Source organism: Cervus canadensis, chromosome 2 (genome assembly GCF_019320065.1).
Source record: "Cervus canadensis isolate Bull #8, Minnesota chromosome 2, ASM1932006v1, whole genome shotgun sequence".
Lineage (NCBI taxonomy): Eukaryota > Metazoa > Chordata > Mammalia > Artiodactyla > Cervidae > Cervus > Cervus canadensis.
The window spans coordinates 2,882,722-2,954,810 of record NC_057387.1 but is presented as its reverse complement, the minus strand read 5'-3'; the positions used below and the strand labels follow the sequence as shown (position 1 = coordinate 2,954,810).

The 72,089-nt window shown below is 42.0% G+C and overlaps 1 protein-coding gene across 2 annotated transcripts; it reads left to right on the top strand.

Moving 5' to 3' along the window:
• The first annotated feature begins 40,949 nt into the window (after positions 1-40,949).
• Positions 40,950-62,308, top strand: MGST3 (microsomal glutathione S-transferase 3). Of its 2 annotated transcripts, none has more exons than XM_043450507.1 (6): positions 40,950-41,217; positions 56,460-56,583; positions 57,707-57,780; positions 58,592-58,649; positions 61,239-61,311; positions 62,065-62,308. In XM_043450507.1, the coding sequence occupies exons 2-6, from the start codon at positions 56,467-56,469 to the stop codon at positions 62,199-62,201; spliced, it is 459 nt and encodes a 152-aa protein (XP_043306442.1). In that variant the 5' UTR covers positions 40,950-41,217; positions 56,460-56,466; the 3' UTR covers positions 62,202-62,308. The 2 variants fall into 2 exon arrangements, with proteins under 2 accessions (XP_043306442.1, XP_043306450.1); XM_043450515.1 differs by lacking the exon at positions 40,950-41,217 and adding an exon at positions 49,964-50,064.
• Positions 62,309-72,089: the final 9,781 nt, after the last annotated feature.

Sequence of the window (72,089 nt, the reverse complement as noted above, 5' to 3'; positions counted from 1 at the left end):
AGTCAGACAGGACTGGGCGACTGAACTGAACTAAACTGAGTTGAAGGTCTCTAAGATATTATGTGAAAGAAACAAAGTGTCAAATTTTTCAAAGCGGGAAGTATTTTGTGTAAATTAAAATTAAAGATACATAAATGATAGATACATGGATACATGCATGCATAGTGTATACACTCACATATAAATAGTTGAATAGACATGTAGGTAGATATACAGATTAAAACAAAGATGGTAGATTGAGAAATAAATAGATAATTGGTAGATAAATACAACATAGACAATGATAGATGCATAAATAAGAAGAAAGATAGATACATTGATTCCAAGATACCTAAATAGATGCCTAGATAGATGATTGCACAGGGAGAGAGAGAGCTGTACTTAGACAGATCATAGACAATAGATTGCTAGGTGAATGGATACATAGATACCTAGATTACATACAGGAATTACATATAGACAGGAAGAGAGGCACACAGAAATATGATATAGAGATATATACTAATAGATAAACTAACTCATAGTTACATAGATGCAGAAATAGATGATTGGATAGATATATAAATGATAAATAAAATGTGTGTATATAGATTTGGGGGATTTGGGAGGGAATTATAAGAAACTCTATACGGAAATAGCCATAAAATATGTAGAATTATTTTTTAGTATATGACATTTTGATTTATTGTTTAATATGAAGTCATACTGAAATGGGACATTTTGATTTATTGTTTAATATGAAGCCATATTGAAATGGGCTTCCCAAGTGGCTCATGGGAAAGAATCCACCTGCCAATAAGGAGATGCAGGAGATGCGGGTTCGACCCTGGACCTGGAGTAGGAAATGGCAACCCACTCCTGTATTCTTGCTTGGAAAATCCCACAGACAGTGGAAACTGGTGGGCTACAGTCTATGGTGTCACAAAGAGTCAGACACAACTCAGCAGGAAAAGGCACACATATTAAAGTATTTTATATATGTAGGCAAAAGATGGTAAGAATGCACACAAAATGTTACAGTTAATAATGCCTAGTAATAGAATTAAGGATGATCTTATTCCATTTTGCCACTTGTTTCAATTTCTCAACACTTCAACCATAAATTCCTATTTTTAATTTCTATATATGTATATATCTCCTTCTTAAATGACAATATAAATAAGCACAGACATACTTGACTTTAAAAATTAAAGCACACTGGAGTCATTACTCACTTCATTTATGGAGAGAGGTGACTTCAGCAGACATTCTAGTGAGCTTTTTATCTGAAAGGCTGTGTGAGGGGGGTCAACCGGTCCTACTGCCATCTGCATGGGTGTCTTTTGCTTCGGGGTCCATTTGATAGGTGAGACTGTGTCAGAGAATATGGCAGGCTCAGAGTTAGGGAAGGCACTCTGCTTTCAGGCAGAGCTAAGACTTCACTCACTCACAAACCTGAAGCCAAATCTAACAGCCTAGCAAATCACAACCACGTTGCTCATTCATTCATTCACTTACTTACAAACATTTATTCACTTACACAAACGTTTATTGGACATCTACCAAATGCTGAAATGACCCCAGAGCCTGGGAACATAAATATGAAGTGTTTCCCTGCAAGAATATTGTATTATAATGGAGGAGAGAAACAATCAATAGTGATTACTAATAAAAAATTATAGGTATTAAGTTCACTGAAGAGAAACATAACAAGTTATAATAAAAAGTTATAGGTATTAAGTTCACTGAAAAGACATATAGCAAGCAACTTGCCTATTTTAGATGGGTTGGTCAGGAAAGACCTTTCTGAGATGGTAAAATCTGGGCAGAGACTCAAATGAAGAAAGAAAACAGTGAGGCAAGGATATTGGGAAAGTGCATGCCACGTGGTGAGGAAAGCAAAGGCCCTGAGATCAGAGCAATATTGTGTGTTTGAGAAATGGTCTGATGTCCACTGTGGCTTGAGCAAAACAAGAAAAGATGAAGTTAGAGAGGTCAGAAGAGGCCAAATCAAGCAGGATCTTGTGAGCTCTGGATATTATTTTCTGTGCCATTGGAGTGTCAGCCAAGATCTTAACTAATACTGTTGCCGCTGTCGTAAGCTCGCTGGGTTTTCCAGTTGTCTGATACAAATGCATTCTCTCCTGAAGCATTCTGGGGAGTTTTTCAGAGATAACTCACTCACCATACCTTCCGCTGACTGGAGATGTCTACCCTGCAGCTCCCTGGCAGAGGTTATTGTTTATGAGTGCTTCTTCACTCCAGAGCTTCTGGCAGTATCCCTCCAGCTTCCTTCTGTGAGCTCACCTCTTCTCTCCTTGGAGTGCTCCCTGCTCTCACTCTCATAGTTATGATTCTGGTTTACAGGAATCACTCAAGTGTCCTCTTATCAAATCCTCTGGGAGTGCAGGTTGCCCCCCATTCAGCAAGCTCACCTCTCCACCATTAATATAGCCAGCCAGTCTTAGCCTCTTAACGTGGGCCAGATATCAGTTCCCTGTGTCCATAATTGTAAGAGACATTTAACTAGTTCTTGAGTGGTCCTGAAGAAGACCCTATCCTTAGGCTGGTGTTCCTCAACCTCGACACTACTGACATTTGAGGCTACATATTTTTTGCATGTCGTGGGGGACTATCCTCTGCATTGCAGCATGTTCAACAGAATTTCTGGCCTCCAAATACCAGTAGCATCCCTCCTGTCATGACCATCCAAAATGTCTCCAGACATTGCCGATATTCCCTGTGGAGAAAAATCCCCCCAGCTGAGAACCAATTTTAGTCCTAGGCTGCAGGTGAGGGGGAAGCATGCTTTCCTCTGGGAGTAGAGTGTGGCTCTTGCAAAACTTGAGGCAACAGCTCTCTGAATCAACTTCAGACTCCACCTCGGCCTTTGATAGGAAAGAGTCACACCCTAAGTGGTGAAGGTTCAGGGCTTGCAACACCAGTTTTCAGTACTTCTCCAAGTACTACAAAGGTCCCCGGGCCTCTCCTTGAGAAACATGGGAGTGTTTGAAACCCAGAGTCCTAGAACCTCAGTCAAAACTGAGATAGCATAGCCCCATTCTCATAAGCTATTATCAAGTTATTTTTGGAGGGGAAAAAAGGAGCTTTTGTGTACATCACACTCATTTACTGTTAATAGTACATTCTCTGCATAGAATATCTCTGGGAAAGTTCACAAAGAATTGAAAGATAGTGTCTGCTTTTTCTGAGGAAAGGAACTAGGTGATGGGCCAAGAAAAGACAAAACTCTTCATTTTTCTGTGTCTTGAGTTCTAAACCATATTATTATCTATAAAGTTTCTTTTAAAAAGGAAAAGAGCAAAGAATTTTTTTTTTAATTTTAGAACCTTTTAAGGGGAGGCAGGATTGCATGAGGAAAAGCACATGTGGAGAGGCTAAATTCTAGGAATGCAAGATGGCCAAATTGTTCTGTGGGTTCTGTTTTAAGCCCAAGCATGCTCTGGGGTTAAAATGAAGTCAATGAAAGCAACCTGTGTAATTTTTCTACAAATATTGCAAGTTCACAGAATTTTCCCTCTAAAGGATGGATTTAAAAGCTTAACTATTTCCACCATGAGGCTACAAAATCAATGTCTTTATTCATCCTTTCTTTCAACAAATATTTGAGTTCCTGTTATGTGCCAGGCACTGTTCTAAGTGCTAAGTATACAGGACTGACCAAAACAAAACCCCCACTCTCATATATTCTAATGCAAGGAGACGTCAGAAAATGCAAAATAAAAGTAAGTAAATTATACAGTATCAAAGAGTGAGAAGTGCTGAAGAGAAAAAGAAAATTGTAGAGGACAAATAAGGAGTTCAGGTGGGGGTCATGTGCTGGAGTTTTAAATACGGTGGTCAGGGAAGAAGAATTCAATGAGATGACTGTGGGATTAGGCAGATTTTCAGACTTTCACACAGAGCCACATGCTCAGAAGGGCCCATACTTGTTTTGACACACTACCTCACCTATTAAGGGTTTTGAAACCCTTAATAAAAAAGAAAGTGAAAGCGCTGCTTAAAACTCAACATTCAAAACACTAAGATCATGGCATCCGGTCCCATCACTTCGTGGCAAATAGATGGGGAAACAATGGAAACAGAGACAGACTTAATTTTCTTGGGCTCCAAAATCATTGCAGGTGGTGACTGCAGCCATGAAATTAAAAGCGCTTACTCCTTGGAAGAAAAGTTATGATAAACTGAGACAGCATATTAAAAAGCAGAGATGTGACTTTGCCAACAAAGGTCCATCTAGTCAAACATGTATTGTAAAAGAATAGCTCTGGATTGCCATTGAGCATAGATTATAGATGGACAAGAACAGAACTGAGGATACCATTAAGAGGCTGCAGCAATAATCCAACTAAGACGTGGCTTGGACATGTTAGAGTGAAGGTACTGAGAGGTGGTTTGATTCTGGATGTGTTTGGGAGGATTCGCCTGATTTCATATAGTGTCAGAGATAGAAATAAGAGTCAAGGGTGGCTCTAAAGTTGGCCTGAGCAACTAGAAGGATGGAGTTGTCATTTTGGGAATAAATATAGAAGGTTGTGGGAGAAGTAAGTTTTCCAGGAAACTGGAGGAATTCACTTTAGACATTTTAAATTTGAGCTATTTCACCTCTAAAAGGAGATATCCAATAGGTAATTGAGTATCTGCATTGAGAGTTCCAGGGAAAATCTGCATTGATAACATGTATTTAGGAATAATGAGCTCAAATGAATAACATTTAATGTCATGGGAGTAAATGAATCACCAGGCAAGTGTACACAGAAAAGAGGTTCAAGGTCTGAGTTCTGACGGTGCTCTATGGTAGAGGTAGAACATGAGGGGGAAGCAGCAAAGGAAGGCTCCTAATGTATGTCAATACAGAAATATTACCATCCAATAAAAACCAACTGAGAAAAATATCCCTTAATATATTGAAGTATAAGCGGGATTCAGCACTGCAGATGTACACAGTTTTCACATCAGTCCAGGCTTTGATAAGAGCTCCCAATTTAGATGACATACTAGCAAGTGAAATAACTGGCTAGCAGAACAGCAATGAATTCCAAGCCATGGAAATGATAATTATTCTTATTGTGTTGTTTTTAATAATTTTTTAAATTTCTAGGAAACAGTCTAGACTTATAGGGTGACCAACAACCCCAGTTTCCCTGAAATGGAGGCAAATCCCAAGATGCAGAATTCATGCTCAATGTGGGAAATTAACCCAATGTGGTATCAGTCTTTTATTCAAATCCAGTCTTTCCAGATAATATCTTGTTCTTTCTCATCTGCAAAAATATGAGTAATACAGGGTTGTTATAAGATAAAACAAAAATATTGTACATCAGAATGCATGACATTTAGCAATTATTCAATAAATGATAATTAATATTAGGAGAAAACCATCTTGTATACCTCAGTAAACCCTAAGGATACCATTAGTGTATGGCAAGCAAATTTTTTGAAGTTCACAATTATGATCCAGAGTTACAAAGGAACATTAACTTATATTTATCATATTTCTGTTTAGCATCATTATCCTTTGAGAGGTACAGGGAACATGACATGAAATAAAGAGAGAAGCCCAACACAATATTTGACTCTATCATAAATATATCATTCCATTATTCTATGATGATATTCATACTATCATAATAACATTAACACTGGCTATTGGCTTTCAAATTATAGAATAGACAAATTATGGGGAAATTAACCATAGTTTCAGAACAAAATATAAATGCTATTAATCTGAATATTGTCAAAGTAGATCTATAGCTATCAAAAGAAAGGGAGTGAAAATGAGGTAAAGAGAGGCAAAAGGTAGTGGAATTATCAAGATCCAAAATGTGAAATTAAATACTATCTCTTGTTTATGGCAAATGAAGCGGAGGTTTAAATATATGGATTGAGCAACTGAGACTAGTGGTAGGACCCTTTCAAAGGATGGAGAAATTGTAATTAATGGAGGTGAAATAAATCTTTGCTCATCATAGAATGGCAAGGTGTAAAGATGATCAGTTTTTTAAATGGCATAAGGTTATTGTTGAGAAATGTGGCAATCACCATCACAGGATAAAAGAGAAATGATTAAAATTTCAGTACTTAAAGGCATTCAGCTTTTCAGAAAACTGAACTATTGGTGGTGACTCATTTTTGAGTGAGTAATAAAACCAAACCAGTTCATTCAGAACCTGGGCCACTATCAATATAGCTGCTGAAAACTGGATTCTCATACCTTGATTCCACTTTATTTAGATAAGACTGACTAATGAGCCAACTACTGTATTAGTTGGCGAGGGCTGCTTTTAAGAAAACATCACAGACTGAGTGACTTCAAGAACAGCAATCTATCTTCTCACAACACTGGAGGCGAGAAGTCTGAGGCCAAGGTGCTGTCAGGGTTAGTTTCTGGTGGGGGTTCTCTTCCTGGTTCTGCAGATGGTCACCTTCTCACCAGGCTTCCATACGGCCTCTTCGCCACAAGTGCATGGGGAAAGGGAGATCTTTGGTGTCTCTTCCTCTTTTTCTAAGGATCACACCTCCACCCTCAGCACTTCCTTGAACCTTAGTTATTGCTCTTAATACCTTATCTCCAAATATAGTCACATCACAGATTAGAACTTCAGCATAGAGATGAGGGTGGCATGGGGTGGGCACACAGTTCAACTCATAATACTGACCATTTTTATTTGTAGACTTTTTTTATGATGGCCATTCTGACTGGTGTGTGTGAGGTGGTACCTCACTGCAGTTTGATTTCTTTTTCTCTCCTAATTAGCAATGCTGAGCATCTTTTCATGTGCCTGTTGGTCATCTGTATGTTTTCTTTGGAGAAATGTCTATTTAGGTCTGTTGATTTTTTCAACTGGGTTTTTTGTTGTTGTTGTTTTTCAGTTCTATGAGCTGTTACCATATTTTGGAAAGTAAGCACTTGTCAGTCACATCATTTGCAAAAATTTTCTCCCAATCTGTGGGTTGTCTTTTCATTTTGTTTATGCTTTCCCTTGTTGTACAAAAGCTTGTAAGTTTGATTATATCCCATTTAAATTATTTGCTTTTATTTCAGTTGCCTTTAGAGACTGACCTGAACCATTGGTACAATTTATGTCAAGAATGTTTTGCCTATGTTCTCTTCTAGGCATTTTATATGGCAACTACTATTTTTTTTTTTAATAAAAATCAAACCTCCTCCCCAGGATAACAGCTCTAACATACTAGTTGCTAACTTTCTATGTTGTACATTACCTGTAGGCAAAGTGTTCCTTTCCAATTTGGCTTCAGCAGAAACTTCAAAACACACAAGTAATCTAGTAGCATTTTTACCATGTTTCAGAGGGTTGACAGTTCTCCCATTCATCAAGATACTTTCCCAGCAGTTCAATTGCATCCTGAGTGTCTGCATTTGTTTTCCATTGCTGTATAACAAATTACTGCAAACTCAGCAGCTTAAAACAACTTGTATTTACAGTCTCATAGTTCCTGTAGGTTACAAGTCTGGCACAACGTAGCTTGGTTCTCTGCTCTGGGTCTCATGAGGCTGACCAAGGTGTCCACCAGTTGTGGTCCCATCTGGAGCTTTGGATACTCTTCCAAGTTTGTCTCGGTTTTGGCAGAATTCAGTTCCTTTCTCTCAGAAGACTGAGGTTGCTGTTGACTGTCAGCTGGGGGTCACCCTCAACTCCAAGTCTTCCTTGGGTTTTAGCCATCAGGCCCCTCCATTAACAGTTCACCACATGGCTGTTTATCTTCCTCCAGGCTAATAGGAAAATGTCTCTATGGTGTTTCACCTTTTAAAGGGCTCATTCTAGTCTAATCCACAGATCACATTCAAATTTTGTCAATTATCCCAATAATACCTATTATAGGTTCAGGATCTCATCCAAGATCATATATAATATTTAATTGTCCTGTCTCTTTGATCTCAAGTTCTTCAAACTTTCCCAACTTTCATGACCTTGACATTTTTAAAGAGAGCAAGCCAGTTACTTTCTTGTTGTTATTGTTCAGTCGCTAAGTCCTATCTGCTCTTTGAGATCCCACGAACTACAGCACACCAGGCTTCCCTATCCTTCACTATCTCCCAGAGTTCACTCAAAATTGTGAATCTAACCATCTTACCCTCTACCACACTCTTCTTCTTTTGCCTCCAATCTTTCCCAGCATAAGGGTCTTTTCCAGTGAGTTGACTCTTCACATCAGGTGACCATAGTATTAGAGCTTCAGCTTTAGCAACAGTCCTTTCAATGAATATCAGGGTAAATTTCCTTTACAACTGATTGGTTTGATCTCCTTGCTGTCCAAGGGACTCTCAAGAGTTTCCTCCAGCACCATAATTCAAAAGCATCAATTCTCTAGCACTCAGCCTTTCGCATAATATACTCTGCATAGAAGTTAAATAAGCAGGAGTTAAATATTACTACAGTGATTGCAAAATGCTTCTACTAATAATTCATCATTCCCTCTACATTTATTAGTTGGCATCTTACTCTAAAGCAGAGTTTTCTTTTCTCACCCAATTATTTTTCTTTATTTATGCATTTATTTATAACAGTAAGGACTCATGGATTTCTATTTTATTGGGAGGACTGCATTTGTTACTATTATTATGTTTTGGTGCTTGATATGTCCCAGATTTAACCAGAGGAACCTGTTTTAAGCTGATTTTTGTGTCTCTACTGCATTTCACTTATTATTCTTTGAGCAACTTTAACTGTCTTGCACAAAAAGGATCTTCAAGGTTCATCTTGTACTTTTCCTCCTACATCCAGAATCAACCATTTATCCAAGGATCATTGCTTTTAGTGGAAAAAAAAAGTGTTTAGAAACCAAGATTTGGGCACTGTTATAGTCATTGTTACTGGAATATTATTGCTTTTAGTTCCTTGCGGGAAATAGAGCCAGAAATATATGCATACACATATATAACATATAAATCTATTTTTATATCATTCTACTTTATATCATTCAAAACAATGAGTTCTCACCAATATTTCCAATTCCAAACTAACACCACAGAGTTTTTCCAACCTCTGCTTTTCCATAATTGTAATGTCTTTCTCAGATTATGAGAAACTTGGATTCCATTATACCCAACACATTTGCACTTCAGTCAGCTCCCAAGTGTGTAAGCAATTTTCTAACCATTCAGGCTGTCTTCTTGGCCCTGGCCTTGGCAGCCCCAACCACGCTGGCTGAGCCTTTGGCCCCAGTCCCTCCAAACACAGCAACCACAAAGGTAAAATCCTCAGTCCTAGCCATCCTGGCCACTCTGGTTAGTTCTTTAGGATTGCCACAACCAATCAGCAGCCAATTCTTCATCCCCAACTCTACTAATCATATTAATTGCACCAATCAAAAAGATAATTTTTTTTAAGTCTAAGTAGTGATCCCATTTCTAAAATTGTTTAAAAGATATCAGCGGAATGGAAGAGAGAATCCAGAAAGAGACCTAATATGCATATGTTTTTGTTCATAATAAAGATGTCATTTCTGATCAGTGAATTTATATGCAATCTAGTCAGTGGGGTAAATAAAATGGTATTGGGGGAATTGAAGAATATTTGGAAAAATAAGGCAGATTCATATGTCACTGTTTATAACATAATTGATTACAGATGCATCAAAGATTTACATAAAATAAATCTGTACAATTCCTACATAAAGCATGAATGAATTTACAATAGGTTCTGGAGTGGAAAAAGACCTTTCCAGGAAAGATATCAAGGCATTGAGACATACGGCAAAAGTTTGATAAATTTAACCACACCAAATTTATAAATTTCTCCTTGATAAATAAATACATTAACAAATAAATCCTAAAACTCATTAACAAACTGGGGAAAGATATTTGAAGTACAGGAAAACCAATAACAGATATCTTAATTTGTGTAGAAAGTTATACAAGTAGAGAAAATAAATTCCAATAACAAAGCTAAACAGATAAATAAACAAAGGATTATACAAGCAGTTAAAAAATAAATAAAAGTATAGATGGACAGGGATCTTCCACCTTACACAAAGGTAAAGAAATGAGAACCAAGATGATGGAACACAGTATTTCTCCCATGAGACTGGCAGGAAGGTAGGGTGGCTTCATGGATCCATAGAGGCTGTGAACACCCATAACTCCCTCTGGAGATGCTGAACATGAAATATAGTCATTCTCACACATTGTCCTGAAATGTTGTTGAAGGGTAAATTTATCAACTCCTCCTGAAGAAAACTTTTGACAGTTGATTTCAATATTTAAAATGTACAGACTCATTAACCCTACAATCCCACTGCTAGGTATTTACCCTAAGGATATACTGGCAAAATATGCCAGAGTGTCTTTTCAACTTTTCAAAGATATTCACTACAGTCTTTTTCACAAAATAGAGGAAAAAATTGGAACCAACTAAATTGTCTACCATAATGGGCTGATTAAACAAAGTATAGGTGCATTCAACCGCTTCATTAAAAATGCCACAATTTAAAGAAAATATGTTCTAAGTACTGATATGAAAAGATTTCTGACATTTTTGTATTGTGTTAAAAAAAGCAAAACAAATAACATAAATTTAGTAGAAAACTTCTTGTACAAACAAAAAACTTTACATAGAGAGATGAATATAGACATGCAGCTATGAAAAGATTTTTTTCAAGGCCCTCTGAAACAAAGGCATAGCAGGAAAGCAATAGCCTTATTCTGATAATGACCTTAGAGCTAGCTTCTTTTTGACAGAGAAGGCCCAACAAGGAGTCTCTGAGCAAGGACAGTTTGATCTCTTGCAGTCTGAGATACATTTAAGAAATGCCCCCAATTCTGGGCTCTATTTACTCTATTTAGTCATTTTCTACTTGAAAACAGGTCAGTTCTTGCTTGGACTCATCTCTCTCTTATAATTTCAGTTTAAAAAATATAGGACTTCCCTGGTGACCCAGTGATTAAGACTCTGCACTTCCACTGCAGGAGGTGCAAGTTCAATCCCTTGTCAGGGAACTAAGATTCTGCATGCCACGTAGTGCAGTAAAAAAAAAAAAAAAATATATATATATATATATATATATGTATATAAACAAACAGCTTTATTTTTTGCTTTGAGTATACTTGATTTACAATGTCATGTTACTTTCAGGTGTGTGGTACAGTGATTCAGATAGACATGTGTTTTATTTTCAGATTCTTTTCCCTTATCAGCTATTACAAAATATCGAGTAAAATTTCCTGTGCTATATAGTAGGTCTTTGTTGGTTATCTATATGCAGTAGTATATATCTGTTAACCCCAAAATCCTAATTTCTCCCTGCCCCACTTTCTGTAACCATAAGTTTGTTTTCTGTATCTATGGATCTATTTATGTATTGTAAATAAGTTCATTTGTGTCTTTTTTTAGATTCCACCAATAAGCAATATCATATATTTGCCTTTGTATGACTTACATCACTTAAAATGATAATCTCTAGGTCCATCCATATTGCTACAAATGCCATTGTTTCATTCTTTTTGATGACTGAGCAATAACCTATTATATATATGTACACATATGTATGTATATATATATATGTGTGTATGTACCATATCTACTTTACCCATTCATCTACTGATGGACATTCAGGTTGCTTCCATGTCTTGGCTATTGTAAATAGTACTGCTATGAACACTAGGGTGCATAATCTTTTCTAAATAGATTTTTCTCTGGAGGTATGCCAAAAAGTGATATTGTTAGATTGTTTGGTAATATTTTTAGTCTTTTAAGAAACTGTTCTCTGTAGTGGCTGCACGAATTCACATTCCTATCAACGGCATAGGAGGTTCTCTTTTCTCTGTACCCTCTCCAGCATTTATTATTTGTAGACATTTTGATAATGGCCATTATGACTGGTGTGAATTGATAATTAATTGTGGTGCTGATTTGCATTTCTCTAATAATTAGTGATATTGAGCATTTTTTCTTGTATCTCTTGGCCATCTATATGTATTCTTTAGAGAAATGTCTATTTAGATCTGCCCATTACTTGAGATCTTCAGCAATTTCTTGAATTGTTTATTGCTCTGATATTGAGCTGTAGAGTTGTTTATATATTTTGGAAATCAATTCCTTGTCAGTCACATCATTTGAAAATATTTCCTTTCATTCTCTAGGTTGACTTTTTATTTTATTTATGGTTCCCTTTGCTATGCAATAGATTTTGTTTATATTTCATTTGTTTATTTTTGCTTTTATTCCCATTACTCTAGCAGATAAGTTCAAAGATGTATTAATGCAATTTATGTCAGAGCATTCTGCCTATGTTTTCTTCTAAAAGTTTTATAGTATCCAGTCTTACGTTTAGGTCTGTAATTCATTTTGTGTTCACTTTTGTATATGGTGTAAGAGAATGTTCTAATTTTATTCTTTTATATGTAGCTGTTCAGTTTTCCCAGCAGTTACTGAAGAGATTTTCTTTGCTCCATTTATATTTTTGCCTCCTTTGTGATAGATTAATTGACCACAGTGCATGGGTTTATTGCTGGGCTTCTTGTCCTGTTCCATTGATCTATATAACTGTTTTGATATTAGTATCATACTGTTTTGACGACTGTAGCTTTGTAGTATATTCTCAAGCCAGGGAGCCTGATTCTTCCAGCTCTGTTCTCTGTTCCTTTTCAAGATGACTTTGGCTAATCAAGGCCTTTTGTGTTTTCACACATTTCAACAAAAATGTTTTGTTCCCTTTATACAAAAAAATGCCATTGGTAATTTGATAGGAATTATATTGAATCCATATATAACCAAGCATATGGAACAACAGACTGGTTCAAAATAAGGAAAGAAGTATATCAAGGCTGTATATTGTCACCTTGCTTATTTAACTTATATGCACAGTACATATGCAAAATGCTAGGTTGGATGAATCACAAGTTTGAATCATGATTGCTGGGAGAAATAACCATAACTTCAGATATGCAGATGATATCACTCTAATGGCAGAAAGTGAAGAGGTACTAAAGAACCTCTTGATGAAGGTGAAAGAGGAGAGTGAAAAAGCTGGCTTAAAATTCAGCAACCAAAAAACAAAGATCATGGCATCTGGTCCCATCAGTTCAGTTCAGTTCAGTTCAGTCGCTCAATCCTGTCCGACTCTTTGCAACCCCATGAATCACAGCAAGCCAGGCCTCCCCATCAATCACAAACTCCCGGAGTTTACTCAAACTCATGCCCATCGAATCGGTGATGCCATTCAGCCATCTCATCCTCTGTCGTCCTCTTCTCCTCCTGCCCACAATCCCTCCCAGCATCAGGGTCTTTTCCAATGAGTCAACTCTTCGCATGAGGTGGCCAAAGTATTGGAGTTTCAGCTTCAGCATTGGTCCTTCTAATGAAAACCCAGGACTGATCTCCTTTAGGATGGACTGGTTGGATCTCCTTGCAGTCCAAGGGACTCTCAAGAGTCTTCTCCAACACCATAGTTCAAAAGCATCAATTTTTCGGTGCTCAGCTTTCTTCACAGTCCAACTCTCACATCCATACATGACCACTGGAAAAACCACAGCCTTGACCAGACAGACCTTTGTTGGCAAAGTAATGTCTCTGCCTTTTAATATGCTATCTAGATTGGTCATAACTTTCCTTCCAAGGAGTAAGCGTCTTTTAATTTCATGGCTGCAATCACCATCTGCAGTGATTTTTGGAGCCCCGAAAAAACAATAAAGTCTGATACTGTTTCCACTGTTTCCCCATCTATTTCCCATGAGGTGATGGGACCAGATGCCATGATCTTAGTTTTCTGAATGTTAAGCTTTAAGCCAACTTTTTCACTCTCCTCTTTCACTTTCATCAAGAGGCTTTTTAGCTCCTCTTCACTCTCTGCCATAAGGGTAGTGTCATCTGCATATCTGAGGTTATTGATATTTCTCTCGGCAATCTTGATTCCAGCTTGTGCTTCCTCCAGCCCAGCGTTTCTCATGATGTACTCTGCATATAAGTTAAATAAGCAGGGTGACAATATACAGCCTTGATGTACACTTTTTCCTATTTGGAACCAATCTGTGGTTCCATGTCCAGGTCTAACTGTTGCTTCCTGACCTGAATACAGGTTTCTCAAGAGGCAGGTCAGGTGGTCTGGTATTCCCATCCCTTGAAGAATTTTCCACAGTTTATTGTGATCCACACAGTCAAAGGCTTTGGCATAGTCAATAAAGCAGAAATATACGTTTTTCTGGAACTCTGTTGCTTTTTCGATGATCCAGCGGATATTGGCAATTTGATTTCTGGTTCCTCTGTGTTTTCTAAAACCAGCTTGAACATCTGGAAGTTCTTGGTTCACGTATTGCTGAAGCCTGGCTTGGAGAATTTTGAGCATTACTTTACTAGTGTGTGAGATGAGTGCAATTGTGCAGTAGTTTGAGCATTCTTTGGGATTGCCTTTCTTAGGGATTGGAATTAAAACTGACCTTTTCCAGTCCTGTGGCCACTGCTGAGTTTTCCCAATTTGCTGGCATATTGAGTGCAGCACTTTCACAGCAACATCTGGTCCCATCACTTCATGGCAAATAGATGGGGAAACAATGGAAACAGTGAGTGACTTTATTTTCTTGGGCTCCAAAATTACTGTGGATGGTGACTGCAGGCATGAAATTAAAACATGACTGCTTCTTGGAAGAAAAGCTATGACAAACCTAGACAGCATATTGAAAATCAGAGACATCATTTTGCTGACAAAGGTCTATCTAGTCAAAGCTATGGTTTTTCCAGTAGTCATGTATGAATGTGAGAGTTGGACCATAAAGAAAGTTGAGCACTGAGGAATTGATGCTTTCAAATTGTGGTGCTGAAGAAGACTCTTGAGAGTCCCTCAGTATGCAAAGAGATCAAACCAATCAATCCTAAAGAAAATAAACCCTGAATATTCATTGGAAGGACTGATGCTGAAGCTCTAATACTTTGGCCACCTGGTGCGAAGAGCCAACTCATTGGACAAAACCCTGAAGCTGGGAAAGACTGAAGGCAGGAGAAGGGAATGACAGAGGATGAGATAGTTGGATGGCATCATCAACTCAACGGACATGAGTTTGAGTGATCTCTGGGAGATAGTGAAGGACAGGGAAGCCTGGCATGCTGCTGTCCATGGAATCACAAAGAGCCAGACATGGCTGAGCGACTGAACAACAATACATAACCTTGGGATATATAACCATTTTTAAGATATTGATTCTTCTCATCCAAGAACATGTTATATCTTTCCATCTGTTTGTGTCATCTTCAGTTTCTTTCATCAGTTTCTTATAGTTTTCAGAGTAAAGGTAGGTCTCTTGCCTCCTTAGGTAGTTTTGGTCCTAGGTATTTTATTCTTGCTGATGTGGTGGTGAATGGGATTGTTTCTTTAATTTCTCTTTCTCATCTTTCATTGTTAGTGTATAGAAATGTAGCTAATTTCTGTGCATTAATTTTGTATCCTGAAACTTGGCCGATTTTATTGGTGAGCTCTAGCAGTTATCTCATAGCATCTTTAGGATTTTATAGGTACAGTATCATGTCTGCAAATGGCGAGAGGTCTACTTATTCTTTTCCGATTTGAATTCCTCTTATCTCTTTTTCTTCTCTGATTGCTGTGGCTAGGACTTCCAAAACTATGTTGAATAATAGTGGTGAGAGTGAGTACCCTTGTCTTGTTCCTGATCTCAGAGAAAATGCTTCAAACTTTTCATTGTTGAGTATGATGTTAGGTTTGGGTTTGGTTTATATGGCCTTTATTATGTTGAGGTATGTTCCCTCTGTGCCTACTTTCTGTAGAGTTTTTATCATAAATGGATGTGAAATTTTATCTAAAGCTTTTTCTGCATCAATTGAGATGATGATATGGTTTTTATTCTTTAATTTGTTAATGTAGTGTATCACACTGATTGATTTGTGGATATTGAAAAATCCTTGGATCCCTGGGATACATCACCATTGATCATGGTATATGATTCTTTTAATGTATTTTGGATTCAGTTTCCTAGTATTTTGTTGAGGATTTTTGTATCTATGTTCATCGATGACATTGGCCTGTAACTTTCTTTTTTGTGATATCCTTGGCTGGTTTGGTATCAGAGTGATGGTGGCCTCAGTGAATGAGTTACAGTGTTCCAATGTTGCATCTTCTTGGATTAATCCCTTGATCATTATGTAGTGTCTTTCTTATCTCTTTCAGCAGTCTTTGTCCTAAAGTCTGTGTTTTCTGGTGTGAGTATTGCTACTCCTGCTTTCTTTTGCTTTCCGTTTACGTGGAGTACCTTTTCTATCCCCTTACTTTCCGTCTGTGTGTGTGTCTCTAGATCTAAACAGGTCTCATAGACAGCAAATATACAGGTCTTGCTTTTGTATTCATTCATCCTGTCTGTGTATTTTCACTGGAGCATTGAATCCATTTACATTTGAGGTAATCACTGATATGTATGTTTCTATTATCATTTTGTTAATTGCTTAGGATTTTTTAGGTCTTTCCCCCCCTTTCCTCTTTTGCTCTCTTCTCTTCTGATTTGATGATAATTTTTAGTGTTGTGTTTGAAATCCTTTGGTGTGTGTTGTTGTTATTGTTGTTGTTGTTTAGTCACTCAGTCATGTCCGACTCTTTGCGACCCCATGGACTGCAGCATGCCAGGCTTCCCTGTCCTTATCTGTCTCCCAGAGTTTGCTCAAATTCATGTCCATTGAGTCAGTGATGTCATCCAACCATCTCATCCTCTGTCATCCTCTTCTCCCGCCTTCGATGTTCCCCAGCATCAGGATCTTTTCCAGTGAGTCAGATGTTCACATCAGGTGGGCAATGTACTGGAGCTTCACCTTCAGTATCAGTCCTTCCAACGAATATTCAGGGCTGATTTCCTTTAGGATTGACTGACTTGATCTTTTTACTGTCCAAGAGACTCTCGAGAGAGAATATATGTGTATCTACTTCAATTTTTGGTTTGCAAGACCATGAAGTTTGGTTATAGCAATCTATATGTACACACACACATGCATGATTGTTTTAAGTTGCTGATCTTCAAATTTCAAATGCATTTTAAATATCCTGCATTTGTACTCTCCTACCTGATGCAAAGAACCAATTCATTGGAAAAAACCCTGATGCTGGGAAAGATTGAGGGCAGGAGGAGAAGGGGGCCACAAAGGATGAGTTGTTTGGATGGCATCACCAACTCAATCGACTTGAGTTTGAGCAAACTCTGGGAGACAGTGAAGGACAGGAAAGCCTGGTGTGCTGCAGTCCATGAGTTCACAGAGTTAGATATGACTTAGTGACTAAACAACAACCCCACACAGTTACTGGTTCTGATAACATATTTCACATCTAATTGTTTTGTGTGTCCCTTTACTGCTTATTGTGGTTTTTACTACTTTTGCTGTTGAACCTCGCTACTAGATTGTGTGTTGATTTCCTACATTTACTGTAGGTTTGCCTTTACTGCTGAGCTTTTCCATTTTGTAATTTTCCTGTTTCCAGCTGTGGCCTTTTGTCTGCTTAGAAATTTCCATTAGCATTTGTCATAAAGTTAATTTGATGATGCTGAATTCTTTTGCTTTTGCTTGTCTGTAAAGCTTTCTATTTCCCCATTAAATCTGAAAGGCCTTACTCTTAGAGTTTTCTTCATTGTAGGTTTTTCCCTTTAATCACGTTATTATTTTTTCATTTATTTTTATTAGTTGGAGGCTAATTACTTCACAACATTGCAGTGGGTTTTGTCATACATTCACATGAATCAGCCATAGATTTACACATATTCCCCATCCTGATCTGCCCTCCCACCTCCGTCTCCACCCGATTCCTCTGGGTCTTCCCAGTGCACCAGGCCGGAGCACTTCTCTCATGCATCCCACCTGGGCTGGTGATCTGTTTCACCATAGATAATATACATGCTGTTCTCTCGAAACATCCCACCCTCGCCTTCTCCCACAGAGTCCAAAAGTCTGTTCTGTACATCTGTGTCTCTTTTTCTGTTTTGCATATAGGGTTATCATTACTATCTTTCTAAATTCCATATATATGTGTTAGTATGCTGTAATGTTCTTTATCTTTCTGGCTTACTTCACTCTGTAAAATGGGCTCCAGTTTCATCCATCTCATTAGAACTGATTCAAATGAATTCTTTTTAACAGCTGAGTAATATTCCATGGTGTATATGTACCACAGCTTCTTTATCCATTCGTCTGCTGATGGGCATCTAGGTTGCTTCCATGTCCTGGCTATTATAAACAGTGCTGCGATGAACATTGGGGTGCACGTGTCTCTTTCAGATCTGGTTTCCTCAGTGTGTGTGCCCAGAAGTGGGATTGCTGGGTCATATGGCAGTTCTATTTCCAGTTTTCAAGAAATCTCCACACTGTTCTCCATAGTGGCTGTACTAGTTTGCATTCCCACCAACAGTGTAAGAGGGTTCCCTTTTCTCCACACCCTCTCCAGCATTTATTGCTTGTAGACTTTTGGATAGCAGCCATCCTGACTGGCGTGTAATGGTACCTCATTGTGGTTTTGATTTGCATTTCTCTAATAATGAGTGATGTTGAGCATCTTTTCATGTGTTTGTTAGCCATCTGTATGTCTTCTTTGTAGAAATGTCTGTTTAGTTCTTTGGCCCATTTTTTGATTGGGTCATTTATTTTTCTGGAATTGAGCTGCAGGAGTTGCTTGTATATTTTTGAGATTAATCCTTTGTCTGTTTGCTTCATTTGCTATTATTTTCTCCCCAATCTGAAGGCTGTCTTTTCACCTTGCTTATAGTTTTCCTTTGTTGTGCAAAAGCTTTTAAAGTTTCATTAGGTCCCATTTGTTTATTTTTGCTTTTAATTTCCAATATTCTGGGAGGTGGGTCATAGAGGATCCTGCTGTGATTTATGTCGGAGAGGGTTTTGCCTATGTTCTCCTCTAGGAGTTTTATAGTTTCTGGACTTACATTTAGATCTTTAATCCATTTTGAGTTTATTTTTGTGTATGGTGTTAGAAAGTGTTCTAGTTTCATTCTTTTACAAGTGGTTGACCAGTTTTCCCCAGCACCACTTGTTAAAGAGGTTGTCTTTTTTCCATTGTATATCCTTTTGTCAAAGATAAGGTGTCCATAGGTTCGTGGATTTATCTCTGGGCTTTCTATTCTGTTCCATTGATCTATATTTCTGTCTTTGTGCCAGTACCACACTGTCTTGATGACTGTGGCTTTGTAGTAGAGTCTGAAGTCAGGCAGGTTGATTCCTCCAGTTCCATTCTTCTTTTTCAAGATTACTTTGGCTATTCGAGGTTTTTTGTATTTCCATACAAATTGTGAAATTCTTTGGTCGAGTTCTGTGAAAAATACCGTTGGTAGCTTGATAGGGATTGCATTGAATCTATAGATTGCTTTGGGTAGAATAGCCATTTTGACAATATTGATTCTTCCAATCCATGAACACAGTATGTTTCTCCATCTGTTTGTGTCCTCTTTGATTTCTTTCATCAGTGTTTTATAGTTTTCTATGTATAGGTCTTTTGTTTCTTTAGGTAGATGTACTCCTAAGTATTTTATTCTTTTTGTGGCAATGGTGAATGGTATTGTTTCCTTAATTTCTCTTTCTGTTTTCTCATTGTTAGTGTATAGGAATGCAAGGGATTTCTGTGTGTTAATTTTATATCCTGCAACTTTACTATATTTGTTGATTAGCTCTAGTAATTTTCTGGAAGAGTCTTTAGGGTTTTCTATGTAGAGGATCATGTCATCTGCAAACAGCGAGAGTTTCACTTCTTCTTTTCCTATCTGGATTCTTTTTACTTCTTTTTCTGCTCTGATTGCTGTGGCCAAAACTTCCAAAACTATGTTGAATAGTAGTGGTGAGAGTGGGCACCCTTGTCTTGTTCCTGATTTCAGGGGAAATGCTTTCAATTTTTCACCATTGAGGGTAATGCTTGCTGTGGGTTTGTCATATATAGCTTTTATATGTTGAGGTATATTCCTTCTATTCCTGCTTTCTGGAGAGTTTTAATCATAAATGGATGTTGAATTTTGTCAAAGGCTTTCTCTGCATTTATTGAGATAATCATATGGTTTTTATCTTTCAATTTGTTAATGTGGTGTATTACATTGATTGATTTGCGGATATTAAAGAATCCTTGCATTCCTGGGATAAAGCACACTTGGTCGTGGTGTATGATTTTTTTAATATGTTGTTGGATTCTGTTTGCTAGAATTTTGTTAAGGATTTTTGCATCTATGTTCATCAGTGATATTGGCCTGTAGTTTTTCTTTTTTGTGGCATCTTTGTCTGGTTTTGGAATTAGGGTGATGGTGGCCTCATAGAATGAGTTTGGAAGTTTACCTTCTTCTGCAATTTTCTGGAAGAGTTGAGTAAGATAGGTGTTAGCTCTTCTCTAAATTTTTGGTAGAATTCAGCTGTGAAGCCATCTGGTCCTGGGCTTTTGTTTGCTGGAAGATTTCTGATTACAGTTTCGATTTCCTTGCTTGTGATGGGTCTGTTAAGATCTTCTATTTCTTCCTGGTTCAGTTTTGGAAAGTTATACTTTTCTAAGAATTTGTCCATTTCTCCAAGTTGTTCATTTAATTGGCATAGAGCTGCTGGTATAATCTCTTATGATCTTTGTATTTCAGTGTTGTCTGTTGTGTCTCTCGCATTTTCATTTCTAATTTTTGTATTTGGTTCCTTCTCTCTTTTGTCTTAGTGAGTCTTGCTAATGGTTTGTCAATTTTGTTTTATTTTTTTTAAAAAACAGCTTTAGCTTTGGGTTGATTTTTGCTAAATGGTCTTCTTAGTTTCTTTGCATTTTATTCCTGCCCTAAATTTTTAAGATTTCTTTCCTTCTGCTAACCCTGGTGTTCTTCATTTCTTCCTTCTCTTATTGCTTTAGGTGTAGAGTTAGGTTATTTATTTGGCTTTTTTCTTGTTTCTTGATGTAAGCCTGTAATGCTATGAACCTTCCCCTTAGCACTGCTTTTACAGTGTCCATAGGTTTTGGGTTGTTGTGTTTTCATTTTCATTCATTTCTATACATATTTTGATTTCTTTTTTGATTTCTTCTATGATTTGTTGGTTATTCAGAAGCGTGTTATTTAGCCTCCAGGTGTTTGAATTTTTAACAATTTTTTTTCTGTAATTGAGATCTAATCTTACTGCACTGTGGTCAGAAAAGATGACTGGAATGATTTCAATTTTTTTGAATTTTCCAAGACTTTATGGCCCAGGATGTGATCTATTCTGGAGAATGTTCCGTGTGCACTTGAGAAAAAGGTGAAGTTGATTGTTTTGGGGTGAAATGTCCTATAGATATCAATTAGGTCTAGCTGGTCCATTGTGTCATTAAGGTTTGTGTTTCCTTGTTAATTTTCTGTTTAGTTGATCTATCCATAGTTGTGAGTGGGGTATTAAAGTCTCCCACTATTATTGTGTTACTATTAATTTCCTCTTTCATACTTGTTAGCGTTTGCCGTACATATTGCGGTGCTCCTATGTTGGGTGCATATATATTTATAATTGTTATATCTTCTTCTTGGATTGATCCTTTGATCATTATGTAGTGTCCTTCTTTGTCTCTTTTCACATCCTTTATTTGAAAGTCTATTTTATCTGATATGAGTATTGCGACTCCTGCTTTCTTTTGTTCTCCGTTTGCGTGAAATATTTTTTTTCCAGCCCTTCACTTTTAGTCTGTATGTGTCTCTTGTTTTGAGGTGGGTCTCTTGTAGACAGCATATATAGGGGTCTTGTTTTTGTATCCATTCAGCCATCTTTGTCTTTTGGTTGGGGCATTCAACCCATTTACATTTAAGGTAATTATTGATAGGTGTGGTCCGTTGCCATTTACTTTGTTGTTTTGGGTTCACGTTTATACAACCTTTCTGCATTTCCTGTCTAGAGAAGATCCTTTAGCATTTGTTGAAGAGCTGGTTTGGTGGTGCTGAATTCTCTCAGCTTTTGCTTGTCTGTAAAGCTTTTGAATTCTCCTTCATATCTGAATGAGATCCTTGCTGGATACAGTAATCTAGGTTGTAGGTTATTCTCTTTCATTACTTTCAGTATGTCCTGCCATTCCCTTCTGGCCTGGAGGGTTTCTATTGATAGATCAGCTGTTATCCTTATGGGAATCCCTTTGTGTGTTATTTGTTGTTTTTCCCTTGCTGCTTTTAATATTTGTTCTTTGTGTTTGATCTTTGTTAATTTGATTAATATGTGTCTTGGGGTGTTTCGCCTTGGGTTTATCCTGTTTGGGACTCTCTGGGTTTCTTGGACTTGGGTGGCTATTTCCTTCCCCATTTTAGGGAAGTTTTCAGCTATTATCTCCTCGAGTATTTTCTCATGACCTTTCTTTTTGTCTTCTTCTTCTGGGACTCCTATGATTCGAATGTTGGGGCGTTTCACATTGTCCCAGAGGTCCCTGAGGTTGTCCTCATTTCTTTTGATTCTTTCTTTTTTCCTCTCTGCTTCATTTATTTCCACCATTTTATCTTCTACCTCACTTATCCTATCTTCTGTCTCCATTATTCTACTCTTGGTTCCCTCCAGAGTGTTTTTGATCTCATTCATTGCATTATTCATTTTTAATTGACTCTTTTTTATTTCTTCTAGGTCTTTATTAAACATTTCTTGCATCTTCTCAATCTTTGTCTCCAGGCTATTTATCTGTAACTCCATTTTGTTTTCAAGATTTTGGATCATTTTTATTATCATTATTCTATATTCTTTTTCAGGTAGATTCCCTATCTCGTCCGCTTTTGTTTGACTTGTTGGGCACTTTTCATGTTCCTTTACCTGTTGGGTATTTCTCTGCCTTTTCATCTTGTTTAGATTGCTGTGTCTGGAGTGGGCTTTCTGTATTCTGGAGGTCTGTTGTTCCTTTTTATTGTGGAGGTTTTACCCAGTGGGTGGGGTTGGACGATTGGCTTGTCAAGGTTTCCTGGTTAGGGAAACTTGCATCGGTGTTCTGGTGCGTGGAACTAGCTTTCTTCTCTCTGGAGTGCAATGGAGTGTCCAGTAATGAGTTTTGAGATGGGTCTATGTGTTAGGTGTGACCTTGGGCAGCCTGTATGTTAACATTCAGGGCTATGTTCCTGCGTTGCTGGAGAATTTGTGTGGTATGTCTTGCTCTAAAACTTATTGGCTCTTGGGTGGTGGTTGGTTTCAGTGTAGGTATGGAGGCTTTTGGATGGTCTCTTATTACTTAATGTTCCATGTAGTCAGGAGTTTTCTGGTGTTCTCAGGTTTTGGGCTTAAGTCTCCTGCCTCTGGATTTCAGTTTTATTCATCCAGTAGTCTCAAGACTTCTCCAACTATACAGCACTGATAATAAAACTTCTAGGTTAATGGTGAAAAGATTCTCCCCCAAGAGGGACACCCAGAGAGGTTAACAGAGTTACATGAAGAAGAGAAGAGGGAGGAGGGAGATAGAGATGAGCAGGAGGAGAAAAGGGGGGACTCAAGAGGTGAGAGACAGATCTACACAGTTGTCTGTTCCCAGAGTGTTCTCCATAGCCCAGACACCCACAAAGATTCACAGAATTGGATTGGGAAGAGAAGGGGAAAGGAGGAAATAGAGGTGTTCTGAGGTAGAAAACGGAGAGTCAAGATTGGGAGAGAGTAATCAACACACTCCTGAATAAAAATGGGAACTGAATATTGGATTCTTAAATGTCCACAATTTATATCATATACTGAAAAACAAAGATTAAAGATCTAGAGTAGAGGTTAGCCTCTTAAAAATACAATATTAAAAACAAAAACACACACACACAAAAATTTTAGAAATATATATGAAGTTTGGTTTAAAAATAGGGCTTCCCTTTTTTTTTTGCAAGGTTATAGTGTAATGAAAATGAAAATTAAGGAGTAGTAGAGGAGTAGTAGAGGACTTTAAGAGGAAATAAGAGAAAAAGAGAAATAGAGAATAGAAGAGAAAAAGAAAAAAAAAACAAGAAAAAAAATTTGTTTCCTAATTAAAAAAATCATAAAAATCTATGAAAATGAAAGTTAAGGAGTAATGGGGGAGTAATAGGGAATTTTAAAGGAAAATAAAAGAGAAAAAAGAGAAAAGAAAAAAAATTTTTTTAACTTAAAAAAAAAAAGTAAAAATATATCTAGGAATTTCTCTGGAGATGTTGCGGTCAGTGTGGGTTCGGTTCAGTTTCAGATAGCTACTCGTTCCAGCTTACACTTCTGGATATCTATAGGCCCCTTCCGATGTAGTCGGTGTTACCTACAGGGATTTTAATCTGTTGCACCAGTCCCTTCTGAAGCGGTTCCCTTTGTTTATTTGGCTTCTGTTTGCCGGTCTCTTTAGTGCCTCATTTTCGCCCTGACACAGGCGGGTGGAGGTGGACTCTTATTCAGGTAGCTAGTTCCGTCACGCTGCGGGGAGGGGCTGGTGCTGCTTTCTCTGTCTACACTGCTCAGGCTCCCGGCTGGTCTATATGGAGCGTGCCCTGCGCTGCGCGGTTCCAGCCCTCCGGTGTTCCACAAAAGTGCAGAGTCGGCTGCGCCTGCTCTTTGTGCCTTCCCCGTCAGAGCGGCTCAGGCAGCCAGGGGCTTGACGGGCGCACTCTCCCCTGGTGCGGCGCGCCTTCTCCCCTCCGCGGTCCCAGCCTCAGTTTCCGCCCGCACCAGTCGGGTGCAGCGCGCCTTCTGCCCTCCGCGTCCCCAGCCCCAGTCCCCACCCGCGCCGGTCGGGTGCCTGCGCCCTGTGTCTCCCCGTGACCCTCCCGGCAGATGTCGACCATCCAGAATCTCAGGAGGTCTCTGATTAGAAACTGGAGGCCTGTTTGCAGTGTGGTAGGGGATGCGGTCCTTGGGGCCGAGCCTGCCCCTTTCCCCTCTCCCCTGCCCCCTGCCTCCTGCCTCCCGCAGCCTGTGAGCTCTTCTCTGGACTTGTTCGGTCCCTTTGTTCTGCAAATGGCCGGCAGTGTGTTCAGGCCGCTTAATTGTCTCTCTGTCTCTTGTTATCCCACAGTTTAAGTTGATAACTCACAAAAGCTCCCTCCGATTGTCCTCAGGGCACTCAGGCCTGGTCCTTACCCTAAGCAATGCCGCCCGCTCCTCTCTGTTCCGCCCCCACTTGCTGGTGGTGGATGCGGGCATCTGGGGTACTTTTCTGCTGGGAGTTGCTTTTAGGCTCGTAATCTGTGGGTTTTATTTATTGTTCCCCTCCCAGTCAGGTTGCCCTCCGAGATTCAAAAACTTCCCCCAGACCCGCCAGTGCGAGGGTTTCCTGGTGTTTGGAAACTTCCTCTATTAAGACTCCCTTCCCGGGATGGATCTCTGTCCTTAGCTCTTTTGTCTCTCTTTTTATCTTTTATATTTTGTCTTACCTCCTTTTGAAGACAGTGGGTTGCTTTTCTGGGTGCCTGATGACCTCAGCTAGCGATCAGAAGTTGTCTTGTGAAGTTTGCTCTGCGTTCAATTATTCTTTTGATGAATTTGTAGGAGAGAAAGTGGTCTCCCCGTCCTATTCCTCTGCCATCTTGGCTCCTCCCCCCTTTAATCACTTTAAATATATCATGCCAGTGCCTTCTGATCTGCAGAATTTCTACTGAAAAACTCAGCTGATAGCTTTATAGGGATTTTCTTGTATGTTATTTGCTGCATTTCTCTTGTTATTTTTAATGTTTTCTCTATCTTTAATTTTTATAAACTTGATTACTATGTGTCTTGACATGTTTCTCTTTGGGTTAATTCTGTATGGGACACTGTGTTAATTCTGTATGAGACTTGGGTGACTGTTTCCTTTCCCATGTTGGGGAAGTTTTCAGCTATTATCTCATCAAATACTTTCCCAGGCCCCTTCTCTCTTCTCCTTCTGAGATGTGTATAATGTGAATTTGGGGGAATTTGATGGTGTTCCAGAGGTCTCTTAAACTGCTTTTATATCTATTTTTTCTTTTTTCTTTATTCTATTCCATGGCAATGATTTCCACCACTCTTCCAGCTCACTGATCCATTCTGCTGCCTCATTTATTCTGCTATTGTGTCCTTCTAGTGTGCTTTTCATTTCAGTTATATTGTTCAACTCTATTTGATTGTTCTTTACATTTTCTAATTCTTTGCTAAAAACTTCTTGTAACTTTTTGCTCTGTGCATCTATTCTTCTAAAATTTTGGCTTATCTTTATGATCGTTACTCTGAACATTTTTCTTAGGTAGATTTCTTGTTGTTCTCGGCTTTTATCTTGTTCCTTCATTTGGAACATATTCTTTTGCCATCTCATTTTCTTTAAATTTCTTGTTATATTTTCATGTATGTGGTAGGTTAGTTACATTACCCAACCTTGAAGAAGTGGCCTTCTGTATGGGGATGTTCTATCTATCTCAGCAATACACTCCCCTCTCATCACCAAGGGCCAGGGACCAGCTGATCCCAGGGTAAGTTCTGACCTGTGTTTGTGGGCTCATTCCTCAGGCTGTAAGATCCTAGTTCTCTTGCTTCTGGTGTCTGCCCCTGGTACAGAGGCTTGTGCAGGCTTTCTGGTGTGAGAGGTCGGTGCCTGCCCACTGATGGGTGAAGCTGGGTCTTGGCCCTCTGGTGGGCAGGGCTGTGTCAAGGAGCAAGTCTATAGGTGGCTGTGGGCTCTGGAATTCTTTAGGTAGCCTGTCTGCTGATGGCTGGGGCCAGGTCTTGGTGCTAATGTCCCAAGCAAGATGTCTGCTTCCATGAGAGCGTAGGCAGATGAATACTTCCTAACATCTCCACCATCAGTACCCATGTCCCAAGGGTACATGACAGCCACCTTCTGCCTCCTCAGGAGACCCTCCAAGACCAGAAGAAGGTCTGACCCAGGTTCCTATGAAGTCATGCTTCTGTCTTAGGTCCTAATGCACACAAGACCACCCTCCAGGAGGGGAATCTCTATCACCCCAGTCCCATGGAGCGCCTGTGCTCAAGCCCCATGACCTTCAAAACCAAATGTTCTGGTGGCTCCTTCTGATGCTGGGCCTGCAGGCTGCAGAGCCTGACATGGTCCCTAAAACTCTCACCCCATGGAGAACTTCTGTAATTTAACTATTCTCCAGTTTGTCACAAGCACACCCCTATTTACCATCTCGTGTGGTTTCTATTATCTGTCTTTGGGGGTAAAATACCTTTTTTGGTAAGTTCCAGTTTTTTATTGATGGTTATTCAGCAGTTAGTTGTAATTTTGACGAGCTTATGAGCAGAGGTGAGCTCAAGTCCTGCTCTGCCATCTTATCCCAAAGTCCCATCTTTTTTATCATTTAGTCCACAATGCCTCATAAACAATTCTGAAACCCAAAAAACTCTGAAAACCAAGTTTTTCTATGGCTCATTTCTATAGCTTTATAATGGTGGCACTTGACCTAAATTGATACAGATTATATACAGTTTTTATTTATTCTGCTTAACGTGAATGATCATACATCTAACTGCAGAAATAGAAATGTATTTGATTATTGGGTGCTGCCCCCAACTCTGTTAGGGTGTTTTATACTACACAATATATGTACTACTAACTTTGTAAACTTCCAAAAATTTCTGAATTCGCAAACACATCTGGCTCCAAAGTTTTTAGATCTATACCTTGCTAAAAAGAGCAAGCAGCAGCCAACTCACTCTAAAATTCTGGCTCTTTCCAACTGCTTCTTCCATAACTACAGGCTCAGGAGAAACTTGTAACTGCCTTCCTGGTCATATCAGAAAGTGTTGTACCAACCGCATTTCCCCCAGATAACAAGGATCTAAAGCTCTCCATTCCCTCACTGCATGCTGCCAAACTGCTAAGTCAGTGCTACATATTTTTGACGGTTATTACAGCAGCATCTCCTCCTCATTCCAATTTCTATATTTTTAGAGTAGTCTGAACTGCTGCAATAAAATAGAATACCAAAGTGAAATGGCTTAATTGAAGTAAACCGTTATTTCTCATTCATGTGACATCCCGGGAAGGCTATTCCGGGTTGGCAAGCAGCTCTCCTCACAGAATCATGCAGGGCCTGAGGCTGATAGCAGCTCTACCATCCAAGGCCACTCTGGTCATTGCCAGTCTAGCTCAGGAGAAGCGAGAAAGGGAAGTGCAGGTAGTCTTATGGGTCAGGTCTGGGAACAGCAGACCTCAGCTTTTGTCTACACTGCATCACTCACACAGCCACACCTGACTACAAGAGAGACTGAGAAATGAAGTATAGGGAAGTCCCTGGTGCCCGGTAGTCAGGGCTCCGTACTTTCACTGTCAAGGGCAGGAGTCTAATCCACAGTCAGGGGACTAAGATCCCACAGAACGCATGGCACGGCCAAAAAATAAATAAGAATAAATGAGATGGAGCTGGACAATCTTTGCCAGCTACCATTTATGTGCAACCAAACATTCCTGATCACACCTGTTCTAGCCAAGGATGAGCGTGGCTAGATTAGTCTTTGGGATTTTTAGGGATACAAAATATGGCAGAAATGGAAAAGGAGGGGTTAGTGATCCCTGTGAAGGCCAGGGGAAGAAGTTGGTGGAAAGCTGGAAAAGAAGAATGAATGAGAACATCTGTGATGTATGAGGAATACAAACACAAGTTGGAAATGAAGCTTTTCAGAGTAACACTGTAAACTTAAGTCCACTTTGTGGTGTTCAGGAGAAATGCAAAAAGGAACCTAAATAATTTTGAAATTGCTTTTTGACTAATGAGTTATTTATTTGGTAGCAACACGACTTTAAGCCATGATGGGTCATAGATTTACATGTGCAATAAGATGCTAAACTGGAAGTTTTGATTGACACACCATGTATGAGATATCAAAGTAAAAGGAGAGACAGAATATCACACAGAAAGACGTGAGCAGGCTTCCAAAACCCGATTAAATGAGTAACGCCTCTCAAAGGTACAAAAGGGTTTGACGGGTTGAACATCAGAAAGGACTTAGGAAAAGGCTTCTGTACTGAAGTTGCAGCCTGCCCCAAGGGGCATGTATAAGCGAGTGGTGCTTCCCGTGTACCTCAAGCATGGTGGGAGAACCTTTAAGGACACAGCTTTAAGAGCTTATTAGATGTTCCCTGGAGGGAGGGCTATGTGTTTATTGGGGTGGAGAACGATAAGTTGAACAGATGAAAGAGCAGACTGTACTGGAAGCCAGCTTGCCTCCCTAATGAGGGTAAATGGTGAAGAGTGCTGCCAGGACCACACATAGGCCACCACAGGGAGAGGGAGCGGGCTGGAGCCCATCTAAATTCTGACCAAGGGTCTCCTTGAAGGATGATGGGAAGCCTACTGAAAGTCTGACCAAGACGCCACAGGAAGACCAGAGGCTGAGAAAATGATACACGTAACCTGCATCGTGAGAAGAGCCAGCAGAGATGCTGCGGGAGAAGCCAGGAGAAAGGCCCGCAGAGCGTCAGCCATGATGACCTAGCAAACCCAGAACGTTCTCACCTGTTCATTCACTCAGCCAATATGCATTGAGCACCTACTCCATGCCAGACAAGTTCCAGGCCCTCCAGCCTATGTCAGTGAACAGTGGAGCCTGCATGCTTTAAAGAAACAGTAGGGGAGGGGAGACAAACAACAATAAATGACATAATGAATATAGAAATTATAGAGTATGATAGATATTGAAAAGTGTTAGAGGGGATAAGATGGGAGTTATACTTATTTAAATGTACATATATAAATTTTATATTTAAAAAATATTTTTAACAGGGTAAGGATAATGGTAGTTGTATTTTTTCAACTTTATAACAATTCCAAACTTATAGAGAAGTTTTAAGAATATTACAGAGAACTCCCATATGCCTCCTAGGTACATATGTAAGTATATATTACATATTATCTATATATTGTCAGTATGGCTCACAGTCTTATTTAATGAACTGTAACTTATTACTGTCCTTATTTATATTAAACATCAAAATTTCTTACCACATCTTTACTTTTTAGCACAACAAAAATTTCCTAAGCTACCCTGGTTTTCAGCCATTTCCCCAAGAATCCTGGCATTTATGTATTTCATTGCTTTCTGGCTGCACTAGGTCTTGGTTGCTGTGCAGAGGCTTTCTCTAGCTGCGGCGGGTCAAGGCTACTCTTTATTGTGGTGCAGTGGCTTCTCTTGTTGCAGAGCACAGACTCTAGGCGCAGGGGCTCAGCAGCTGTGGGACGCAGGCGCTAGGGCTTGGGGGCTTCATGAAACGCCGCGAGTGGGCTCAGAAGGTCTGGCTCTCCAGCTCTAGAGCAGGGGCTCAGCAGCTGTGGCGCGTGGGCTTAGTTGCTCCATGGCACACAGAATCTTCCTGTATCATGGATGGAACCCATGTCCCCTGCATTAGCAAGTGGATTCTTACCCACTGTACCACCAGAAAAGCCCAGGAATGGTATTTAGAAATCAAAATAATCAAGATCTGGGTCCTAGGTGTGTTCCTTGCTACTTGGATGTCATTACCCTTTCAGCAGACAAAGTTATAAATATTTGTGTATATATATATATATATATATACACACACACACACATATATATGTATATATATATATACATACACACATATACTATGATCTGAATATTTGGGTCCCCTCCTCCAATTCACAGGTTGAAATTCTAACTACAGGTTGATGGTATTAGGTGATGGGCCTTTGGGAAGTGATTAGGTCATGAGGGCAGAAAGAATAGAGAAATCTGAGACCCAGAAGAGGGCTCTCCCCGACCATGCTGGAACCCTGATCTCGGACATCCAGCCTCCAGAACTGTGAGAACTGAATTTCTGTTGTTTATGTAAGGTATTTTGTTGCAGCAGTCCAAACAGATCATATAAATATATGTGTATATATATAAACACATAAAAATACGGGAGGTCACTCACGTTTATTTGCCTGACTGATAAATGCGTATTTTTCCTCTTTCCCAAGAGAAAGAAGAGAGCAGTTGAGCCAACTGTGTTCAGTTTATTCTTCCCAGAGTCGCCAGTCAGGTTCAGTCATCCTCCCTCCCCGGGGACAGCGCGGGCAGGGGCAGAGGGGAGCCGTCAGCCACAGCAGTCGCGCTCTCCCCGCCTGGAAGGAAAGGAGCATGCAGATAAGTGTGATTTCCTAGTACTGCTTCCCTAGTAAAAGGTATCATTTTTATTTTTTATCTCCCTTCCTGTTTATATATATGTATATTAAACAGTCTCTCCACTTCTTCCATCTACTCCTGCCTGGCCAAAGATTGCCTTCTTTAGTCATACCATTTCTTACAGCATCAGATTTTCTCATTTTTATAATAAATTATAACATTTACATATATATATTTTTATAACAAACAGCCTGTTGACCCTTTATTTTTCTACTTCCCCTCACAGCCAAACATTATCAAAGAGTTGTCTATACACTATTATCACTATTTCCTCATCTGAAATTCTTTTTTCAATCAAACTTCCTTCCTTCCCCATCTCTCCTCTTATTCATGTCACGTCTCTTTCCCAACCTTACCTGACCTTTCAGCAATATGTGCCAGCTGACCACTCCCTCCTCCTCTCTCGTTTGGGTAACACCACTCTCTCCCGGTTTCCCTCCTGTCTCATTGGTAATGAATTCCTACCTTCCTGTTTTCCTATGCCAGTTCTTCCTCCTTGACCAACCTCCAAATGTTGAGGAGCCCAACAGTAGGGATCTCTATCCTGACCCCATTCTGTTCCATCTGTGTGTGATTTTAAATACCATCCACGTGTCTTTCATTTCTAAAAGTGTGCCTCAAGCTCAGACTGGGAGCCAGACTCTATGGTAACTCTCTTCTCCTGGGTATCTAAGAGGTATCTCAAAATAAGATGCAGTGGAAGAGATTAGCCAGTTGCTCACCAAAGCCTTTCTTAATATGTATTTATTTATTTGGCTGCATCAGGTCTTAGTTGCAGCATGTAGGACCTTCCATCTTCATTGTGGCATGTGGGATTTTTAGTTGTGGCATGTGGATCTACTTCCCTGATGAGGACTCAAACCTGGGCCTCCTGCATTGGGAGCATGGCATCTTAGCCACTGGACCACCAGGGACATCCCCTTGAGCTCCCAGCCAAGCATTTCCTAGCTTCCCATGCAGCCAGATGTAGCTCTAGAGCAGGACAGAGTCACAAGACAGAGCATGGATTCATGAGTCAGTACACAAAACCTCACCCACTGAATACCCACATTGAACTGTTTTATCAACAAGAAAAGAAAAATCTATTGTGTTCTGCCATTGCTATTTTGAGGTTACTTGTTCAACAGCAATTAGCTTACTCAGACTATTATAGATGTCAAAAGCTGAGCTTGACTCCCTTACTCAAATTCTTTCCCCCACCAACTTGATAATTCCTCGGTGATTGATTTCTTTCTCCATTCTGCTGCAAGACAGAAGCCTTGATTTCTTCCTTTTCCTTATCCACGCATCCAGCCTACAAGCAAGCTCTCTTGGTTCTGTCTCTGTATTATTCCAGTTTTGCTAAAGTAACTTACAAACTCAGACTTGCAGCGAATTATAGTAAATATTTATGTCTCCTGCAGAAGTTGGCAAGCTGTGTTGTGCTTGTGCTACGCCTGGCTGACCTTGTTTGTTTTCAGCCAAGTTTGGCTCCATATTGCAAATCAGGTTTGGGTCTGCAAGCCATGTATCCCATTCTGGGACTCTGAGTGAAGAAACAATGGCTTCCTGAAAAATGTTCTTTTCATGGTGGATGACAGAAGCATGAAAGAGACAACAGGAGTCATTCCTGCCTCCTAAAGCTTCAGGTTGAACTCTCAGTCACAATCTGTGACTTACCTTGTTTTTACTGTCTATTAAACTAGAGTTCTATTACTTCCTGGCATCTAGTAAACACTCAACGAATGCTTACGAAACTAATGTTAAATAAGAAAATTCTGGAAAAGCAGTTTAAGGCTAGACTGTTAAAGAATCTTGGAATATTGTGTAGGAGAGTCTAGACTTCATTCTAAAGCTATACATCAGTCACCAAAGGAGAGGTCTGCTTTGAAAAGGTAGCTATGACTGTTTCTGCGTGATGAATGTTTAAAGAGAAGCCAGTTAAAAGGTTACAGTCATTGTCCAGGTTAGAGGAGACTTGAAGCCTAAACTAGGGCAGAGGGACTAGAAAGGTGACTGCTTTGAGGTGTCATCAACAAAATCAGTTAGTAACAGCATTAATTAAGTGCCCTTAGTAGGCTCAGGCTTCATGCTATCTTCACAGGAGCCAAGCAAAATAGGTATTAGTATACTAACTTTACATTAAAAAAAAAAAAAGCTTCAGAGAACTTATACGATTCCCCCCGCACCCCACCCAGAATCACACTGCTAAATAAAACACTATTCTGGAATTCCATTGCAGGAGTATCTGATTTCCAAGGACAAGTAGTAGAAGACAATTATCCAGCCAAGATAATTGTTTAGACGATGTCCTTTGCTAGTATACATTCAAGTTCACTGGGAAGGTAATGAGTGTGGTTTTGGTTACCCTGTAGGTTAAGAAGCCTGTGATACAGTAAATTGTTCTGCCTGAAACAGAAACTGACTCTTGTTAACTCACTGAACAGGATATTTCCTGAAAGGCTATGGGGACTCACAGAATCAGTGGTAGGCTGGAGGGACAGGCTTCATGAAAAGGTCACGAACCCAGGGAGTTCCAGACAATGAGGCAACAAAAACTAGCCATCTATGTATTCATGAAACTGATGGTTATTGAGTGTGTACCCCATATCAGGCACCTCAGAGCCCTGGGGACACAGCTGTGAAGATTCCAGAAGTATCCTCACCTTCATGCAATTTTCATTCAAATGAGGGAGTGAGTGAGTGAAAAGTCGCTCAGTCGTGTCCGACTCTTTGCGACCCCATGGACTGTAGCCCACCAGGCTCCTCCATCCATGGAATTTTTTAGGCAAGAGTACTGGAGTGGGTTGCCATTTCCTTCTCCAGGGGATCTTTCCGACCTGGGGATCAAACCCAGGTCTCCCACATTGCGGGCAGACACTTTACCATCTGAGCCACCAGGGAATCTCAAATGAGGGACTTGGGTCATAAGTAAATCAATTGATTAAATCCAAAAATATGTCAGACGGTAGAAAATAAAACAAGGAAGGGGGGATAAAGAGTGCCTTGAGGAGAGAGAAGTTGCTGTTTTCAATGGAGTGGTCAGAAAAACCTCTCCAAGAGTTCTGGTCCATCCACTGCTGCAGACATATGAATGAATGAGAATTCCAAGTGTCCCCTTGTTGCTGCTCATTCTCCTGAGTGTTGGAGTCTTAGAAGTAATATCCGACTGTCAGAGATGAAGACATGTGCCCAAACCCTTAGCTCCTCTGAAATGAGGCAGGGGAAGAATTGCCCTTCAAATCCGATATTTTGATAAGCACTACCTCCAAAGAACATACAGAAAATGAGAGATTTTCCCCAAAGAGAAGAGGGGACTCTAGACAACCCAAATAACCACAGGAGTGGATGTAATCAATAAGGCAGAGTCAAAGACGAGACGCATCAAAGAGAAGAATGAGAATAAAATAAAGGACAGTGCTTTAGAGAATCTTGAATAAGTTTTAAGATAGCAGTTGACGAAGAGGAACCAGTACAGGAAAGCAGAAAAAAAGCATCTGGAGAGAGCAGTGTTTGAGAATCCAAGGATAAAGAGCTTAAGAGGTCAAAGGCAACCTTATGGAGAAGTTTGGAAGAAGACACTGTAAATGGAGAAAAGAACCAATAGTGAATGCAATAGGGATAAAGTAACCTCTGAACCAAAGTGTTCCATAATTCATGCTACTGTAAAGGAACTTGAAAATTACATTATCCTGTGTCAAAAGGAGTGTAGGACTTCTGCCCTCACTTCACTGAACTTCACAATAACTTTGTGAGAAAGAGTTTATCCTCACTTGGAGATGGAGGAAAATAATATCTAATAACCAGTGCTGGAGACTATAAACCTTTTCCTGGAGTACATCTTGTCAATAGATAGCAAAAGACCTTAAATGTATGTATTCTCTGACCCTTCCTCTTTAAAGGAATTTAGCCAAAAAGAATAATCAAGAGCATGCACACAGATTTATCTACAGGGTTGTACACTGGCTGTAATTGTAAAGAATTGAACACAAGCTAGTTCCAACAAGAGGGAAGTGGTATGTCCATGCTGTGAAATGATGTGCAATCAGTACCAAATAAATGTTGAAGAATGAACTATTCAAGAAAAAAAAAAAAGGAAATGGTTTATAATTTATGAAGCAGAAACAGCAGAGACAACAAAAAGTATATAGAATATGATTCCATTTTTGCTTCTTATGGTTTCCTGCCGCATTTTCCAAAATGTCTGCAATAAACAAATACTACTTTTATAAAACAAATACTACTTATATAAGACTACAGATCTCTTCAAGAAAATTAGAGATTCCAAGAGAATATTTCATGCAAAAATGGGCAAAATAAAGGACAGAAACACTATGAACCTAACAGAAGCAGGAGATATTAAGAAGCAGTGGCAAGAATACACAGAAGAACTATACAATAAAGATCTTAATGACCCAGATAACCATGATGGTGTGATCACTCACCTAGAGCCAGACATCCTGGAATGCAAAGTCAAGTGGGCCTTAGGAAGCATCACTATGAACAAAGCTAGTGGAGGTGATGCAGTTCCAGCTGAGCTATTTCAAATCCTCAAAGATGATGCTGTTAAAGTGCTGCACTCAGCACTGTTTATAATAGCCAGGACATGGAAGCAACCTAGATGCCCATCAGCAGACGAATGGATAAGGAAGCTGTGGTACATATACACCATGGAATATTACTCAGCCATTAAAAAGAATTCATTTGAATCACTTCTAATGAGATGGATGAAACTGGAGCCCATTATACACAGTGAAGTAATTCAGAAAGATAAAGACCAATACAGTGTACTAACACATATATATGGAATTTAGAAAGATGGTAACGATAACTCTATATGCAAAACAGAAAAAGAGACACAGATGTACAGAACAGACTTTTGGACTCTGTGGGAGAAGGCGAGGGTGGGATGTTTTGAGAGAACAGCATCGAAACATGTATATTGTCAAGGGTGAAACAGATCACCAGCCCAGGTTGGATGCATGAGACAAGTGCTCGGGGCTGGTGCAATGGGAAGACCCAGAGGGATCAGATGGAGAGGGAGGTGGGAGGGGGGATTGGGATGGGGAATACATGTAAATCCATGGCTGATTCATGTCAATGTATGGCAAAAACCACTACAATATTGTAAAGTATTTGGCCTCCAACTAATAAAAATAAATGGGAAAAAAAGAAAAAAAAAATAAAGTGCTGCACGCAATATGCCAGCAAATTGGGAACACTCAGCAGTGACCACAGGAATGGAAAAGGTCAATTTTCATTCCAATCCCAAAGGAAGGCAATGCCAAAGAATGCTCAAACTACCATATGATTGCACTCATCTCACACTCATCTCATTACTAGCAAAGTAATGCTCAAAATTCTCCAAGCCAGGCTTCAACAGTACATGAACTGAGAACTTCCAGATGTTCAAACTGGATTTAGAAAAGGCAGAGGAACCAGAGATCAATTGCCAACATCTGCTGGATCATATAAAAAATCAAGAGAGTTCCAGAAAAACATCCACTTCTGCTTCACTGACTATGCTAAAGCCTTTGTGTGAATCACAACAAATTGTGGGAAATTCTTAAAGATATAGGAATAGCAGACCACCTTACCTGCCTCCTGAGAAATCTGTATGTAGGTCAAGAAGCAACAGTTAGAACTGTTTTCAGTCATTTTCAACTGGACATGAAACAACGGACTGGTTCCAAATTGGGAAAGGAGTATTTCAAGGCTGTATATTGTCATCTTGCTTATTTAACTTATGTGCAGAATACATCATGCAAAATGCCAGACTGGATGAAGCACAAGCTGGAATCAAGATTGCAGGGAGAAATATCAATAACCTCAGATGTGCAGATGACACCACCCTTATGACAGAAAGCAAAGAGGAACTAAAGAGCCTCTTGTTGAAAGTGAAAGAGGAGAGTGAAAAAGCTGGCTTAAAACCCAACATTCAAAAAAACCAAAATCATGGCATCCAGTCCCATCACTTCATGGCAAATAGATGGAGAAACAATGGAAACAGTGACAGACTTTATTTTGGGGGGCTCTAAAATCACTGAAGATGGTGACTGCAGCCATGAAATTAAAACATACTTGCTCCTTGGGGGAAAAAAAGCTATGACAAACCAAGGCAGCATATTAAAATGCAGAGACATTACTTTGCCAACAAATGTCCATCTAGTCAAAGCTATGGTTTTTCCAGTAGTCATGTATGGATGTGAGAGTTGGACTATAAAGAAAGCTGAGCACAGAGAATTGATGCTTTTGAACTGTGGTGTTGGAGAAGACTCTTGAGAGTCCAAGGAGATCAAACCAGTCAATCCTAAAGGAGATCAGTCCTGAATATTCATTGGAAGGACTGATGCTGAACTGAAGCTCCAATACTTTGGCTACCTGATGTGAAGAACTGACTCACTGGAAAAGACCCTGATGCTGGGAAAGATTGAAGGTGGAAGGAGAAGGGGACAGAGGATGAGATAGTTGGATGGCATCACAGATTCAATGGACATGAATTTGAGCAAGCTTTGGGAGCTGGTGATGGACAAGGAAGACTGGTGTGTCTCAGTCCATGGGTCACAAAGAGTTGGACGCAACTGAGCTACTGAACTGAACTAAAATGACTTTTATAATGATATTTTTTAAAGTAAAATCCCGTGTGGTTAAGGTCCTGTGTGCAAAAGGTCAGTTTTCATGCCAATCTCAAAGAAAGGCAATGCCAAAGAATGTTTGAATTACCATACAACTGCACTCATGTCACATGCTAGCAAGGTTATGCTCAAAATCCTTCAAGCCAGGCTTCAGCAGTACTTGAATGAAGAACTTCCAGATGTACAAGCTGGGTTTTGAAGAGGCAGAGGAACCAGAGATCAAATACCCAACATCTGCTGGATCACAGAAAAAGCAAGAGAATTCCAGAAAAACATCTACTTCTGCATCACTGACCAAATTAGAGCTTTTGACTGTGTGGATCACAACAAACTGGAAAATTCTTAAAGAGATGGGAATACCAGATCACTTTACCCGTCTCCTGAGAAACCTGTATGCAGGTCAAGAAGCAACAGTTAGAACCATACTTGGAATAACTGACTGGTTCAAAATGGGGAAAGGAGTACTATAACACTGTATATTGTCACCCTGCTTATTTAACTATTATGCAGAGTACTACCATTTTACCCATGCAAAAGGCCAGGCTGGAAGAATCACAAGCTGGAACCAAGGCTGCTGGGAGAAATATCAACAACCTTAGATATGCCAATGATACCACTCTAATGGCAGCCTTATCAAGAGAAGAGTGAAAAAGCTGGCTTATAACTCAATATAACTCAACATTCAAAAAACTAAGATCAGGGCATCTGGTCACATCACTTCATGACAAATGGAAGGGGAAAAGTGGAAGCAGTGACAGACTTTATTTTCTTGGGCTCCAAAATCACTGCAGATGGTGACTGTAGCCATGAAATTAAAAGATGCTTACTCCTTGGAAGGAAAGCTATGACAAACCTAGACAGTATATTAAAAAGCAGAGATATAATTTTGCTGACAAACGTCTATCTAGTCAAAGCTATGGTTTTTCCAGTAGTCATGTATAAATGTGAGATTTGGACCATAAAGAAGGTTGAGGATGGAAGAATTGATGCCTTTGAACTGTGGCGCTGGAGAGATTACCGAGAGTCCCTTGGACTGCAAGATCAAACCAGTTAATCCTAAAGGAAATTGACCCTGAATATTCATTGGAAGGACTGCTGCTAAACTTCCAACACTTTGGCTACCTGACACAAAGAGCAATTCATTGGATAAAAGACCCCAATGATGGGAAAGATTGAAGGCAAAAGGAGAAGAGGGCAACAGAGGATCAGATAGTTAGGTAGATACCATCACTGATTCAATGGACATAAACTTGAGCAAACTCTGGGAGATACTGGAGGACAAAGGATTCTGGGAGTCCTGCAGTCCCTAGGGTCTCTAAGAGTCAGACACAACTTAGCAGTTGAACAACAACAACCTGTGTGATTAAGTACTTATTTGTGTCAAACAGGGATAACCGGGAAAGGACTGGCCAGAATTACTCTTGACTCTTCAGTCATTCCTTCTACCACCTCAGGTTGCCTTTTCTTACATAGAACAGTCACTGAGTGTCTTACTGCTGGCCTGCTGCTATAACAAAAATACCAGAGTATGGGTGACTTAAACAGTGAACATTTATTTCTCTAAATTCTGGAGCCTGGGAAGGTGAAGATCAAGGTGCCAGAAGATTTAGTGTCTGATGAGAACCTACTTCCTGGTTCATAGATGGCTGTCTTGGCTGTGTCCTCACACAATAGAAGGGCCAAGGGAGCACTCTGGGGTCTCTTTTATAAGGACACTTATCCCATCTGTGAGGGCACCACCCTCATGAATGGTTGGATGGCATCACTGACTCAATGGACATGAGTCTAGGTAAACTCCGTGAGTTGGTGATGGACAGGGAGGCCTGGCGAGCTGCGGTTCATGGGGTCACAAGGAGTCCGACAAGACTGAGCGACTGAACTGAGCTGAACCCTCATGAACTAATAGCTCCCAAAGGCCCAACCCATGAATACCCTCAGAGGGGGGATTAGGTTTCAACATATGAAATGAGGTTGGAGTGGGGCGGGGCGGCAGGAGGTAGACAAGAAGACCACAACAAAAAACACCCTCAATCTCTGGAAGCAAAGGAGTGGGGAAATGCCCCTCAATAATGTACAAATGCTTTCCTACCTTTTTACTTGCAGTGTTCAATGAAAACCATGCTTTGCCAGAAACCCTAAAATACAAGGGCTTCCCTGGTGGTTCAAACATAAAGAATCTGCCTGCAGTGGAAGAGATCTGTTTCCCAGGTTGGAAACATCCCCTGGATAACGGAATGGCTACCCACTCCAATATTCTTGCCTGGGTAATTCCATGAACACAGAAGCCTGGCAGGCTACAGTCCATGGGGTCACAGACACTCTGGGCAGGACTGAGCGAATAACACCTTCACTTTCACTTTACTGAAGAAGTTGAAAGCTTGAGAATGGTTGGAAGTTGTTGAAACAATAGCCCTCAAAATACTTCCAGGAATGTGAATATGACAAATCACTAAAAAGGAAAAAGACACCCACCCTAGAGCCTTTCAAAATCAAGATTCCAACCTTTCCACACCTCGACACGGAAGCACAGGCTCTCATAGAGAGAGGTAGTACCCCTATGTAAGAGACACTAGGGTTGGCCCAGATGCGGCGTGTGGATGTGGAGTGTCCAGAGTAAAGGGGTGACGGGCCCACTTAAGACACTTGAAAACTGGAAACTTTCGTGCTTTTTGCAGTCGACTGTTTCGGGACTGAGCTTACAGCGCTTTGTAAGTAAGCTCCACTCTTTCCAGCTTGACCCAGCTTGCAGACCTCACTTAAAAGCTCACCGCACCATGCCCAGACTAGAGGGCCTAACTGGGGCAGAAATTCGCGATCAAGGATCTATGGGTCCCTGAGGCAGTGCGGTCTCGTTTCCGGAGAGCTGGAGCGGGCGAGCGGGCAGCGTGTTTGAAGATGGGGGCGAATGGGTGCGGCCATCACGCTAGAAGTGCTAGGTGCCGGATTTTGGAAAAACTAAAAATATTAGGGAAACACACAGGCTCTAACATCCCTAAACCCTTTCATCTGGTGAATGCAGCAATCTGGGACCGTGAGCGCCTACCCCAAACTAAACTCAGCCAGAACATACCCATCCCTCGGCTCGGGCGCCCTCCCACTTCGCGCACGCGCCGTGCAAACCTGTGCTTCCGCCCTCGCCGCAGAGCGCCTAGAAGCGAACTACGGTGGCTCTGCTAGGGATAACTTATTAAGGTCCTACCATGCAGCAAATGCAACCCGAGAAATAAGAACTGGCCGGGAGAGTTTAGGAAGGCGGCTACGAAGACATTTGCAAAAAGGAACAGATAAATGTATTTGGGGGTGGGAGGGTTAAATCTCCCTGGAGAATGAAATGGCAATCCATTCCCGTATTCTTGCCTGGAAAAATCCATGGACAGAGGAGGACAACCATAAGGAGGAAGAAAATTTAGACTATGCCTCAAAACCAGGGGCCCGGGGGTGGTACGCTGAAGTCCCTGTCGGGCACCCGGAGCCCTGCCTTGGGGGCGTGGCCTCATGCTGCCCGGGGTTGGGGCGGGGACTGCTCCGGGCCACGCCCCACTCTGCTAGAGGCCAAGGACGCCGCACCTACACTTCCGCTGCGCACAGCATTCCGCACCAGGCGAGCGAAGGTGATCCAGGTGAGTCCCGGGACCTGTGGGCAGCGAAGAGGGTGGGCCTCGGGGGCACTTCAGCTTCTGCGCTGGGCACTGCCCATATCTCTGCCATCCCTAGCTGAATAGGGGCTCGCTCGCTCGCTTCTTGATTGTAGTTTCTACCTTCCCATCCCCTTTGCCCTCCATCCTCCCCATGATGTAGTGAATTTGGAGCGTTTAAGTCAGGCTAGCCTCGCTATCTAAAACTCAGGGAGATTCTCAAGGTCAACGCTTCCTCAGTTACGTCCCTTCCTCTCCCCCGTTCCCTGGGCTGTGTGGACCCCGGGCTCGCTCTTTCTGCCTCCCGGACCCCACCCGACCCTGCCAGCTGCATCTCTGGTGCACAGGATGGGCGCGCAGGGCACGGCAGGGGCAGCGGGCGGTGCAGGCCTGGTGGGTGACACAGGTTTTTAAAGTGGCCTGCGAGCGCTGCGCCAGCTGCGGGTGTGCATGTGTTGCTAGGAAGTTTCCGGGAGGGCCTCCCAGGGAATTGTGTTTATTTTCCTCCGGCCTTGTAGAAACGTTTTTCCGTATGTTTGTATTGGAACCTACGAGTGGGTCATTTCCTACCGCCGCCTTAAAGCAAGAGAAGAGGCGGAACCTTCGTTTAGATTCTGTCTTGGATTTCAGAGGAGTCCTTCATCTGATGTGGCTGCAGGGAGCCCTAGGGCCCCAGCGGTGGAGCAGCTGCAGGGCGGTGGAAGGGGCTGGGGGCTGATTGGTAGCTTATTCCCCGATGTTCCGGCTTCTGCTAACACTTTCCTTGAGTGTCACGAAGCTTACCGCTACATTGTAGCTTCGGGGACCAGAGTATGGGAAAGGAGGTGAAAGAAAAGCAGAGACAAAAGAGGGCGGGTAGGAAAAGAGCCTTGGGCTTGTGGCTTTAATCCCCGAACAGAGAAAGGGGGTCCTGGAGGGAAGGACTCCCAATTGCTCTGCAGACGTGTGACTCTGCAGGTGCTGTAGACCTGGGCGTGGTCGTGTGGAATTGCCGCAGATGTTAGATTTCTCTGTCCGTGGGAGCTGAAGCAAGGGCACCCCTTGGGAAATCTGTAGATCATCGGGAGCCTGCAGTTTCTGGGAAGCATCCAAGGTTACTGGTCAAAATTACAGTCTGTGCTTAATTTAGGCCAACCAGTTCAGTAATGAGCATATAGTACGTGAGTCAGGGAATTGTTCATTCTCACAGGAGTTAAAGTTAACTGAGTTTAATACGTTTATATCTAAAATCCAAACAAATACTTTCTGCGGGGGAAGACATTCTGTGAAGCTTCCCTCCTGACACAGTGTTACAGAAATAGAAAACTTCGTCAAGCCATTCCCCACCCCACTCCCAAATGATGTTACTATATATAAAACAGAGATACTGGTAGAGGGACTGTGTCCAATCATAGAAAGCGCACTTCCAGGGCTTATTCCAGACATAAGGAACAAAACTGGAGAAGGACAGTCTTACCCCTTATTTCGACTTAATCCTGCCAGTTCAGGGTTCTGCAGAGATGCAGTCCGTGAAGGGGAACCTCTTAAGCTGGAGGATAGTAAAGGAGCTGAACCTACATGGAGAAATCTGGAATGAAGTGAATGACAAATCAATCTGTCAAAAAGTAATTTAGTGCCAGCTGCACAGATAGCAATATCCAAATATATTCCCTATATTTTTATTTAAATATTCTGAATCTGTATTCAGAACAGCCTTGCCAACCACAATTGATCATGAACCATTTACCTTTTTTTAAAGCAATATTTGTTTAAAAGAATATACTGCTATGGTTTTTTGCAACTGGTTTCATTAATACTACTTATGAGTATACCATCCTTTTGAAAAAGAAGAATTCAGAAGTTACCAGGTAGGTTACTGCTATGTAGAATAGAATTTTTGTATTGCCCTGTCTCTTATGTTGTCTACCTATTTTCCTATGGGGCAGTTATACGACCTTCCAAATACATTTGCAAACACCTTTAAGGATTTCAGCATTTAGAATCATCAATCCTCTGTTACCCTCTGAGTTCTTTCTTGAGTCCACCTACTCATTAACTGGAACTTATATTCTAATATTTTGGTGTCTTAATTCACTTTTTTATTTAAGAGCCTAAGAAATTTATTTTTATCTATATGCTTTTTAAAAAACTTCTCCAGCCTAAGAAATGTGAATGATTATGACACAACTTCATTCTAAGTACAGACAGGCCTGAAGAGTTAGACTCTCGTTTCAGACAAGACCTGCCGCCTATGTAATTCCTTCATTCAGAGGGACTCTGAATGGAGACACTTGGGAACTCAGCAGCTGCTAAGAGTTAACTACAGTCCACCCACGTTTCTTGTGATGGAAAATCCAAGTGGTGTCAGTGTGACTCAGTAGAGGTTTTTTTGTTCCTATCCAGGAAGTCATAGCTTAGTTTCACTCTGCCCTTCCGTTCCTGTATAATGCTAATTAAGGGACAGGTTGTGTGGGAATCATGATATAAAAAGGAAGTGCCAATTTCTGTGCTGCTTTGCTTCTTACAGACCTGTTCACCTGAAAGATCAGAGGTTTTTTTTTTTTTTAATTTTCTAATATCTCTCCTCTTTTCATACTGCATTGCTGACACTCATTAAAAAGAAAGGGGAAAAAAAAACTTGGACCTTTTCCAAGTTTTTTTCTTCTTCCAATTAGAAAGCTCTCAGGCTTTAATCAGTCATAGACTTGGAGTTAATTATTAGCTTTCTATTCTCGTTAATATATCTTATCGTCAGGAGAGGGTCTGGGGAAGTAGAAAAGTCTCTGAAGAGGTTAGGTGTGGTCGAACTTGCTCCTCAACTTTGTTGAGAGAGGATATATAGCCAAGAGTTTAGAGCATGACTCTTGAGCCAGACTGCCTGGCTATGTGTGAATCCAGGCTTTCTCTGTGATAGCTGCGTGTCCTGGGCAAGTGACTTAACCTTCTCATATTCAGTTTCCTCATCTGCAAAATGGAGTAATAATATATCATAGGGATGCTGTGGGGGTTTAAATGAGTTAATATTGATGAACTATTTAGAACCGTGTTTGACACATAGTAAATATGTACTAATAATAATTTATTAATAATCGTTGATTTTCCCTACCACTCTTCGTCTAGCCTCTATCACTACCCTCCAGCCAGCACTGGTCTCCTTTTTCTTCCTTATACAAATAAACCCTCCCCTTTCTCTGTGCCCGTGTCCTTGCTGTTTTCTCTACTATATTCTCATATCTCACATGACGTCCTTCAGAGACCTTAGTTCATACTCTTCCCCTCCTGTTTCATGATCCTCCCAAGTTGTCTTCCTCCTTCTGACTCCATTTTCTGGAATGCCAGGACCTCCTTTCTCTGTCTTGATGACCAGTGTACTCCTGCACTGTGTGTGGTACCCAGCATTCAGTAGGGGATAACATGGGGAAGGAGTCATCTTGAGGCAACACTGAGGAAGGTGGTAGGTGTGGGCTTAGTTAAAGTGAGCATTCCATTAGATGAAATGGTTTGTTCTGGATTGATTGTATCAGATCAGCTCCCTTGAATGAATTGTTGTTGTTCAGTTACTAAGTCGCGTTCCACTCTGTAACGCCATAGGACTGCAGCACACCAGGTTTCCCTGTCCTCCACTGTGTCCTGAAGTTTTCTCAAGTTCATGCCCATCGAGTCAGTGATCCTGTCTAACCATCTCACCCTCTGCCGCCCTCTTCTCTGTTTGCCTTTCCCAGCATCAGGGGAATGCATTGTTACAAGAGTTTTATTTTCTTCTGCGTCCCATGACTGCTCCCTGTTCTCTCCCCTGTCCTCTGAGATTGGTGCCCTTAGACCATGGGACATGTTCTGCAGCCTGTCCCTGGGATCACGCCTCCCTGGAGGCTGGGCTCCAGATGGTCCATGATGGCTCAAGGCTTCTAGGTCAGTGCATCAAGGAACTCTCGCCCATAGGGTCAAGAATTCTTGGGTGAAGAATCTGTTTGGGAGAATTCATCTTTGCACAAACAAGGGAACCCAGGGTTTGTGCAGTCTTATAGTCTAGTATTCTTCGATTCCTGAAGAGCTGACTTACCAGTTCTTCCCAAGGGGGATTCCATTAGGCATGTTTAGTGTTTTTCACGCTGCAGTCAGACTCCAGAGAAGAAGGGAGCAAGTAATCTGCTTTGACCGTAACAGAGTGTAACTGTCAGTGCAGGCTCATCCAACATAACCAGGAAACATTCACTCAGACTTGAGCATCAAATGCTCCTTCACCAGCCCCTCCCCTGCTCGCAGCAAGGATAGTGATATAGCCATTTGTCCTCAGCACTGACAGTTCACCAAAACATTGGAATTAAAATGACATATGTGAGGCTTCCTTGATGGCCCAGTGGTAGAGAATCCGCCTGCCAACGCAGAAGACATGGGTTCAATCCCTGATCCAGGAGGATCCCACAGGACTGCAGAGCAACTAAACCCACTGCCCCACAAGTACTGAGCCTGAGCTCTAGAGCTCAGGAACTGCAGCTACTGAGCCCACGTGTTGTAACTACTGATGATCCACAACAGGAGTAACTGCGACTATAGCGTAGCCCCCTGCTTGCCACAGCTAGAGAAAGCCTGCCCGGCAACAGAGACCCAGCACAGCTAAAAAAGATAAATAAATGCTTTTTAAATGACATGTGGAACTTGAATATTTTATATTCCAAGCTGTGACTACTTAATCTTCAATTGAATAGGTTTGGATTGTAGGACATTTATCTCTTAAAAAGACAGCTCTTCCATTCCCCTAACTTATAGCTGACTTCCACCTTCCGCGTGTTCTGCTAGCAGTATTGATGAGGAATTAAAGAATGTGAGGAACTGGGAGAGACCCACTTTATGATCTGCCTCTGCTGTTTGCCTCACTTGCGTTAATAATTGAGGCTGGAGAAGTGTTGGCCTGCCTATTTAACTGACTTTTCATTTTTAGCCCTTGGAGAAATGTCTACTGAATATGCAAAGCAATTGTGGAGAATAGTTTTTCTTTCCTTCTCTTAACTGTCCATGTCTTCCTTTAGCTGCCATTTGAAACTTTGACTCTCAAACAGGTTTTACCATCTGTTTAGCATAGAAGTTACCAGACTGGCATTTTGAAAATGTAGGATGAGCCCAAAGAAACTCTTTTTTTCCTCTCCCATCATGGAAATAGGGAATTACTTTTGCGTTACTTCTTTCCAGGCTCTTAACTTTCTCCATTTGATATGGTCACATGAAGCCCTTTAAGTTACCATCCTTGTATTATTCACATGAAAAAATACCATGTAAAATAAAGGACCGTATATAAGGAAGATTGGATTAGTAGCACAGGCAGCCAAATAAGGATTTTAATGAAATACTGGGGAAGGGCGCCAAGTCAGTCTGTCAGTGCTCTAGCATTGTCCCACTCCTGATGCATTAACAATAATAATAATAATAATAAAAACTGTTGAGAAATTGCTGTACCGATGGAGAAGAGCAATCTTACAAATGGAAGTAGGGGTTACCGTTATCCACTCTGGCTTTAATTTATTTGTTTGAGGGCAGAGAGAGAGTTGAACGTTGAAATCCTCTCTCCCTTGAAATATTTTATTGATTTTCATTTAGTAAAAGATAAGTTGTTTTAACTGCATGGCTCAAAAGTCATAAATTATTTGAGACCGTTGCCCAGTGCTCCAGCTGGCCTTTCGCCCCCTTTGTGCAGTGCTGGTTGTATCTGGGGAATTTCTGTCGGCAGCTCAGAGGGAGTGGAATAAATAGTGAAGGAGAGCTTTTCCCCAGGAGTATTCTGCTGAGCGCAGTTCAGGAAGTTCTCTGATTAATCCTTTTGTAACTGAAGGAACCCCTGCCCCAGTGTGATAAGCGGACTGGTGGGAGAAGCGGGACTCGGAGGAAACAGCTCGTGAAGGATAGCCCTGGCGTGCTGGTGTTTCTAGGAGAATCAGTCATTCCTGGAGGAGAGTACCTTAGCCAGATAGCATAACGAGCCCCATGAACTCAGGCACTGGAGAAGAGCGTAGCTTCTAGGGCTGAGACAACACAGCCTCATTTTAAGTCCAAGCTTGCTCACTCCTAAAGTGAGACTTTACAGTGGTGCCTTGTGGCTTTTTAAAAATCCACTGTCTACTCACTGGCTGTACCAAAGACTTGTTGCTCTACGTCCTGCTCCTTCCACCACAGACTTCAAGGCCCCACCAGTCACCAGGGCACCAGCGTTTTCTGATCTCCCCCTGGAAGCCCACTGTGGTCTGGTCCCGTGCCCCACCTGCTTAACTGCTCTCCCTAGTTTTTTTTCCCTCCAACCTGATACATGCTCAGAAAGTTACATTTGGCCAGTAATAAACATTTTGACAAATAAAAAAGTTACAAACATTTTAATATATATATTTAAATGTATATATATCTTATGTATGTATATATACATACATATATATGTATGTGTGTATATATATATATGTATGTGTGTGTGTATATATATGTATATATATATGTTTAAATATATATATTATAGGAGTAATTTGGTTTCTAAGGTATTCTCAGGATATGCAAGCATCCCAAGGTAGAGCCTGAGGCTGGTGAGGGTCCGTCGGGAAGAAAGGCTGCCCGGGAAGGGGTAGGACTCTCACAGGCCGTATTGGTGGGATTGGACAGCAGGAGTGATTTAGGAGGGAGGGCTGTCCGAGTGTATTCCCTTACAGCCCACTTTTGACCTTCGACACACGGGCTCCACTTTCTACTATTCCCCTAAAACCTGGCCATCACAGGGTCCCCCTCACCCAAGCCAAGAGCATATTCTGTTTGTGATTCTTCACAGAGGTGTCCACTTCTTTTCAGAATTCTTTCTTCCTTACATTTAGGGTCTGTACTACTTACTCCTGGTCAGTTTTCATACCTGGAAAGCTCTTTCCGTGTGTTGGAGTTGAATCCACCCCAAGGCTCACCATAATGATGGTCATGTTTGCTTAATCAAACAGCTTTCCCTTTGGAGGGTGATGCTTCCTCTGCTAACACTTAACAATTGCATACCCTTTCTTCTTCTACTCATGTCATCTTAGTCCCTTGAGGGAGAAGCAGGAAGTATTAACTGTTACATGACGTGTAAAGACCCTAGTCTGGCCCTGACTCTCTAACCTTATCCCCAGCTGTCCTCGCCAGTCACTGGGGTCCAGGCCTTCTCTTGCCCAGAGCCTTCCTCTGCACCTGCTCTTCCCTCTGATTGGAAGGTTCTTTCCCTCAGTGTTGCGTGGCTGTTTCTTCTGCATTCATGGGTCACTGCAGATGTTGGCTGCAGAAAAGCGATCTTTCCCAGACAATCCTGCTGTTGTACCCCCTCCCCCACCCATCCCCTTTCCACCACTGCCTTATATGTTCTCCATAATAGTCATTGCTGAGGACTTCCCTGGCGGTCCAGTGGTTAAGATTCTGCTTTACAATGCAGGTGATGCGGGTTCAATTCCTGGTTGGAGAACTAAGATCCCACATGCTATGGAGCAACTAAGCCTGCATGCCATAACTAGAGAATCTGTGCCCCGCAATGAAGGATCCTGCATGATGCAACCAAGACCCGATGCAGCCACACACACACAAAAAGTCATTGCTCTCTCAGAATGACTTTGCATATTTCTTGTCAGTCTTCTGTCATTAGAATGTCAGTGCGTTGAGATCAGGGACTGCATCTTGTTCACTGGTATATTCCCACACCTAAACAGTGCCTGGCATAGAATAGACACTTTGTATATTGTGGTTGAATAAATGAATTAAATGTTTCTTGGACTCATGCTGTCCACACTAGGAGATTAACTTCTTCTGTCATTATGCTGTCCACGTCAGGAATCTAATAGACTAGCCTTTTGCCTAATTTGAGTCTATTCCAGACTATCAGAATTAATTCCTAAGTCAGAGCATATTACTGATTTGTAGAAAAGTCAATATCCTCCTTATTTAGGAGGTATTCACATAGATGGACAGATAGTATACTTGCCAGGATGTATAATATGTCTTTGTGTTTGGATCAGCATTTAATAAGTGTTCATATGAGATGCTTAGTCTAGCTTATCTCATTTAACTCCTCAAACCATCCTCTGAAGTAAATAGTATTCTCCAATTTGGCAGAGAAATTAAATAACATTTACAAGCTCCCAGAGGTGAGGTCTGAACATGAGTCTTACTCCAGAATTCTCACTGTCTGTGCTTCCTTGGATTTTCCCATGGCAGAAGATAAATCATAAACAGCATTCAAGTCTGCTAGGAATAAAAACATTCCCAAAAGGATTTCTGCTATTAAATAAGAGACAAGAATTTTCTAAATAAAAAGAAAAACTAATTCTTTTTAAACCTTCAGTTTAATGTTCTCTCAACTGTTTTGACTTAAGTGTGCCAGGAAGTAGTTAACTGGAAGCAAATACCTCTATAATTACTAAGTGAGGAGGGAACAGAAACACTTCTGTCCTATTTCTGCCTTTCCCCAACCCATTTAGTTTCACTTTTGAGAGGAGTTTTTTAAAAATATTTGTTTGGACTGCATCAGGTCCTAGTTGTAGCATCTTTTGTTGCAGTGTGGGCTTAGTTGCCCCTCGGCATGTGGGATCTGCGTTCCCCAACCAGGGTTCAAGCCCACATCCCATTGACTGGGAGCTGGATTCTTAACCAGTGGACCAGCAGGGAAGTCCCTGGTGGGGAGTGTTTGTACTTGGTTTCGGATCATTGCTATGAAGGAAAAATCTGGAATCGAGTATTTGTTTTCTTATTTGCCTACTTCCTCCAACAGAACATGAGCTTCCTGAGGGCAGGGGCCAAATCCAGCTTGTCATCTTCTCTCTTACACCGGCCCACGGAGCAGCCGTAGGAGGCACTCAATAAGCCTGACAAGTAAATGAACATGCACTCAGCCCCATGCAATGTGAGCGTGTCTGACTACAGGGAGGGCTTGCATGACTAGAGTTTGCTGATCTCCATGGTTTGTACTAGAAGCCTGCTTCCTTCTGAATACGCCTGCTTGTCAGATAATCTGTTGTAACATGGCTCGCTGTTAAGAGTTTGGAAAAAGAGGGGAATGTGTGTAGTTATAAGCTATGTGTGCTCTCTTAAAATAGTAATTCAAAATTATAAATTCTTAAATTGATATCATAAATATCATCATATATTCAAACCACCTTTTATCACTGAATCAGAGCAAAGACAGTTAATGGAACATTAGCACACAGTGTAACCTAATATGTAACATTTATTGAGTACTTACTATATGGCAGGTAGCTTGATGGATGTTTAGAGACAGTGTCCCTATTTAGCTTTACCGCTACTCCATGCTGTGGGGTGGGTACCATGATCATCTCCAGTTAAGAGGCGAGGAAGTCGCGGCTGCTGAAAGACACAGTAATTTTCTTGAGGACACACAGCTAGGAGTATGAGATCCAGGTTCTAAACCCAGACAATTTGATTTCAGAGCTGCACCCTTACCTGCAAGGCTGTGTACTACACTTAGTGGGTAAGTTCAAGCTAAAAATCAGGTCTGATTCTTCGGCTCCATTAAACATACTGCCTGTTCCTCTGTCTCCTCAATTACTAATTATTGTCAGGCCATTTTTTTTTGCTTGTTTCTTTTTTAATTTGCTTACTTTTAATTGGAAGATAATTGCTTTACAACGTGTTGGTTCCTGCTCTACACCAGCATGAATCAGCTGTAGGTATACATATGTCCCCTCCACCTTGAACCTCCCCACCTCCCCACCCCACCCCTCTAGGTTGTCACAGAGCACCAGGTTGAGCTCCCTGCGTCATCCAGCAGTCCCACTGGCTACCCCTTTTACATATGGTAATGTATAAGTTTTAGTGCTACTTTCTCAATTCATCCCACCCTCTCCTTCCCCCACTGGGCCCACAGTCTATTCTCTATGTCTGCATCCCTGTTGCTGCCCTACATATAGATTCATCAGTACCATTTTTCTAGATTCCATATATATTCATTAATATATGATATTTTTCTCTTTCTGACTTACTCCACTCTGTATAACAGGCTCTAGGTTCATCTACCTCTCTAGAAGTGACTCAGATTTGTTCATTCTTATGGCTGAGTAATATTCCATTGTGTCTGTGTACCACAACTTCTTTATCCATTCATCTGCTGATGGACGTCTAGGTTGCCTCCATGTCTTGGCTGTTGTAAATAGTGCTGCAGTGAACACTGGGGCACTTGTGTCTTTTAGAATTGTGGCTTCTCAGGGTGTGTGCCCAATAATGGGATTGCTGGGTCATATGGTAGTTTTATTCCTAGTTTTTAAAGAAATCTCCATACTGTTCTCCATAGTGAGTGACTTTATCAATTTACATTACCATGAATAGTACAGGAGGGTTCCCTTTTTTATCCTCATCCTGTCTCACATTTATTGTTTATAGATTTTTTGATCATGGCCATTCTGATCAGTATGAGGTGAAACCTCATTGTAGTTTTGATTTGCATTTCTCTAATAAGTGATGTTGAGCATTTTTCCATGTGTTTCTTAGCCATCTGTATGTCTTTTTTGGAGAAATGTCTGTTTAGGACTTCCGTTAGGCCATTTTTTATATAACTTTTTGGCATATATTTGCTCATTTTAGACATTCTAGAAAGGTACAAAGGAAAATCTAATTCAGCCATTTAAAAATAACTATGCTTATGATTTTGATATTTTCTTCTTTAATTTTTTCTATTATTGAGAAAACTAAGATATACACTTTGTTGTCTTTTTTTTGACCTAACACTCTATATTTTAAATCTGTTTCACCATCTGAAATATTTCACTATTTTTGATGATTATATTCTATTCTATCTTATGGCTATGTTATTTATTTAGTTAGTCCTCTTTGTTTGGACATCTGTACCATTTCTGTTTTTGCTGTTATACACAGTGCTGAAGTGAATGTGTTTGAACCGTATCTGTTTGCCTTCCTGATTACCACCCTGGGATGGATTACCAGTAGAATTATTGAGCATTTTAAAAATATGAACAGTATAAAGCATACTACCTGCTTTCAGGCTGTTCTCCAGATGGTTCTGTTTTACATGTCCCCCAGAAGCATGTAATACTGCAAAGTAACTAAATAAATTTTTATTTGTATGGATCATAAATTTTAATCTTTACAGCTGGTGTGTGACTAACCCTGAAAACTGCATGAAAATTCACAAGTGCTATTATACAACCAAGACAGTTACAGAGTAATCTATACTGGTCATGAAAGTTCAGTTCCAAAAGGACCAATGGGTGTCTGTCACCATGTAGAAGGCAAAGTCTAGGGCAGAGTTCCCACCCCAAGAACCTTATCTTGCTGGGTGGATATATGGGTTGCTGGTGACACAGAGCAGGTATGTAATCAACAAACTGTGGTGTGCAGCCCGAATGAGTGCTTCTGTCAAAGAGAGGTTTATGTTCCGCATATCAGCTTCTCAAGCCTGTGCCCTGGGAGCTATCTACTAGCCGCGGCCGGCCCAGCCTTGGGTGTGGCTGGGGATGCCTGGGATAAGGCTCCTGTGAGCTGAAGTGCCTCCCCTTTCCCAGTGTACACACCCGAACCCACCACAGGTTGGGAGTGTCCAACTCCCTGCCCTGGATTTCTCAGAAAATAGGGATTCGGCAAATGAAGATTTTTTTTGTTTTTTGACCCCTAAGTGAATTAAACAGATTCTTTTCTTAAAGGACAAGCCTAAGCACTTTCGATCCCCATGGGATCTGTGTCTTCATCAGCTACACTGACAGAGCTTCTCTGTGCTCTGATCTCTTTCTCCAGGAATTCATACATCCAATTGCTTCCATTGTTTCAGTAGATACCTTAAGGGGGATCAAAAGGAAACTGACCTGGGTTAGGCACATACTTTATGCCAGGCACTGTGCGGAGTGGAGGGATCATTTTGAAAGCCACCTGGAGCTTGCTTCATTTCTTCTACAGCTTTCTGTGAGCACACACTCTGAGCTTGGCACGTAGGATGCCAGACAAACACGGTCTCTCCCTCGTGGGAGCTAAGTAGCTGGTGCAGTTGGCTGCTCTCTCTGTCCTAGCCCTGATCACACCAGCCGGCTGCAGCGCCTGTGAAGCAGGGCTCTTCACTGGGTGAAAGTGCGAGGCGGTGTCTGGGCGGGCTGAGAAGGCTTGGCTTCTGCATTTGCGCAGGCGTGTCCATGGGTCCTGCAGGGAGAGCCTTGGGGAGGGCCTCCCCTCTCTTCCTGCCCCCGGCACATTTAGCTTCCTGACCCATTGACACCATCTTTTGCAGAGCACCTACTTTAATCAGACTCTAGGTCCCCCTTAATGTAAATTCTCTGTCCTTCAAAGGTCTTGCTCCTGCTTCTGCTTGCCCCCACCCAGATTCCTTTTCCCCGAGTACCTATCACCACAGCAGCATGTGAGGAGACATGTGAGCATGTTCATTAGGGTGTGACTGCCTCAGCATGTCCTCCGAAACTGCATTTATATTTTGGAAGAGGAGCACGCTAGTAGACATTAATTTCCAATTGCAGATTCTCTTAAATATTTATGTATTAGTTATTTATTTGACTGCACTGAGTCTTAGTTGCAACATACAGGATCTTTAGTTGCAGCATTAGAACTCGTAGTTGCAGTATGTGAGATCTAGTTCCGTGACCAGGGATCGAACCCGGGTCCCTTGCACTGGAAGCATGGAGTCTTAGCCAGTGGACCACTAGGGAAGCCCCAAATTGCAGATTTTTGAGCAGTTGCCTTTCCAAGTTCATTGCCTACAGTAGAAACATCTGCTCAAAAGGCACTTCTCTGTCCTGCCATTTACCTTCTTCTACCCAAACCCTTACAGGCCAGAAAAACAGGCCAGTGACTTGGCCATGAGTTCTAATGTTTTGCCAGGGCTAGCTGGAGTATTTGGGGGGAAATTCTACAGCCTGTTCTGGTCTTAGCTCTGCCTTCACCTCGCTTGCCTCTATTTCCTTTTCTGTAAAATGGAACTTTTGGGATTTGGGGGAAGCTGAAAAGTCGCAAGGTGACCCCAGGCTGTGAGGGAGCCCAACCCACCATCCAAAGCTGAGGTCTGAATGGACTTTCAGCTTGGAAACTTTGATCTAAACCAGATAGTAAAGTAAAAGTCGTTGAGTCGCTCTTTGCGACCCCATGGACTATACAGTCCATGCAATTCTCTAGACCAGAATACTGGAGTGGGTAGCCTTTCCCTTCTCCAGGGGATCTTCCCAACCCAGGGGTCCAACCCAGGTCTCCCTCATTGCAGGCAGATTCTTTACCAGCTGAGCCTGACCGTGTAATTCTTAGACAGTCAGCTTTTGGCAAAGTCAGAAACAGCTTCATTTTCAATAGCCTGTTTGGCCTAGATGTGTTGAACTCCAGGGCAATCAGATAGTTGTGTTTATTTTAATTTTCAAAGAGGTGTTTGGTATTCACTCCGTATTTTTGTTTTACTATCTACTACTAAAGCTTTCTCCCCAAGCTGATTTTCTAAACTCTGAAAATGACTAACTCTAGAAGAGAATGAGGGCGGGGGAGCTTGGAGGGCAGCCAGAGACTCCTTGCTCTCTGCAGGCACACGTGATAGCCCAGGAGAGGCTGACCTGGTGGTGACTTCGGTGCTGAGTCATGGGAATGGACCTTTCCAGAATGTGTCCCCGGGCCCGAAGAAGAGGGTGGTGGGTACCCCTCAGCAAGCAGCTCCAGGTGAAGAAAGAATATAGCAAGGGAAACTGATGGGAATTACTGTGGAACATGGTGAGGGGTGCGTAGATTTTAGGATTTTGTTTTCAAATGTTATTTTGCAGACGTAAGGGAAACTTAAACTTTTAAAGAGCTGAGCTGTTTCCAGGCCCCAGATTCCACACTGAGAAAGATGCTGTGACTCCAGTGTCTACTCAACTCTGAGTCACCAAGTGGAATTGAAAGGGGACATGGGAACCTAATCGGAATCTAAGTTTGAATCCCAACTCTGCTACTTTCTCTTTTAGACCTTTGGAACATTACTTAACCTCTGGGCATTCTTTGGAAGATAGGGAGAATACTATCTTGTAGGGTTGTTAGTGAGGATGACTAGAAACATTTTGGAGCAGGGTAACCCTCCCAGGCTTACGGGAGAGATGGTAGCCAGACAGTTAGCAGGGATGGAAGCTCTAAACTGAGGGCAGAACACACACGGGAGCTGTCGGCCATGCACGTGGTGGGCCAGCAGCTGAGATCTAGGGAAGCGCTGCAGCTCTTTCTCTGCATGCCGCCGTGCTCTTTGGACATCTGGAGATAAAAGCTCAGAGAGGTTGGAGGTAGCACTCACTACTTTGAAATTATTAGGGCTTCTTCCTAACCACCAAGTTTTCTTCTCCTTGGCCTTCCTTCTTTCCTACTGGGGCAGGACAGGAACTCAAGGAGCTGAAATTGCCGAACACTGAAAAATGCTGAGATGAGCTTTTTTTTCCTCCAAACATTTCATTAAGAAATTTTTCAAACATGCAGAAAAGTTGAAAGAATTGTACATTTATCATACATATATCTAACACAGGTTCTAGAATTAATATTTTGCTATATTAGCTTATATCATCATTTTTGATGCATTTCAAAGTAAGTGGCATTGCAGACACCAGGACACGTCATGGGGTTAGTTTTGAAGTATTGGTTTGATGAACACCTTGAGTTCTCCAAGAGCTGCTCAGAGCCCCGTTCTGCTTTTGAAGCACTAAAAATAATCCCTTCCCTTCCAGTGTGATGTTCCTGTTCTATATTAGCACATGCCTCAGGACCCAAGGGAGGCCTAGAGGTTCCTGCCCTCAGAGTGTCTCCCATGCTAGCAGACAGACAAAAGCCTGGAGTCATTGTGTCCTTACTGGTTTATACCCTGTCTCTCTCTCTCTCTCTCTCTCTGTTTTTCCCTGTTTGTCTGTTCGTCTCCTTCTGGTAATCTTTGAGCATTTTGCTTATGAAATATTTTTTTTAATTGGGGTTTTTAGTGTCCAGACCATCCTGTGGCAATGACTACTTCAGTAGTTTAGATAAATCTCATAAATGCAGTGTTGATCGAAGGAATTCCAGCACAGAAGAGAATGTGATCGTGAACATTTCTGTGCACATATTGCAGACTTCAGTCCTTTTTTTAAAGATTCTGTTAGGTAGTTAATGTCTCTGACTACCTCTTAGAGCCATCAGATCACTCACACCTCTTTTCGATCTGTAGGGATACTCTTGCTGGTAACAGAGTGTCGCACTCCTGAGACCTCCTGCGGGACAGGGCCCACGGTGCCAGGCAGCCCCCTAATGTGTCCTTTCTCCCACAGAGTCAGGATGGCCGTCCTCTCTAAGGAATACGGTTTCGTGATTCTAACTGGTGCTGCCAGCTTCTTGATGGTAACTCATCTAGCCATCAATGTTTCCAAGGCCCGCAAGAAGTACAAAGTGGAGGTGAGTGGGAACACAGTGGTGGCCTTACAGGCCTGTCGGGGGCAAGCACCCATTTTCAGCCACGGAGGAAGAGGTCAGGGGCTAGTGGCGCTAGTCTGTTCTTATTAGAAACTCTGCCCCTGGCTGGCAGGAGCAAAGAAAGAAATACAGGCCCCTGCTGGAGAGTCACTTCGACCTTGTTTCACTTTTGTCTCTTCTGTAGAAAAACCAGGTGTGCGTTTGTCTGGAGCTCTTTGCTGGGAAGAGAGTTATTTTCTAAAGGAGGTTAAACAGGGAACTCCCTGGTGGTGTAGTGGTTAGGACTCCGTGCTTTCACTGCTGAGGGCCTGGGTTCAATCCCTGGTTAGGTAACTAAGATCCCACAGCCCCTGAGGTGTGGCCAAAGATAAATAAATTTTTAAAAGCGGGGGTTAAATTGCAGTTGTTTTCTGGTGTGCCACTTTAAAATGATGTCTTCTGGTGATTTTCCTGTCACCCAAGTAGAAAAGAAGCATGTGGCGCTGCGGTTATCCCGTGCTTGGACATTAGATGTAGGGGGAAGGTCTGCTGAATGCTTCCTTTAGCTCCAGCTAATCTAGAAGGGATAATTACTGAAGCTGTCCCTGGCGAGCAGTTTCAAATGTCTACTCTGCTGAATAATTATAATTAGGCTCCCTCAGTAGAACTCCTTTTAAAGTTCTCGTCTAGTTTCTTTTTTTAATGCGCACATCCATTAACATTCTCACACACTCTGTTTCTGTTCCCCTACTAAGGGAACCTTAAAGGATGTGGTATCTGGTTGACTCTTGGGAGGGAGTTGTTTCCCAGTTGCTAATCACAGTGCATCTCAAAGCCACTAGTGACGGCATAATGTCAGCAAGAGCACTGACTTTGGCACGGGCTGTCTCCATCCCTTGAATGGCACAGACCTACATCCTTGTTCTGGATGTTAATAGACCCAGATTGAATCTGCCTCTGAGAATGAGACCTCTCTCACTGCATGTGTTTAAGCAGAAAATGAATGATCATCTACCAAAGTTACGACAGAAGATGCTTTGGGATACATTACATTTAAGGCTGATTTTAACTCTCGACACTGAATGCTACACTTGGCCGTATGATCACACACACTTTGTTTTAACAGTATCCTACCATGTACAGCACCGACCCTGAAAACGGGCACATCTTCAACTGCATTCAGCGAGCTCACCAGAACACGTGAGTGCTGGCCCTGCTGGGCCCGAGACGCCTTCACAGTGGGAGCTTTCTGCCCTACACCTCAGCCCTTGGTTTGCTGAGCAATTGGGATGATGATCATGGATACTCATTAAAAGTATCATAAAATGTGTTTATGAACAGGTTAAATATTAAGCAAAATTAAGAGTTGTCAGGATGGTGAGAGACTGGATAACCTTTCCTTTCCATTTCTTTTTTTAAATTGAAGTTGATTTACCTTGCTGTGTTAATTTCTGCTGTTTACTGACAGCAAAGTGATTCAGTTATACCTACATTCTTTTTTTACTTTCTTTTCCATGATGGTTTTCTACAGGCTATTGAATACAGTTGCCTGTGCTATACAATAGGGCCTCATTGTTTATCCACTCTGCATATAATAGCTGACATCTGCTAACCCTAACCTCCCACTCCATCCCTCCCCCAACATGTCTTTAATGCTACGGTACTCTTCTGCAGTATTTATTTGCAACAAGCCCACTCTAAACTGATGCTGAATGTCCCAGCCTAGGGGCTGAGAGGCTTTGAGCTCTGTAATCAACTGACTCTAATTCACCTCATCACTTTGTTAGCTTTGAGGTCTTGGACTCACTGTCTTCTGAGTTACCTCTAATCCCAAGCAAAGCAAAAGAAGGTGGATGATCTTAGTGGTCTGGCCTTCCACCTCTAGTCAATGATTATTTTTACTCTCAAATTTCTAACTTGGCAAGTAAGAATGTAAAAAGTTTTTAGTTTTACATGGACACACTTAAGTAGGGTGCTTTTCTTTAAAAAAAGTTTTTTCTATCTATTCCAGGTTGGAAGTGTACCCTCCCTTCCTGTTTTTTCTAGCTGTCGGAGGTGTTTACCACCCAGTAAGTACTGAGCACGCACAGCACAAGTTTTTTTGCTGGGGGGTGGGGTGGAGGAGGAGGCATCTAATTAGATTTAATAGATTTAATTCACTGAGCCTTTGGGGAGGGAAGAGGAAATGAACATTTAATGAACATCTTTGATGTCTAGGCACCATATATTTTAAAGAATTAAATTCTGTTACTTCTTACGAAGTTTCTTAAGGCAGGTAGAATTTTTCCCATTTTTTTTTTTTAACAGATGAGAAACCTCTTGAATACTGTATAACTTCCTCAAGATCAAATAACTAGAGTAAAAAAGTCAATTTGAACCCAGGACTGTCTGCTCCTAGGAGGTTCATGTTTATCGAGTTTTCCTTTGCTGTATTTATTCAAGCAACAGAAATTTCCTGGACACCTGAGGTTACTGCAGTGACCAAAACAGGCAGACTCCTGGTCTCATGCACTGACTCTTAGTTGGGGTTACAGACGAAAAAGTAATGCAAGTATTGGGTTGGCCAAAGAGTTCATTTGTGTTTTCCCACGTCTTATAGAAAATCCCAAACAGACTTTTTGGCCAACCCAATATGTCACGTCAGTTCAGTTCAGTCGCTCAGTCGTGTCCGACTCTTTGTGACCCCATGGACTGCAGCACACTAGGCCTCCCTGTCCATCACCAACTCCTGGAGTTTACTCAAACTCATGTCCATTGAGTCGGTGATGCCATCCAACCATCTCATCCTCTGTTGTCCCCTTCTCCTCCTGCCCCCAATCCCTCCCCACATCAGGGTCTTTTCCAGTGAGTCAGCTCTTCACATCAGGTGGCCAAAGTATTGGAGTTTCAGCTTCATGCAATGTGTAGTTTGTTAGAAAGTGGTGCACCCCATAGAGGAAACACAAGTGGGCATGGTGGGAAGGGAATGCTGGGGGACCAGTGCTGAGGGGGCAGCCTGGAGGGGTCCCTTGCTGCGAAGGTGATGCTTAGGCAGCTGGTAGGGAGCACATACCTCCGTGTCTCCAGACACCCCCAGGCAGGAGATGAGCAGGGGAGGCCCTGGAGCAGGAGCCTGTCTGGTCCATTTGGGGCACAGTGAGCAGCCGGCTTCGGTGGTGAGCAGGGGTGAGGGCCGGGGCGAGGGTGGACCTCGGGACCTTGTAGGCTGTTGTGGCCCTGTGGGCCCTAGATTCGGTCTGCACTGCACTTATCTAAACAAAGCAAGGTTCTCTGGTTGCCCTTTGAGTCTTGATTTGGACAGAAACTTTCTGAGGGGCCAGATTTCCCCTCCATTGGGCTGTGACCAGAGGACTGGTACCTCACATTCCGGGCTCTGAGACTTCCGTAAGCCTCTGCTCTGCACCCGAATGGCCTTGCACTTTTCTTGTCAGTTGCTAGAATGGCGCATCTATAGTTTATAACCTCGAGGTCTTATATTTTTTTCAAAGAAGTATCTACTGCTCTCTTAGAGAAGATATTTCTTTCTTGTGCCTCTAAAGAGCCCCAATCCTAGCAAGTGACTGGACTCGCTGGTCCAAACAGATTAGCTGGGCTGTGGCGTTACCTGATGTCCACCCCAACCCTGCTCCTGTCCCGCACCCCGGGATCCCGTTCCTTGTGCTTCGTTCTCTAAAAACACTCTAAGACCACTCTGAGGACAAGCACCTAATGCAGTTCCTGGGTTTACAGAGTAACCTGGCAGAGAACACAGGCCTGCTAGATAGTGACGTGTGTGCCTGGGCGTTTGTTTATAGTTGTTGCATACTCCCACCGATATTTAACAGTCCCTAAAATCATGGAAACAAACAAATACAAACCCTAAAGTAGGCACCTCACCCCACTGATGGCAGTGCTGAATGGAAAGATGCTTGAGGACAGGGGCATACGGTGACTCACGTCCTCACACCTCTCCTGTCTCCTCCACACCTCTCCTGTCTCCTCCCTGGCCTCCTTTGGACTAGGTGGGTTGTCCCCCCAGGAGGGTGGCCAAATGGAAGCATTTTCCATCTCACATGAGTTTTTCCTCTGTCTTCTGAAGGGTGTTGGAAATGGGGAGACTGTCCTCTCCCAAGACTGCATATTCTGGGGTTCACAACATAGCACCCTCTCTGGCTTTTTCTGGTGGAGCCCCACACTTATGCGTAGGTCGCAGCATAGCCCCTCCGAGCCCCCCGGGGGCCCTCGCTGAGATGAAGCGGCACGCAGCAGCGGAATGCCCAGGCCACCCCTCACGGCACCCCTCCCCTGGTCCTGCCTCCCCGCTGGCTTCCTCTCCGGGTTACCCTGCATCCCCGAGGCCTGCCTCTCCCAGAGCAGAGTGGCTCTGGGCTCCAGCACACTGACTCCTCCAAGGCAAGCCAGGCGGTTCCTGCCATCCCACCTGCCTAGGAGAAGGCCAGCAATCACCGCTCTGGTCTGTGGGCAGTTCATAGAAGGATCACAGTGCTTTGATTTTCCTGACCGAAAACAGTTTCATTCTACCCTAACTTTGGTAGGGAGTATTTTACCATATCTGTGAAATTGCTGACTTTTTATTGAAAAGTGTAATCAATCCTAGATGTTAATAAAAATCTGCCTGTTTCTTTAATGCAAATACTAACAGAGCCCTTTTATTTTAGCGTGTAGTTTCTGGCTTGGGCTTGGCCTGGATTGTTGGACGAGTCCTTTATGCTTACGGCTATTACACGGGAGGTAAGGACACACTGCTGTCTGCCAAGGAAACAGATTTAAAATCTTGTGCTACTGTACTTTCCTGTTCAGCCAGGCTTTTCAAAAAGCAAAGTAACTTAATTTTCCCTATCTCTTCTGTAACTTGATAACCAAGTTGTAACTATCAAAGTAACTTGATAACCAAGGTGAAAGACTGGTGATCTTCTTTCCTTTTGTTAATCTTTGAATAGTATTTAATAACAAAGTCATTTTTATTGAACATTTTCAATGTGTCTATTGCTGTTCTAAGACCTCAGCATATGTCATTTAGCCCTATAACAATTCCATGACATAGATAGTATTAATATATGGATGAGGAAACTGAGGCTTAGAAAGATTAAGACTCCAGGTCACAGAGCTACTAAGTGTAGATTTCAAACCCAGGCAGTCAGACTCCAGATCTCCTGCTCCTCATCAGGACTGTAAATGGTGTTTCTGAGAGAGAAGTGGGGAAGAGACTTTTCTCGCTGTGCTTACCTTCTGGAAGAGGAAGAAAGTTCCCAAAGATGCTGAAGCAAAGCTCTACTTATTATCCTATAATTTGATTTAAAGTCCACACAACTTTACATGCAGTATCTGACAAGGGACAGCTTAGGCTAAAGAGCTGGCTGACCTCTGGAGACCAGATGGTCTAACGTGCAGCCCCAGGTGCCTTGATGGAATGGCTCATGAATGCGGTCAGCATTGTGATTGCCGTGCGTCCCCAGTAACTGCTGTTCTTTCCTCTTTTTTTAGAACCCAGAAAGCGGCAGCGGGGAGCCCTGAGCTTCGTCGCCCTCATTGGCCTGATGGGCACCACTGTGTGCTCGGCCTTCCAGCATCTTGGTTGGGTTAGAACCGGCTTGAGCGGCGGGTGCAAGAGCTGCCATTGAAGAATTATAGGCTTTTTTGAAACTCTCATTCATCTTGAGTGACTTTTATTTTCAGTTACATTTTTTTTCTTAAATAAAATCTTAGCTGGCGTGAGCCTCGTACCTAACCCTGACTCTATCATTTAATTCTTTTAGAGTCTTTGATCTAAAATATAAGTATCCTGTTCCTACTAAATGAGTGAGGGGCCACAGGTATTAAGCACCCCTTCTACCCTGCCAGAGGATCTTTACTTAAGGTGTGAGCTGAGAAAATGTCTAATTGTGAAAATATTCGTGATCATGCCCACTGAGCCACCGGAGAAGGTCCCCCACAATCATGCCATGGCAGTGAAAACCTGAGGCTTGAAGGAAAGTCTCTTTGTGCTAGTTGGGATATAAGATTCTCTTATCACTTGCTAATATATAGAATGACAATAGAATTTTAAAAAATCTCTACTGAAGATTGCTTCTAATAGTTAAAAACTGAAAGTGAAGTTGCCCAGTCATGTCTTATTCTTTGCAATCCCATGGACTGTAGCCTACCAGGTTCCTCTGTCCATGAGATTTTTCAGGCAAGAATACTGGAGTGGGTTGCCGTTTCCTTTTCCAGGAGATCTTCCCGACCCGGGGATTGAACCCAGGTCTCCCACGTTGTAGGCAGACACTTTACAGTTGGAACACTGAGAGACAGACTTAAGATTATGAAAATTAATAAAGGTGAATCTAATTTTCTGCATTTGTATGCTAAGATCTGATTGCATAGGTACAAACAGAGGACACCCTTAGCAACAAAACACAGGAGACTTAAGCAGTTTTAGCTGGCTTGGCTTTCTCTTACCTTGGACGCGGGGTATCTCTTCACGGCTGCTCCAGCAAAGCACAGCTGCTCCTCCTTACGTTGGACGTGGGGTAGCTCCTCTCGGCCGCCACCTCTGGCCTTGGACATGCCCAAAATGCTACTGGAGATCAGTGGAGAAATAGCTCCAAAAAGAATGAAGGGATAGAACCAAAGCAAAGACAACACCCAGTTGTGGATGACACTGGTGATAGAAGCAAGGTCCGATGCTGTAAAGAGCAATATTGCATAGGAACCTGGAATGTTAGGTCCATGAATCAAGGCAAATTGGAAGTGGTCAAACAGGAGATGGCAAGAGTGAACGTCGACATTCTAGGAATCAGCGAACTAACGTGGACTGGAATGGGTGAATTTAACTCAGATGACCATTATATCTACTACTGTGGGCAGGAATCCCTTAGAAGAAATGGAGTAGCCATCATAGTCAACAAAAGACTCCAAAATGCAGTACTTGGATGCAATCTTAAAAATGACAGAATGATCTCTGTTAGTTTCCAAGGCAAACCATTCAGTATCAGTGTAATCCAAGTCTTTGCCCCGAGCAGTAACACTGAAGAAGCTAAAGTTGAATGGTTCTGTGAAGACCTACAAGACCTTTTAGAACTAACACCCCCAAAAGATGTCCTTTTCATTACAGGGGACTGGAATGCAAAAGTAGGAAGTCAAGAAACACCTGGAGTAACAGGCAAATTTGGCCTTGGAGTACAGAATGAAGCAGGGCAAAGGCTAATAGAGTTTTGCCAAGAAAACACACTGGTCATAGCAAACACCCTCTTCCAACAGCACAAGAGAAGACTCTACACATGGACATCACCAGATGGTCAACACCGAAATCAGATTGTTTATATTCTTTGCAGTCGAAGTTGGAGAAGCTCTATACAGTCAGCAAAAGCAAGACTGGGAGCTCACTGTGGCTCAGATCATGAACTCCTTATTGCCAAATTCAGACTTAAACAAAAAGGTAGGGAAAACCACTAGATCATTGAGGTATGACCTAAATCAAATCTCTTACGATTATACAGTGGAAGTGAGAAATAGATTTAAGGGTCTAGATCTTATAGACTGAGTGCCTGATGAACTATGGTCGGAGGTCCGTGACATTGTACAGGGATCAAGACCATCCCCAAGAAAAAGAAATGTAAAAAAAGCAAAATGACTGTTTGAGGAGGCCTTACAAATAGCTGTGAAAAGAAGAGAAGCAAAAAGCAAAGGAGAAAAGAAAGGATATACCCATTTGAATGCACAGTTCCAAAGAATAGCAAGGAGAGATAAGAAAGCCTTCTTCAGCAATCAATGCAAAGAAATAGAGGAAAACAATAGAATGGAAAAGACTAGAGATCTCTTCAAGAAAATTAGAAATACCAAGGGAATATTTCATGCAAAGATGGGCTCAATAAAGGACAGAAATGGTATGTACCTAACAGAAGCAGAAGATATTAAGAAGACGTGGCAAGAATACACAAAAGAACTGTACAAAAAATATCTTCACGACCCAGATAATCATGATGGTGTGATCACTCACACTCACCTAGAGCCAGACATCCTGGAATGTGAAGTCAGGTGGGCCTTAGAAAGCATCTCTACGAACAGAGCTAGTGGAGGTGATGGAATTCCAGTTGAGCTATTTCAAATCCTGAGAGATGATGCTGTGAAAGTGCTGCATTGCTGCCAGCAAATTTGGAATACTCAGCAGCGGCCACAAGTGGGCTTCCTAAGGCCCACTTGACTTCACACTCAAGGATGTCTGGCTGTCTTGATTGTTGTAGCTTTATAGTATTGTCTGAAGGCTGAAAGTGTTATGCCTCCAGCTTTGTTCTTTTTTCCTCAGGATTGCTTCAGCAATTCAGGATCTTTTGTGGTTCCATATAAATTTTAGGATTATTTGTTCTATTTCTGTGAAAAATATCATGGGTAATTTGATACGGATCACATTAAATCTGTAGATTGCTTTGGGTACAATGTCCTAAAGTTGTAGCAATATTAATTCTTCCAATCCAAGAGCATGGGGTATCTATTTCTTTTAATCATCTTCAGTTTTATCATCTTTCAGTTTATCAATGTTTTATAGTTCTCAGAATATAAATCTTTCACCTCCTTGGTCAGGTGTATTTCCAACTATTTTTTTAATGTGATTTTAAGAGGGATGTTTTAAAAAACAAACAAAAACTTTCCCTTTCTGTTATTTCACTGTTGGTGTAAAGAAATGCAACTCATTTCTGTATGTTAATCTTCTGTCCTGCTACATTGCTGAATTCATCTATCAGTTCTAGTACTTTTCATGTGGAGTCTTTAGGATTTGCTACATATATTATCATACCATTTGCAAATAATGACAAATTTACCTCTTCCCTTCCAATTTGGATACCTTTTGTGTTCCGATGGCTGTGGCTAGGATTTCCAGTACTGTTGTGAATAGAAGTGGTGAGAATAGGCATCCTTCCCTTGTTCCAGATTTTAGCAGGAAGGCTTTCAGCTTTTCATCAGAGTATCATGTTAGCTGTTTGTCATAAATGGCTTTTATTATGTTGAGATATATTCCCTCTATACCCACTTTGGTAAGAATTTTTATCATAAATGTACGCTGAATTTTATCAAATGCTTTTTTTGCATCTATTGAAATGGATGTAGTTTTTGTCTTGTTGGTGTGGTGTATCAAACATGGACTGACTTGCACATGCTGAGCCATCCTTGGGACCGTGGGACTAATACAGCTAGATCACGGTGTGTGGTCCTTTTTATGTACTATTGGATATGGTTTGCTAAAATTTTGTTGAGAACTTTGTGCATCTATATTCATCAAAGATATTGGCCTCTAATTTTCTTTTTTGGTAGTGTCTTTGTCTGGTTTTGGTATTAGGGTGATGATGGCTTCACAGAATGACTATGGGAGTTTTCCAGTCTTTTGGAAGAGTTGAAGAAGGATTGGTATAAGTTCTTTGTTGCCTGGTAGACTTTCCCATGCCACCATGTCCTCCCCGCCATCTGCCACACACAGTGGGGTATCACTCCAGGACCTTGCTTCAAACGTGTAAGATCCCCAAACCCATTAAGACACTGAGGTCTCTGTTGCTGACTCTCGGCTCTTTCTTCAGTCTCAAGGATGGATAGGTATAGGGCTTGCAGGCCTGCAACATACAGCCCAACAACTGTCAGAGCCAGCAAGGAGACGAAGGAAACTCCCGTGAGCACAGACACTGGGAAATGAGGATGGGCAATGGAAAGCTGGGGGGACTGTCCACTAGCGTGTGGGGCCCAAAAGTTGCAGGGGGCAATCCTGAAAGTTGTGGGGCAATCCTGGGAGTGGCTGTCTTTGATGAATGAGAGCCACCAAGAACGTATGGGGAGTAATGGCCCCTAATGGCTCGGCTATTGTATCAAACTGAACCTTTGTATTTGGTTTGGCTTTTACCTTGGGTGTGCGCACGAGTCCCCAGTACCTGAGTCTAAGTCCTGTTGTCTCTCCCTTGTTTTGACCCTTGTTAGAGGTCCTAGTAACTTGAATGATGATTCATGTTCCTCTGAAACTGATGCATATGAATGTGAGTGATATATATTACTATTACTGTTATTTGTTTTAACTGAATTGGCTGTTTAGAAACTGGGGGGAAAAAAAACAACCCTGAAGATGCCCAAGATGGGACTCTTGACATTCTAAAACTGGTTTTGGCATGTCTGTGTCTCCAAATGGCATGGCCAAGATTGGTTTCTGGATGAGCTCTGTTTAAATGGCTTAAAAGAAATTAAAGCACTTAAATAAATTTTCAGAAGTATAAAAGAAACTGGCTAGAATGAATTTCAATTTCAGGTTCACATGACCTAGGAAATGTTCAGTACTAAATCAATATCAGGTATTGAAACTACTTAGGCTTGTTGGTTTGATTAGTACAGATATATCTTTCGAGTCATCAATGGTAAGTGTGATACTTCAACTTCTGTTGTATACCTAGATTTACTAGAGATCAAATAAGACCTTATTATGTCTGTTGCAAATCTGTCTGCAAGGAAAACAACTTAATATGATGAAACTTTAAGGAAATGTACATGAGATAAGAGCTTTTGGGTGAACTCCCTAGGGATAATTATGTTTTGTGAATGCCTATCTAGAACAGTCTCTCCAGGTTTTGACAATATAAGTTAAATGAAGAGAATTCACTGAGTATTTGGGTCATTTCAAACAGGATAAAATATTGCAACATTAATTGCTAGCTGGGTCTAAGTTTACCTACCTTGGCCTTCTTAGGAGAGAAAGACTAAAGCTTAAGTTTTCCAATCAGGAAATGCTGGAATGAAAAACAGTTCACAAATACTTGCTCCTTGGTTTTTGCCAGAGACTAAGGTGTTTAAGGCACAAGATTATCATCAGTCATAATTCTAGTTATTGTAACCAAGTATCTGTATTGATTAGATTGTAATCAAGTTTAACTGGGCCTTTTAAAGTCTTCTGTCATTTACAGGCAGTTATTGTTGTACTCTGATGCTTTTACAAAAAGTACTTCAAGAAGATTCAGAGGAAGGACTTTTAGACAAGTACAGGTCTCTGTTAAATCTCAGATCATATTGCTGAACTGGCTAAATAACCAGAGAATCCTAGGGGAAAACTTGATGACTTCATAAAAAGTTGAAAGGATTGGTAGCTGAGTTAAGTGGTGAATATGGTTATAATTTTTCTGGGTTTTTTGTTTTGTTTTGTTTTTTGGTTGTTTTTTTTTTTTTTTTTTTTGGTCTGGAGTATGATCTGTGTTTTCCAGATATAGAGAAGCCCTTACTTGAAGTTAATTATGACTTACAGCAATTTGGTAAACTATACCTATGGGTAGAACTGAAACATTCTTCTTTTCTGCCTGGTCCCTTTAGAAATTGTGGAGATTCTTGGGTTCCAAGCAACCCTATCAGGTAAATGGGAAAGACTCTCTCTTGGCATGTTCAGGAATCTCAGTATTTGGGGGCCCTCTGTAAGAGGGGATTTCCACTGAGGCAGAGTCTGATGGCAGACCCTGGCTTGACTTTCCTGGCCTCGAAAGGCCTTTTGGGAATTTAGTCTGAGACGCCTGAGGAGTTCCAGCACAGCAAGTTTCAAGGAGCCTATGCAGTCAATTGACCAGACTCATTTTGCAAATAAATCAGTCTTGATTTGGCTGTGTTTAGTAGAAATGAGGGTAATTTTGGAGAGAAAAATACTATGTTTCAGTGGATATTAAATTCTAGTACTGTTAACTGAAGTCTAGATTTATGAAACTTACTCTGTTAGCCACACCTTTGCCCTGATGTTCAGGAGGAGAGAAAATTCTCTAGTGAAGCTGTCACAGAGTATAACTACTCATGATATGTAACACTGCTTGCTTTATGTCTATTGCTAAAAGCACATGTACCATGTTTGTGTAACAATTTGGTATAATCGACAAAATATGTAGCCTCTAAAATGTTTCCCCATTAACATACCTCAGAGCTTATCAACAGTATCTGATCACTTTTCCTACACTGTAGCAAACTAGGCAAATATAAAGGAGGCCTAGCCTGGAGGAACATGGTCTGGACACAGTGCAGGCAGCATTTGCCCTTGCTTTGAAGGACATAAACTTTGATCTATCAAAAAACTGCAATCAAAAAGGGAAATGATGGGAAAATCTTCACGTACAGATATACGGAGAAGTCATTCTGACTTATATATGGCTTAACTTAAACTTCACTGACTGGAGGAGCCTGCATTGCACAGCTGCTTTGGCCATTGTGGAGGGGAATACCTTTGAAACTCGGGATGGAGTGGCTGTGGTTCAGACACCCAAGGGAAAGCTAGGTGGCCACTGTAGATGTGATTTTGGACATGTTCCTGCATACGACTGAAACCCTGAGTTTTCTGAACGGCACCACAGACCAGGACAGCTGTGGTATCATCTCAGAATGTGGACATTGCTTGTGTTTTGCTTACAGTCCTATCTTCCCCATGCTGCGCCTGTCAGACGCCTTACATTTCGTTCCTAGCCTGCGCAGAGGAAGTCCATCTGAGGACTGAGCAGCAAAAATGCCCTCACTGAGAAATGACTCAGATTGCTAGGGGTATTGCAAGAGGCCACTGTTGTCTCCCTCGGGACTTCTGTGAAAACTTGACCTGGCTTCTGAGACCGCATGGGGGAGGGCTGACCATGCAGGGAGGGGTAATACTCTTACCAGCTTCTGCTCCACACGCCAACATGCCAGAATGACCGTCAGCAAAAGTTACCACACAGTACCGCTCACACTTTGCCAGGGTGACTGCCCACGAGCCCCTTATCCCAGGCTACGCTGTGTGGACTGGAATAGGGCTGGACACACAAGTCCAACTAGGAGAATTAACTGTTTTTCACTTGGGAAGACCTAATGTGTGCACTGCTAACAAAACACTTCTGGCTAGAGCACTAGGGTGTCTCCTTCAGAGTTAGGGTCTTCCCTGCCCCATGCAGGTGGCTCTGGGTTTGTGAAAACCAGGGGTGGCCTCACCTTCCTTGTAAGCAGACAGGGCCCTGCTGCTCCTATTGGCTTCCTCTCTACTAACCCAGTGAGGGCTTGGCTCCAAAATCTGTCCCCATTCTGGCAAATGATTGTCTCGGCACACCAGGTATCTCACTGCTGGTACTCTGGCTGCTGCCAGGGTATTTGTGGTATTCGGTTGCAGAGCCCCCGACATACCTGTCCCCAGGATCACGGAAGAGGTGGACAAGGACTGTGAGGGTCACGCGGGGGCTGTAGGGGTGGGGTGTATGATCAGGTCCCCAGGATGGCTGTCCTGCTTCAAGTACATCCCCTGCTCGACAAGGGCCTGACCGCCGTGTGCGCGTGCCCCATCAGCTAGTGACGGTTCTAACCTTTAGATCAGAGTGTCTCCTCTGTGATCACTTACCAAAGCAGCGGTGAGGAGCATGACCCTCTGCCAGTTTCCCTGGAAATAGGTAAGACAACCTAACCTTACCTCAATCCCCCCGTAACTGGTAACCTCCCCTCAGGAGCAAAGACTGCCACCAAGTCCTCCCCCTTCCCCCTGCACACAGTGGGGTGTTGCTACAGGAGCTTGCTTTAGATATGTGAGAGCCCCCATCCATTAAACCACTGGTGCCTGTCACTGACTCCAGGCTCATATGTGGTCTCAGGGATGGGCAAGCACAGGGCTTGTGGGCCCGTGGGGTGCAGCCCAACACTTCTAAATGATTCTTTAACTGGGTAGAGTATCCTAGGTTGTAGATTTTTCTCTTTCAGGACCTTGAGTATATCTCCCCGCTCCCTTCTGGCTGATCATCTTATGGAGGTTCCCTTGTAACTGCTTTTCTTTTGCTGCCTCTAGGATCCTCACTTTAACTTTTGTCATTTCAGTTATGTCTTGGGGGAGGTCTGTTTGGGTTCTTCTTGTTTGGGACTCTCTCAGCTTCCTGTACTTGGATATCTGTTTCCTTCTTTAGGTTTGGGAAGTTTTCAGCCTAATTTCTTTCAAATACATGTTTGATGCCCTTTTCTCTTCTCCTCCTGGGATCCCTATTAAGTGCAGATTGGCTCACTTTATGTTCTCCCATAGGTCTCAAATATTGGTTTCATTTTTTTAATGTGTCTGATGTTCTGATAGGGCGAGTCCCATTGTTTTATCTTCCAGATCACTTATTCGTTCTGCATCACTGTTTGCCCGTGGCCAGGCCTGTCCGTGCAGGGCTCTGTTCCGCCTGCCGCAGTGCGGCCGCCGTACTCTCCTCCAATCCACTGAAGCTCCCTTTGTGTCCCGGCGGATCCCCCGGCCACTGAAGAGGCTTCCCAGAATGAGGGAACGCTTCCTCTCTCACAGCTCCCCCCAGGGCCACATGTCCCGTCCGAATCACGTTTTCCTCTCGTCCTACTCAGCGATCTTTGCTGCAGCTCTGGGTGGATGAGGTCTGCCAGCGTTCAGCAGGTGTTCTGTGAGGACTGTCCCACATGCTGATGTGTTTCAGATGTATCTGTGGGAGGACGTGACTGCCACGTCCTTCTCGTGCACCATCTGGACCTCTGCCCACCCTTACTGTATGAGGTTCTGAAGAATCAGACGATGGTGCGTGCCCAGTGCCCGGCTCTGCCCTCCACGGCTAAGGGCCAGCTCAGGCTCCGGAACGAGGTGCGGGAGAGGCATGAGAGCCACCTGCTGGGGAAACCCCATCAAGCCTCAGCAACCAGCCTCTGCTCCTGTTCCAAGGACCCCACCCACCCAGAGCTGGCCCCATTTCCCTTTCTCCCCTTCAGCATTTGCTTCCAAAGATGCTCTCCTAACTCAATCGAAAACAGCTCTCTCAGCTCCCTGTCTTAAGCCGCGCTGTCCAATAGAACTTTCTGATATGATGGAAATATTCTTCATCTCCACTGTCCACTACAGGAACCACGACCGTGTGCCGTGGAATACTTGAAATGTGGTGAGAGCAACTAAAAGGCTGAGTTTGCATTTAGTTTTGTGTTTACATAGCTGCATGTGGCTAGTGATAGCGCAGCAATAGAGCAGTGGATCTCAACCTTGACTGTCCCCTAAATTTACCCTGGCAGGAAGCTTTTAAGAATACAGGCCATATCCCAAATCAATTAAATTAGAATCTACTTTCAAAGCTTTCTCTGGGTATTTCAGACATGTGGCCAAAGTTCAGAACCATTGTTCTAAAGGCAGTGTTTGGCAAACTATCGTGCTTAAGAATCTCCTGGGGATCTTGTGAAAATACCGACTCTGATTCATAGGCCTGCTGCCCTGGGACCATACTGTGTCCCAGGGCTATACCCCAGCCCTTCTAATCCATTCACCTACACAAACACAGTACTTCCTGTGAGCCCTTAGCGTTTCCATTCTAGCCAGAGAAGATGTAACAAGCATGCAATCTCAAATAGTGATGACTGCTTTGAAGTAATAAAATAGCACAGAGGGCTGAGGGTGTGTGCAGCTGCTGTGGATTTAAGAAGGTTAACGTTTCGTTTTTGGCTTTCAGGAGCTTACAGGGCAACCACGGGGAATCTGGGAAAACATGCTCTCTGGGCAAGAGGGACAGTGAATGTGAGGTTCCTGAGGCAAGAACAAGGCTGGC

Excerpts from the sequence above, each read along its gene's own strand:
- MGST3 (XM_043450507.1), top strand. The coding sequence starts at position 56,467 with ATGGCCGTCCTCTCTAAGGAATACGGTTTCGTGATTCTAACTGGTGCT. Across the intron at positions 56,584-57,706 it reads GCAAGAAGTACAAAGTGGAG|TATCCTACCATGTACAGCAC; the intron begins GTGAGTGGGAAC and ends TTGTTTTAACAG. Across the intron at positions 57,781-58,591 it reads CAGCGAGCTCACCAGAACAC|GTTGGAAGTGTACCCTCCCT; the intron begins GTGAGTGCTGGC and ends TATCTATTCCAG.